The sequence below is a fragment of the Myxine glutinosa genome, chromosome 13 (genome assembly GCF_964187855.1).
Source record: "Myxine glutinosa chromosome 13, kmMyxGlut1.1, whole genome shotgun sequence".
NCBI lineage: Eukaryota > Metazoa > Chordata > Myxini > Myxiniformes > Myxinidae > Myxine > Myxine glutinosa.
In genome coordinates this window covers 34,111,552-34,183,103 of record NC_136273.1, presented here as the reverse complement: position 1 = coordinate 34,183,103, position 71,552 = coordinate 34,111,552, and the positions used below count along the sequence as shown (strand labels likewise).

The 71,552-nt window shown below is 48.9% G+C and overlaps 2 protein-coding genes across 11 annotated transcripts in view; both read right to left on the bottom strand.

The window, feature by feature from the left end:
- LOC137438829 (regulator of G-protein signaling 3) overlaps positions 1-830 on the bottom strand; it is a 305,803-nt gene extending 304,973 nt beyond the window's left edge. For all 3 annotated transcript variants that reach the window (XM_078767307.1, XM_078767304.1, XM_078767306.1), the window contains exon 1: positions 567-830. In XM_078767307.1, the coding sequence (XP_078623433.1) occupies positions 567-675 (109 nt within the window). In that variant the 5' untranslated portion in view covers positions 676-830. The remainder of the gene's footprint in view (positions 1-566) is intronic.
- A 35,758-nt stretch (positions 831-36,588) lies between these two features.
- LOC137438830 (uncharacterized) lies at positions 36,589-59,336 on the bottom strand. Of its 8 annotated transcripts, none has more exons than XM_078767300.1 (12): positions 58,931-59,232; positions 56,158-56,225; positions 54,695-56,043; positions 53,570-53,662; positions 53,385-53,468; positions 50,892-50,990; positions 50,582-50,704; positions 50,233-50,412; positions 48,724-48,792; positions 41,611-41,781; positions 39,951-40,029; positions 36,589-37,980 (listed from the first exon to the last, which is right to left on the bottom strand). In XM_078767300.1, the coding sequence occupies exons 3-12, from the start codon at positions 55,844-55,846 to the stop codon at positions 37,859-37,861; spliced, it is 2,172 nt and encodes a 723-aa protein (XP_078623426.1). In that variant the 5' UTR covers positions 55,847-56,043; positions 56,158-56,225; positions 58,931-59,232; the 3' UTR covers positions 36,589-37,858. The 8 variants fall into 8 exon arrangements, with proteins under 8 accessions (XP_078623426.1, XP_078623429.1, XP_067990323.2 ...); XM_078767303.1 differs by having other exon boundaries at positions 54,713-56,043; positions 58,931-59,205; XM_068134222.2 differs by lacking the exon at positions 56,158-56,225 and having other exon boundaries at positions 59,165-59,336.
- Positions 59,337-71,552: the final 12,216 nt, after the last annotated feature.

Here is a 71,552-nt window from a genome sequence, read left to right as displayed (position 1 = left end):
TATCATTTCAACTTTAAAGGTTCTGAGTTTGTATTCCTTGCTATCTCACCTTCTCCTTTCTAACACTAGAGTACAGTGGTGTGGCCGAAATCAAACACAAAATGTAGTTCATACTTGGTGTGAATTAAAAGTGAGATATTTCTGGCCAACACGTCATGGTTTGTTTACATTCCATTCCCGCTGCGCAGCACTTGCCATGTTGACAAAATTCGAAGATTTTCAACGGGTTAAGGTTCGATCGGGCCACACCGTCATCACCGTGCCCACATACCTATACCTGTCCTGATGATATACCTGTACGAGGACTCAGTTTATCAGGGTATGCACACGACCGCCAGGTAGCCTAGTACAGCATGTACAATTCCCATCTCCTTGTCTAGCTTCGTCCACATGCAATTGATCCATGTGCGAGCGAGTTCACTGTGTTTGTGCGTGTGTCCATGTGCAAGAGTCCAGGTGCGATGGTGTGTACCTATTTTGATGAGGCGTGTCCGTGTACAAGGGACGTCGTACCTATGTAAGTATGTATGCATGCCCGTGTCCCATCATGTCCACCATTCACATACCGAACGTGGCCAGGTAAAAACTGCAGTCCAGCAGTTCGGGCAGGCATGGGAAGTCCCCGAACACAGAGGCGCGATGCGCAGCCAAGGATGGGCAGGGCGGGCGATCCATGACCCGGGACGAGGATCTCCCCGCCCCGTCTCCGGGGACACCTCTCTCTACCTGTCTCCTCACTCTCTACGTGTAAATTTCTCTCTACCACTCTCCTTCTCACTCTTTTTCAGGCTGTGTGTCTCACTGTCCCCGAGATTCTCCCCGACGGGCACAGATCCCTCCCTCCTCCATGAGCCTCGCCCTCGATCCGCCCCATTCGCTCTGCTCGGAACCTGGAAATGCGCGCGTTTCTCACGCTTCGCACAAATTAACTCACATCCTATTATATGTTCATTCGTCATTCATATCCCTCTGGAAGTTCACACGGGACCTCGTGGTCACTTCGAGACAAAAATGACTCGACCAGACAAGAATGGCAAAAAGGATCCACGCCAATGGCCAAGAGAAAAACAACCTCTTGAAACCAAATTGATCACACCACCCCAGCCGTTCAGGTTACCTGCAAGTGCACCGCAATGAGGTGTCAAATGTTCGACTCAATATGTATGGAGACTTGACAGACTCACAAGTAATACAGTGCCTCCAGAAAGTATTCACACTCCTCGACTTTTTTCACATTTTCTTTTGTTACAGCCTGAATTTAAAATGGATTAAATTGAGATTTTAAATTCACTGATCAACACATAACACCCCATAATGTCGAAATGTATCCATGGAAATCTCCACTCATGGCTCGCGGACTTCCTCTCCTGTCGTAGTCAACGTGTGGCTCCAAATGGAATTCTCTCATCTCCCCTTCCTGTTCAGGCTGGAGTTCCCCAAGGTAGTGTTCTGGGCCCTGTGCTTTTTCTGGTCTTCATCACTGATCTCTCCGACTCTCTGGAGAATCCTCTCTATCTCTTTGCTGATGACTCCACTCTCTGCCGCTCCATACCTCATTCCTCAGATCGGCAGTCTGCAGCCTCCTCACTCTCTGCAGACCTGGACAAAATCACAAACTGGTCAAACAAGTGGAACATGTCTTTCCAGTGGCGTCACTAGGGTTGGTGTCACCCAGTGCGGTAACTCATGGTGTCACCCCCCCGTCACCCCCCCCCCCCCCCCCCTCATGGACCTCCTCCCGTACCAGACCATACAGAATCCTTAGTAATGTTTTTTGTACTAATGTTACTCGTAATTCCCGTACATCACTGAATGTAATGGCAATAGTAGTGACAAACAACTAGCAAAATTAAAATTGCACTTTTAAATTACAATATCATACGCACAGCCTAAATGTATTTACATTTACATCGTTTCATGTGGGTAAAGTGAAAATTCGGTAAGAAAACAATAGAATTCGAAGTAAAAACGTTTAAGAACTACATCAAAATTATGTCGATTTTAACGTTAAACTTTGTTACATGAGATACATTAATGGATTTGGTTTGCATAATCAATAACGGCCCAAATAATGTAGCAATTGTAGACAAATGCATATGGAAATATACTCATAAATGAAATAATACCATAAAAATAAACAGGAACAAATACAATTACACAAGCATTTCAGCACTTAGTGAACATCTTGACTAATTCAGAACTTTCCTTTCCTGGCCTTCAAAGCTGCGAACTTGTGAATCACTTCATCGAAATCAATGCCTTTGGCCAACTCACTTACAATATTGATAATATCGCAAATTTGAAGAATTCGAATAAATTCTCGCTGACGAGTAAACCATCCATGACCGCAGAATTTTCTCACCATTTGGCATCACCTTGTAAAACCACTCTTTTGAAAGCTGGCGCACATCTCCCTTTGCTTTTGCATCTTGCCTTGCCGCAGCACTGAAATGTCCATCTTTGTTCTGGAAAGAAGCACTTCCCCTTTTGATCATTTCAACCCGAAAATGATCTGGAATTGGTATCTCCCAGAAAGAAACATCACATTAAATTTGCAAATCTTTCTCCTCAACGTCACTCATCTCATTCACAGTATCATGGCGAGTCACTTTCAGCACTCTCTTCTGCTTCAAATTCTGCCATTTCCACTCCTTGCTCTTCTGCAGAATGCATGCCAGCATCAGAAGAATCAGCTTTATCAATTGGAGACTGACGAGCAGTGTCTTTTGATGAACCCTGGCCATCAGCCGGTCTTTTGACATATTGAAGCAGCCACAGCCAGACAGCCACACACAGCCAGACAGCCACACACAGCCACACACAGCCAGACAGCCACACACAGCCAGACAGCCACACACAGCCAGACAGCCACACACAGCCAGACAGCCACACACAGCCAGACAGCCACACACAGCCAGACAGCCACACACAGCCAGACAGCCACACACAGCCAGACAGCCACACACAGCCAGACAGCCACACACAGCCAGACAGCCACACACAGCCACACACAGACAGACAGCCACACACAGACAGACAGCCACACACAGACAGACAGCCACACACAGACAGACAGCCACACACAGACAGACAGACAGCCACACACAGACAGACAGCCACACACAGACAGACAGCCACACACAGACAGACAGCCACACACAGACAGACAGCCACACACAGACAGACAGCCACACACAGACAGACAGCCACACACAGACAGACAGCCACACACAGACAGACAGCCACACACAGACAGACAGCCACACACAGACAGACAGCCACACACAGACAGACAGCCACACACAGACAGACAGCCACACACAGACAGACAGCCACACACAGACAGACAGCCACACACAGACAGACAGCCACACACAGACAGACAGCCACACACAGACAGACAAATATAGTTGTAAATTGCTTAAATGTAATTGTAACCGTTAAGGTTCAGGTTATGTAATACTAATAGAGGAGCACTGCGCAAATGAGATCTCAGGAAACCTTGGGTCTCGTACAGAAGCCGTTTATTCGTTGGCTCCGTGAAACTACAACATGAGAAACGAGCATGAAATTACCGACAGATCTCATGACAAGCTACAAAAATGGCAATTCACAATTTCAGCTTCAATACAAACAATTACACTTCTTGTCGTTCTGTACGAGAAAACAGCAATGGCGAATACGGACCGTTAACAAGAATGACTACACATCAAATCGAATTCTTCCAGCTAAAGAAACAAATATCCCATAAACGACCAATGTGATAAACGTTTTATTTATCAAGGAAACGAATGAGATTACTGATTACATACCAACTATGGATCCTTAATTAATCTCTCGCAAGACTTCAGTGTTCACTCTCAGCACGATGTTCTCCCGTTCGTAGAACAAACATGGCCGCTACAAATCGCGTCACCACATGATCACGCTCCAAATCGTGAAACTTTTAAAGACTTCACTAATTAAAAGATGGAAATACCTATGAGGCCTAATGTGGCCGGTGTGCGTCACAAAAATCAATATGTAAAGTGCTGTTAAGAAAAACAAGGTGTGAACCACTGTTAAAACCCCATTCCCACAGCTGCTACACCGCCATAACCTTCAGCATGGCAAAACCGAAATGAAAGGTTTGTTTGGTTATGAAAACTCATCTGGTTGGCAGTCATTACAGTAATATTTCTTAGATTATATGAATACTAACAACAAAATTGTTTTGTAAAATCTTTCTACATTGAATTACAACATTATTAGTTACAACATTATTCGTAACTGAGCGGAAGCTGTCTTTGTCTTTCCCTCGTGGTCCCCCTGTGCTGCCTTTGTCTTTCCCTCGTGGTCCCCCTGTGCTGTCTTTGTCTTTCCCTCGTGGTCCCCCTGTACTGTCTTTCCCTCGCGGTCCCCATGTGCTGTCTTTGTCTTTCCCTCGTGGTCCCCCTGTGCTGTCTTTCCCTCGCGGTTGTCAGCTCTTTCACGAGCCTCGATTCAGTATAGAAAAAAAAAAGAAAAAAAAAGCGAAAGCCATTTTTATTTTCTCCTCCTTTTCCTTTAATTACTACTTCATTCTCAAAACAGTTATTGATTTTGGTTCACAAATACTAATTACCACAATATTGTAGCTAAAACACCAGAAAATTTGACAAAAGCAGCGACGAAAAAAACACTAGCGGCAACGAAGACAGCACATGCTATGCAGACGAAACTACGTGATTCGAAGCGTCTGTGGTGGACACAATGTCAGTGGGAAATAATTCCGCGCACCAGTGGGTGGCGCGAGTGTCCGGGCGTGGAAGCTCAGCTCGGGCCACGCCCGGAGCAAAGGCGTCACGAGGCGCAGGGTGGAACTGAGATGCATGCCCCGCCTTTCGGCCGACCGGCCACGCCCGGGGGCAAGGCGTGGCCTCGGGACATATATGCAGGCTCGAAAGTCGAGCCCGCCCAGTGCTTACGTGCGAGCTGTGATTAAAGTGTTTCAGTTTGTACAAAGCGTTGTGGCCTACCTTCTTGGCAAACGAATTGTGTGTGTACAGCACCACACTGGTCACCCCGACTGGTTCAGCCGTAGCTGACCCCTGAACGCGCCATGGCTACCAACGCTGTCGCCGTCAAACTCCCGGAGTTCTGGGAAGCGCAAGCCGACGTTTGGTTTGTGCAGGCCGAAGCTCAATTCCAGCTCCAGGGCATCACGGCGGACGACACCATGTACTACCACGTGGTCGCCGCCCTCAGGCCCGGCACTGCCGCCCACGTCGTGTCCATCCTTCGGCGCCCACCGGGCGCCCACAAGTACGCGGCGCTCAAACGTCTTCTCCTCGCCGTGTTCGGGCTCACGGAGGTCGAACGCGTCGACCGCCTCCTGGACCTTCCCGCCCTCGGCGACACACGACCGTCCGTTCGGATGGATTTTATGTTGTCCCTTCTTGGAGACCAGCGCCCGGATTTCCTGTTCCGAGTGCTTTTCCTCTGCCAGCTACCTGTGCAGGTGCGGCTTGCGCTGGCTGGTTTGAACTTAACGGAACCCCACGCCCTGGCAGGAGAGGCGGACAAATTTTTGCGGCCTGCGACACGCGGTCGGTGTACGGTGCTGCCGTAGTGGATACAGCGGCTACAGCGCCCCCTGCTTCCCTCGTGGCCGCTGCTACGCCCTGCCCACCACCACCGCCGCCGCCGCCGGCATGGCCGACACGGCAGCCACCACCGGCACGGCCGACACGGCAGCCACCACCGCAAACCTGGTGCTACTATCATGCCAGGTTCGGCCGCAAGGCTAGAGCGTGCCACCGGCCATGTTCTTTCGACGGGTCGGGAAACGACCGGGCCGGTGCTCACATGCGGCCATGAGTGTCGGCCATTCCGGCAGCCTCCTGTTCATCACAGACACCTCGTCTGGTCGTCGTTTTCTGTGCGACACGGGAGCGCAGATAAGTGTCCTCCCTGCCTCCGCGTCCGACAATCAAGCCGCAGGCCAGGGCCCCGCCTTGCTCGTTGCCAACGGAACACCCATCCGCACATTCGGGAAGCGTTGCCTCTCGCTGCGGTTCGGAGGGCAGCGCTTCCAATGGTCTTTCGTCACCGCCAGCGTGCCAATGGCCCTGCTCGGTGCGGACTTCCTTTGTGCGAATGGGCTGTTGGTGGACGTTAAGCGTCGACGCCTCGTCCAGGCCGAAACCTTCAGCTCGCTCGCTTGTTCGCTGAGCGGCTCGTTGAGCAGCTCGCTTAGCGGCTCACCGAGCGGCTTAACAAGCGGCTTGCTGAGCGGTTCCGTCCCGGCGAAGTTAGTCTGTACACTTCCGGCAGCGGACGAGTTTACCCGCCTCCTCGCCAGTTTCCCGGCGCTCACGCGGCCCGCCTTTTCAGCGGTGGCCGTCAAACACGGGGAGGAGCACCATATCCCCACCGTCGGACCACCGGTCTATGCCCGGGCGTGCCGCCTCGACCCCACGAAGCTCGCCGTGGCGAAAGCGGAGTTCGCCACGCTGGAGCGGCTGGGCATCGTACGGCACTCCAACAGCGCATGGGCCTCTCCTCTGCACATTGTGCCCAGGCCCGGCGGCGGATGGCGGCTGTGCAGTGACTACCGCCGGCTCAACGACGCTACCACCCCCGACCGCTACCCGGTCCCGCATATTCAGGACTTTTCCGCCCGGTTGGCGAAAACGACCATTTTCTCCAAGGTGGACCTCATCCGGGGCTACCACCAGGTCCCCATACAACCGGACGATGTACCAAAGATGGCCGTCATCACAGCTTTCGGCCTCTTTGAGTTCTTGCGGATGCCCTTTGGGTTGAAAAATGTGGCCCAGGCATTCCAGCGGCTCATGGACAGCGTCTTGCGCGACCTGTCCTTCATCTTCGTCTACCTGGACGACATCCTAGTCGTGAGCGCGTCCCGGGAGGAGCACCTGCTCCACCTCCGCACGCTCTTCGAACGCCTGGGCCAGCATGGCCTGATAATCAACCCCGCGAGGTGCCGTTTCGGCGTCACCGCCATCGACTTCTTGGGGCACCGCATCACCAGGCATGGGGCCATCCCTTTACCGGCCAAAGTGGAGACGGTCAGGAGTTTCCCGCGCCCCCGCACGATCAAGGGGCTCCAGGAATTCCTGGGCATGGTGAATTTTTATCACCGTTTCGTGCCCCGCGCCGCCCAGCTCCTGCGCCCCCTGCACGAGGCCCTCCGGGGGAACCCAGGCCAAGGTGACATCGCCTGGATGGAGCAAATGGCCGCGGCGTTTGCGGGTGCAAAGCTGGCCTTGGCCAACGCCACCATGCTGGCGCACCCGGCGCCCGATGCACCAATCGCCCTCACCACCGACGCGTCGGACTACGCGGTGGGCGTGGTGCACGAGCAGGGGGTGAGTAGTGCTTGGCAGCCGCTGGCGTTTTTTAGCCGGCAGCTCTGCCTGCACGAATGCCGGTACAGCACCTTCGACCACGAGCTGCTCGGGCTCCACCTGGTGGTCCGACACTTCCGCCATCTTCTCGAGGGCCACCCGTTCAAGGCCTTCGTCGATCACAAGCCCCTTGTTTTCGCGATGGCCAAGGTCGCCGAGCCATGGTCGGCCCGGCAGCAACATCACCTCTCTGCCGTGTCCGAGTACACGACGGACATCCGTCACGTCGCGGGTAAGGACAACCTGGTGGCGGATTGCCTTTCCCGGTCCGTCGCACACGCGGTCCACCTCGGGATCGACTATGCCCGGATGGCGGCAGACCAGACTGCCGACCCCGACGTCTAGGCCTTGCGGACCGCCGTCACGGGCCTTCGCGTCACTGAGGTGCCGTTCGACATAGCGGGCACTGCCCTCTTGTGCGACGTCTCCCTTGGGCGGCCTCGCCCCATCGTGCCCGCTGGCTGGCAGTGCCCGGTTTTTGACGCCATCCACGGCCTGTCCCACCCGGGCACAAAGGCCTCCCAGAAGCTCGTCGCGGCGAAGTTCATCTGGCATGGCCTCAGGAAGAACGTCCGCGACTGGGCCACGACGTGCCTCGCATGCCAGCATGCGAAAGTCCACCGCCACACCCAAGGCCCGTTGGCCCCGTTTACGGTGCCCGAATGTCGGTTCGACCACGTCCACGTCGACTTGGTGGGACCTCTGCCCCCCTCGCGGGGTTTCACCCATCTCCTCACCATGGTGGACCGCACCACCCGGTGGCCGGAGGCCGTGCCATTGGCAGCGACGGCTGCGGCTGACGTCGCGCAAGCCTTCATCGCCACGTGGGTTGCTCGGTTCGGCGCCCCCTCGGACATCTCGTCCGACCGCGGCCCCCAGTTCACCTCGGAGCTCTGGGGAGCATTGGCGCAAGGGCTCGGCGTCAAGCTGCACTGCACCACGGCTTACCACCCCCAGGCCAATGGCCTGTGCGAGCGCTTCCATCGCTCAATGAAGGCCGCGCTCCGGGCCAGCCTCCGCGACGACAGCTGGGCCGACAGGCTCCCCTGGGTCCTGCTGGGCCTCAGGACGGCGCCCAAAGACGACCTGCGCGCGTCCTCGGCGGAGCTGGTTTTCGGGCAACCACTGCGGGTACCGGGCGAATTTATCCCCAACTCCATGGCCCCTTGGTCCGCGGCGCAACAGCGCTCCACCCTTCAAGAGACCGCCAGGAGGTTCACCCCAGTGCCGATGGCACACCACGGTTGCCCGTCCTCCCACGTCGCCCCGGAGCTTCGCACGGCGGAGTACGTTTTTGTCAGGCGCGACGCCCACCGGGCACCGCTGCGGCCCCCGTACGACGGGCCCTTCCGCGTGCTGGAGACCGAGGACAAGCATTTCACCATGGACATCGGCGGTACTCTGGATCATATCTCCGTGGACCGCCTCAAGCCGGCCTACCTCGATCTGGACCACACCCCGCAAGCAGCTTTGCCTCCGCGTCGAGGCCGCCCCCCGGCGCTCAGACCCCCGGCACCCCCCAGCCCCGCCGTCCTGCTACCCCCGAGACCTGCACGCATCGCCAGGGGGCGTTTCGGCTGGGTCATCCGGCTTCCCCGCAAGCTCACCCTTCAGGTGCGCGGGAATTCTGGGGGGGCGTGTGTGGCGGACACAATGTCAGTGGGCAATAAATCCGCGCACCAGTGGGTGGCGCGAGTGTCCGGGCGTGGAAGCGCAGCTCGGGCCACGCCCGGAGCAAAGGCGTCACGAGGCGCAGGGTGGAACTGAGATGCATGCCCCGCCTTTCGGCCGACCGGCCACGCCCTGGGGCAAGGCGTGGCCTCGGGACATATATGCGGGCTCGAAAGTCGAGCCCGCCCAGTGCTTACGTGCGAGCTGTGATTAAAGTATTTCAGTTTGTACAAAGCGTTGTGGCCTACCTTCTTGGCAAACGAATTGTGTGTGCACAGCACCACACGTCATTGTAATTGGGTAATAATGACCGCTCTGACCGGAGCGCATTAGAAGGTACAAAAAGTAAGTTAGCATAGAGTTTTAGCCTTGTAGGTATATTGATACATGTAAGCTGGGCTGACCGAAAATGTTTTTGTCGTTATAACTAACTACACGGATATTTTAATAAAAATTAATCAATCTCTGCTGAAACATTGCAAAAATTTGGTCTCTCCCCCTCTGATAGGGTCGCCCGGTGCGGTCCGGACCCCCCGCACCCCCTAGTGACGCCAGTGTGTCTTTCAATCCTGACAAATCTCACTCTCACTATGTCTCTCCGAAAAGACCGACTGGACAACCCTCCCACTACTTTCTGAACAATCCTCTCCAAGAAGTTTGGTCACTCAAGTTTTTGGGTCTCACTATCTGCCATGATCTTTCCTGGGAAAATCACATTTCCAAGCTGGCCTCCAATGCCAGTCGCCGACTGGGCATCCTCCATCGTGTGAAGTCCTTTCTTGGCACCTCTGAGCTCCTCACCACATACAAAGCTTTGATCCGCAGCTTGATGGAATACTGCTCTCCCCTTTGGGCTGGTGCTCCTGCCTCACACTTAGTTCGACTTCACGCGGTTGAAACCAAAGCTTTCATAATCCTTGATGTCTCCCGAGGTGAAGCTGATTGTAAGGGCCTTTCACTCTCTCGCCGCAGGCAGGTTGGTGGTCTTTCTGTCTTCTACCGACTCCTCTTCGGCCTAGATCCCCCGCCTCTGTCTGTGCTCTGTCCCCCAAATATTCCTGCAGGACACACAAGATCTGTCAGCAACCCTCTTATGGTTAAACTGCCAAAAATCAAGACTCACTGCTCACCTTCACTCTTTCAATTCCTCTTTTCTCCCGCCTCTGGAACAAACTCCCACACTCTCTTCAGTCCCACTCCTCCCTCCAGGTCTTCAAAACAGCTGTTCACCACCATCTCATATCTTCCCCCATCCAAAACTTTGATCTTTTCTACCCTGATCAATCCACCCCAAACCCACCTCCTTCAAATTCCCTGTTTTCTTTCCTGAAAGCCCCTGCATTGTCCATCTTGTTTATCCCGTATACACAGCCCCAGCCCTCTCTCTCTCTCTTCCACAGATCTCCTGATGTCCCTGTTCCCTACCGTTGTTGACTTCCATCTCTCTTCCCCTGTTGTCTCCCACTCCATTTATCATATTGTAACGAATTTGAGAAGTGTAACGGTTTTCAGAAGTGTAACAATTTTGGAGAAAGTGTAACGAATGTGAAAAGTATGGTTTTGTTGTGTGTAACACCCTCGTAATGTAAATAATGGTCGCAGCCGTCCTCCTAGTTAATTCCATGAAACTTACACACAGGCCACGATATATCTTTTTAAATAGTTTATTTCCTTATTCTATGTAGGCTAAATATGTGTTTCCCACTAGATTGACTCTGCATTGCATCAAACGAAATAAAGCGTAGGCCCCTCCGATGATCCATGGCAGCTCAAGTGCCAGGGATTCCCCCACTTGAGCTTTGACAGCAACCGTTTATTGCAGTACTGAACTGCTGTGCAACGTGACGGCGCCTTACCTGCAGCTGCTGACCGGTTTTCGCCATTTGAGGCCATTACGAACAAGGGGAGTGGCTAGAGAAGACGGGTCGCCCCCCTCGTCATAGGGGGGAGGAGTAAGTCGGCCCCGCTCATCCAACCCAGAACAAGGGGTTTGGCTAAGAGAGGGCGGAGCGGGAACCCCCGAGAAAGTGCGCGAAGGTTCGGTGAGGAAACCAATATAAGCCGCCGCGGGACGCACTCCACCCTCTTGCTCGGACCCCGTCCTCTTGCTCTGACCCCGTTCTCTTGCTCTGACCCCGTCCTCTTGCTCTCACCCCGTCCTCTTGCTCGGACCCCGTCCTCTTGCTCTGACCCCGTTCTCTTGCTCTGACCCCGTCCTCTGGCTCTGACCCCGTCCTCTGGCTCTGACCCCGCTCTCTTGCCCTGACCCCGTCCTCTTGCTTGCTGTCGCTCGTTGTTGCTGGGGAGAAGGAAGACGCCTGAACGAGCAGGTGTGTGCGAGCCATCGTGCGACCAGCTGCGCTGCAGCTAAGGGGGCAGCTAAGGGGCCGCAGGCCACGAAAAGGACGCGCCAGGCAGCAATCCACGCTGGACCCTCCATTGCCTCCCAAAAACAACCATCCATCCTCAAGCCATACCTGCCTGCAATATCCCCCGTGTAAGTGTGAACGTCGTCTGTCCTAATCGTTGTCCTGGGGTTAAGTAAATTGACTAGTATAAGCTAACGATTCACTGTGTGACTGCTTCTTCCATCCATTGCTTGTAAATAACTTTGATCGCTCCTTCTTTTTGCTTGTGTGTATAATAAATCCTGTTATTCCTCCGTACTCTGTCTTCTTCTCTCTTCCTTCTCTTTCGGTCGCTTTAGAGGTTTCCAAATTGAATATCTGTGGTGCGATCTGGTCAACGTTGGGGGAGTCGGGCCAATCGGGGATCCTGTAACGGTCGCGGTTGACCATCCGCTCGGCCCATAATAACATCTTAACCGCGTCCGTAACAATTGGTGTCAGGAGTGGGATACGAGGGCCGAACCAAATTTTTTAAACGAGTAGAAAAAAAATTTTGGTCAAAATTACGAGCTGCCGAAATTTTGTTTTATAAAACCCGAATTTTGAGATCGCGCCATGGACAATCAAGGCGATCGGATGTCGGTGGGGGAGATAGACGGGTTAGGGGTAACCCAGGATCAGAGGGGAGAAATGGAGGAGAGAAATAAGGAGGTGGTTGAGGGAGTATCAGGCGCACAAAATGGCGCTCTCGCGCACGTGGTTGAAGAGGCACAAAATGGCGCCTCGCACATGGCGGCGAGAGCCGCGCCCTCTGTACCAACGGGTGAAGTCATGCAATCATTTATGGCTGGAATGGCGGCCCTTATGGCCGAGATGAGGGAGCAAGTCAAAAAGGACTGGGGAAACCAAATTAAAGAAATAACTGAGGGAATGGCGAGGGACAGAGTCGCATATGAGGTAAGGGAAGCGGAGAGGGACAGAGACCGCAGGTTGGGCGAAAGGGTCCCAGGGGTGCACGACGAGGTAAAGCGGGGCGAGAAGCGCTGGTTGGGCGAAGTGAAGAAAAGCGCGGGTAAAATGATGGAGGTAGAAATCGCGACCCGGGGTATGGGGCAGCCGGCGACCGCTGAAGTAGAGGGAATTTTAATAAAGCCAGCGGTCGAAAAAGCAAAAGTAGCGGGTATAGTTAAAATTGAAGAGACGACGGAGGTAACCCAGGAATTGAAGGGAGAAATGGAAACTGTACAAAGTCCGTGCTCACATCACGATGCTGTGCTTAACCTGAATGGAAGTTTGCAGGTGCGCGTGGAGAAAAGGATCCCCCAGGTGAGTCGTGCTGTGTATTGTGCTGGGAGATTTTGTAGAAGGATGTTTGACGACAAAAGAATTTTCGCGCGCTTGGGATCGAGGAGGCATCCGGGCGTTGGTGAAGGGTCCCGTGTGAGTGGAAATGGCACGCGTGGGAGGAAAAAGTGTGCGTCGGCGAGTGGGTGTGTTATAAAGTGTGGGAGTGAAACCGAGTGCAAGCGAGAATGCACGTCGGGGTGTACGGAGTGTGACACGGAGAGTAAGGTGGTGGTGGAACGTGTGCGAGGAAGCACACCTGAGTTGGTGGTAGCGCGAGTGTGGGAGAGCCCATGTGAGCGCGTTAGTGGGTGGATGCAAGAGTGCACGCCCATGGTGAGTGGTACGGAGTACGTACCAAGGGAGAGTGCGCAAGACGGTGCGCGAGGTGTGTTAAGGGAGTGTGCGAACAGCGAGTGTGCGCGAGAGGTGTGGTGTGTAACAGGGAGTACGTTGGTGGAATGTACGGACAGCGTTGGAACGCCGGGTTTGGTGAGGGTGAAAGGGGTAGCGTATGCGTGTGAGCATGCAGGTGAAGCATCGACGGTAACCGGGTTAGCGGTTAGAGCGACGGATAGCCGATGCGAGCACTCGGTGCGAGGAGCCCTTTGTTGGATGCGAGGCCCGGCGCGGATCGAAGCTGCGTCGTTTCTCTTCGAAGCGTCGTTGCCGATTCGGGCTTGGCCCCGCCCCGCACGGTCGAGTCCGGGCCTTGGCGGGCGAGGCGACCGGTCCGGTTCAAGGGCGAGTGGGAGGAAGCGGAACGGTGCCCCCTCGTGGGGACGGGTTTCCGACCGGGGGAGATTGAGCCATCGGGCCCGGGACCGCAAGGTGCCGCGCCGAGATGGTGCGTGGAACCTCGGCCCAACCAAACCACCTCCCTTGAACCGAAAGCCGGACGGATTCAACCTGCAGGCTACCAAACCACCCGAATTCATTGCTCGGCTTTACGAACCGAGTTTAATGATGTCACGACGCACCGAGGCTAGGATATAGTGAACTGTGATGATGGTGATAGTGATAGTGATAGTGATTTGATACGAAATTTATAATAGTGGGTAGAATTGGCAGTAAATGGAAAATTTTTGAATTGGTTGGAATTTGGACGAGCAAAATTGATAGTGGGACCTCCCCGATGTGGTGGGATGGGCAATCCACCATCCCTCACGGCGAGGGGGGGGCAAAGGAGCACTAGTTTATGGGGTTGATGGCAGTGAAAACTAGCCCGGGTGGGTTAGGATATTCTGTGTAGGGCCCTAGAAGATGACATTAGGTAACGTTAAGATTAGTTAGTGACTGATACCTGTAGTGGGGACGCAGGTAGTTTAGTGTGGATGGTAATGACGTGGGAGCGCAATAGTTTAAAGGGACGACTGGGAAGCGCAAGTTTCAGAGGGGAGTAGTTAGCTGAGATGATGCCGTGTGTTTGAGGATTGAACAGGTGTGATTGAACAGGTGTGATTGCACAGGTGTGCAACTGAACAGGTGTATGGAGCAGTGTATGAGGGAGTAGTGGTGATTGCGTGTTGTGTTGACCAAATGGTCCAGGAAGAGGAGGAGGGTGCAGGTGGCACCAGGTGTGAGTGCACAGGTGTGCACCAACGGGTGTGTGGAATACATGGAGTGTGGAATATCTGGAGTATTGGAATGGATGGTTGTGGAGTGAGCATGGTGGAAGTGGTGGAGTGGAGTGGATGGTGCGAAGGTGTGAATGGGGGAAGAGTGGACCCCCATCACGGATACCTGGGGCGGGTAGAGTAAGTGTTAGGTAGAGGGGAGGGGAAATTGTGGTTGGATATTGGCATCTGTGGTGCGGGTGGAAGAATGGTGATTGGATGGGTGCATTAGTGTTGTGGAAATGGCTGGGCGTGTAGCCTGTTAGTGTGTGTAGTTGGTTTGGGCACTCCACCACTGTGAGGATGTCGGCCAGGTGAGGCCGCAGGTGGGCTCTGGGAGCGGGTAGAGTTGTTGTGGATGGGGCCCGAGGATCCGGAGGACGGACCCGGGTAGCCCAGTGCCAGAGGGCACCGAAGGGGTGACAGAGCCAGGAGGGGCCTTCCCCAGTTAGTTAGGTCAGGGTGAGGAGCTAGGTAAGCTCGGGTGGCAACTGTAGTGGTGGAGGGGTGCAGGTGGGTAGACCTGCTGGGAGAGCTACACGTCACAGCCCAGAAATTGTGCAAGGGCACCGGGAGATGAATCGGGGGAGTGAGACCCCAAATTGAGAAGCACCACAGTTTGGTCAATGGGAATTGGTTGTTAGAACCCATAGTGTAAGTGGCCAATGGATTGGCAGGGAAAGACCCCGGGTAGTGTAAAGAGTGTTAAGGTCATTTAGAGGATAGTTAGGATTGGAGTCTCCTCCCACCATCTACATGCACTCACCTGAAGTAAAGATGACGTACCTCCACACCATGCCATGTTTTATTATTTTTCATTAATGCAAATGTTTTGGATTGTGAGACGCATCATGACGTGGGTGTGACATTGTGCATAATTCCATCTCTCCCTCCTTATGAGGATTGATGATGAATTGGTGATGGCAAATTTTGAAGTAGAGGGATTGGAGACGAATTTGGTGTAGAAGGGAAAGATGGGGAAGACAAGACGTAGTGACGAATTTGTAAAGGTGTAAATTCTTGTAAATATGGGGTAAGGGCAAGGGTAGTGTAGGTGACAGGGGGGGTGACGTACGGTAGGGACGAGTTTTTCTCACTTCGCTCTCCGTACGCACTTCACCCTGCATTGCCTTTATTGACGTGTACCCTTGTGACCTTACCCCTCGCTCATTTGTCTTCCCCCCTTTTGTCTCCCACTTGAGGACCTGTGCGCCATTGGGCGCCGAGGGGAGCGTGCGTGAGATGGCCATTGTGCGCACGAGATTCTCAGAACCAGCATGCATTGCGTTGATGTACCACTTTATGGACCGCTGTTCTGCGGCCAAGTACCACTTGATGGACCCCAGGTTCTGGGGCAGGGCACCTCTGTTGGAGACCGGCCATAGTGGCCAGGGAATCTTGCTTGCGGACCTCGGTAAGGCGGCACCTATGCCAAACAGGTGGACCACCCTTAGTTGGCCCCTGCGGCCCTAAATAAAAATGAACACAAGTTGTGCTTTTTATTATTTCCAAGTAGGCCGCATGAAGCCAGAAGACGTCGGGAAGAACATCGGCCCAGCAGAGAAAGAGAAGACCACCACCAGTTGTTTTGTTGTGTTTATTATGAACAGTGGTGACTGTGCATCGAGTGGTGCTTTTGGTGCTTTTGTGGTGCTTGGTTGTGCTTTTGGGTGCTTTGGTGGTATTGGTACTGGTGCATCGATGCAATGCGTGTTGTCTCCTCCCTCCCAACAGGAATTTCTTTTTCTTGTTCCCTAAAAAGGAAAAAAAAAAAACAGGTCCTGGGTTGCGTTGTAAATAAGAAATAACGTCACTGTAAATAATGCTCCCCACCGTAAATGTATAGTTTGAGAACAATTCCGTAATTCGGTTAGCTGTGGGCTTGAGTCTGTTAGACAGGGTGCAATGCAATAGGGGGACATACTTATTTGTGTTTTAAGATTGTCACACTCAGGGTCAGGTTAATTGTAGAGGGAATTACACCTACGTGTCACACTAAGTTAAAGTTTTGTAGGCCCGAGAACGGCCCTGAAGAAAGGAGGGTGCAGTGTAACGAATTTGAGAAGTGTAACGGTTTTGAGAAGTGTAACAATTTTGGAGAAAGTGTAACGAATGTGAAAAGTATGGTTTTGTTGTGTGTAACACCCTCGTAATGTAAATAATGGTCGCAGCCGTCCTCCTAGTTAATTCCATGAAACTTACACACAGGCCACGATATATCTTTTTAAATAGTTTATTTCCTTATTCTATGTAGGCTAAATATGTGTTTCCCACTAGATTGACTCTGCATTGCATCAAACGAAATAAAGCGTAGGCCCCTCCGATGATCCATGGCAGCTCAAGTGCCAGGGATTCCCCCACTTGAGCTTTGACAGCAACCGTTTATTGCAGTACTGAACTGCTGTGCAACGTGACGGCGCCTTACCTGCAGCTGCTGACCGGTTTTCGCCATTTGCGGCCATTACGAACAAGGGGAGTGGCTAGAGAAGACGGGTCGCCCCCCTCGTCATAGGGGGGAGGAGTAAGTCGGCCCCGCTCATCCAACCCAGAACAAGGGGTTTGGCTAAGAGAGGGCGGAGCGGGAACCCCCGAGAAAGTGCGCGAAGGTTCGGTGAGGAAACCAATATAAGCCGCCGCGGGACGCACTCCACCCTCTTGCTCTGACCCCGTCCTCTTGCTCTGACCCCGTCCTCTTGCTCTGACCCCATCCTCTTGCGCGGACCCCGTCCTCTTGCTCGGACCCCGTCCTCTTGCTCGGACCCCGTCCTCTTGCTCTGACCCCGTTCTCTTGCTCTGACCCCATCCTCTGGCTCTGACCCCGTCCTCTGGCTCTGACCCCGCTCTCTTGCCCTGACCCCGTCCTCTTGCTTGCTGTCGCTCGTTGTTGCTGGGGAGAAGGAAGACGCCTGAATGAGCAGGTGTGCGAGCCATCGTGCGACCAGCTGCGCTGCAGCTAAGGGGGCAGCTAAGGGGCCGCAGGCCACGAAAAGGACGCGCCAGGCAGCAATCCACGCTGGACCCTCCATTGCCTCCCAAAAACAACCATCCATCCTCAAGCCATACCTGCCTGCAATATCCCCCGTGTAAGTGTGAACGTCGTCTGTCCTAATCGTTGTCCTGGGGTTAAGTAAATTGACTAGTATAAGCTAACGATTCACTGTGTGACTGCTTCTTCCATACATTGCTTGTAAATAACTTTGATCGCTCCTTCTTTTTGCTTGTGTGCATAATAAATCCTGTTATTCCTCCGTACTCTGTCTTCTTCTCTCTTCCTTCTCTTTCGGTCGCTTTAGAGGTTTCCAAATTGAATATCTGTGGTGCGATCTGGTCAACGTTGGGGGAGTCGGGCCAATCGGGGATCCTGTAACGGTCACGGTTGACCATCCGCTCGGCCCATAATAACATCTTAACCGCGTCCGTAACAATATGTTCTGTGTTAGCTCTTATACGAGCCTTGACTAAGTATACAAAAAAATAGTGAAATTTTTTGTTTTTTCATAAATTTTCAAAAAATAATTTGAAATGAAATACGGAAAGATCTAATTTACACAAGTATTCAACCACCTGAGTCAATACTTCGTGTAAGTGCCTTTGGCAGCGATTACAGCTTCGAGTCTTCTTGGGTATGTCTGTTTCAGTTTTGCACATCTGGATTTGGGGAGTTTCTCCCACGCTTCCTTGCAGATTTGCTCAAGTTCTGTCAAGTTGGATGGGCAGCGTCGATGAACAGCAATCTTCAAGTCTTTCCACAGATTCTAAATGGGATTCAAGTCTGGGCTTTGGCTGGGCTACTCAAGCACTTTCATGTTCTTGTTCTGAAACCATTCCAGTGTTGCTTTAGCTGCATGCTTGGGGTCATTGTTCTGTTGGAACATAAATCTTCACTGCAGTGTAAGGTCTTTTGCACTCTGAGCTAGGTTCTCCGAAAGCATTTGTCTGTATTTGGCTCCATTCATTGTTCCCTCTATCCTAACAAGTCTCCCAGTCCCTGCTGCTGAAAACCTTCTCCACAGAATGATGCTGCCACCACCAAGCTTCACGATTGTGATTGGTGGTGGTGTTAGATGGGTGATGAGAAGTGCTCGATTTCCGCCAGATGTAGAGCTTTGCATTCAGGCCAGAGTTCAATTTCTATCTCATCAGACCACAGAATCTTTCGTCTCATTCTCTGTCTTTCACGTGCCTTTTTGCAAACTCCAGGCGTGCTGTCATGTGCCTTTTTCTCAGGGGTGGCTTCCATGTGGTCACTCTCCCATAAAGTCTAGATTTGTGAAGTGCTGCAGAGACTGTTGTCCTTCTGGCAGGTTCTCACATCTTAGCCAAGGAACGCTGGGGTTCTGTCTGAGTGGTCATTGGGTTATTGGTCACCTCCCTGACAAAGGTCCTTATTGCCTGTTTGGTCAGTTTGGTCAGATGGCCAGCAGTAGGAGGAGTCTGGGCAGTTCCATATTCTTTCCATTTCCTAATAATTAAGCTCACTGTGCTCTTGAGAACTTTCAACACTCTATAAATTGTTTTATACCCTTCCCCAGATCTATGCCTCCTCAAAATTATATCTCGGATGGACGGTTCCTTGGACTTCATGGTAGAGTTTCTGCTCTGCCATGCACTGTCAACTGTAGGACATTATATCGAAAGGAGCTTCTTTCTAAATCATGTCCAATCAATTGAATTGGCCACAGGTGGACTCAAATCAATTTGTAGAGACATCTCAAGGATGATAAAAGGAAATTGTATGCACCTGAGCTCAATTTGGAGTGTCAGAGAAAAGTGGTTGAATATTTATTGACAAGATATTTCAGCTTTTCATTTTTAATTATTTCGTGAAAATTTCTGAAAAATAAATTCCCCTTTGACATTATGGGGTATTATTTGTAAATCAGTGACAATAAAATTCTCAATTTCATCCATTTGAAATTCAAGCTGTAACACAACTACATATGAAAAAGTCAAGGGGGACTATAGGTCTGTAAAATACTTTCTGAAGGCATCATATATCTGTAGATTGGAGAATCTATTTTTGCACCATTGTTTTTTTGTGTGTGTACAAGATCGAGACTCGTGTAAGAGCTAAGTTTTTTTTTTTTTTTTTTTTTTTTGTATACAAGATCGAGGCTCGTGAAAGAGCGAACATTAATCACACAGAAAGACAAACCGACACATAAAACATATAACATCGGGAGCGGTAGACAAGATGGGGAGAGAGGGGGAAGGACACAAACACAACATTTGAGAGCAGGGACCGAGAGACATGGAGACATCGAGAGATCTGAGAGAGGGCGAGGGCTTTGGGGGGGGGGGGGCATGGGAAGGGGGCGGTGGGAGAGGTATAAAACATATGGACACTGCCAGGACTTCCAGGAAAGAAGTTGGAATTTCAAACAAGGTGGATCTGGGGTGAATTAGTGGGGGTAGAAAAGATCAAGGTTTTGGATGGGGGAAGATAAGAGATGGTGGTGAACAGCTGTTTTAAAGACCTGGAGGGAGGAGTGGGATTGAAGGGAGTGAGGGAGTTTGTTCCAGAGGCGGGAGAAAAGAGGAATGAAAGAGTGAAGGTGAGCAGAGAGCCGAGATTTCGGCAGTTTAACCATCAGAGGGTTGCTGGCAGATCTTGTGCGACCTGTAGGAATATTTGGGGGACAGAGCACAGAGAGAGCTGGGGGTGCAAGGCCGGAGAGGAGTCGGTAGAAGACAGAAAGACCACCTACCTGCCTGCGGTGAGTGAGTGAAAGGCCCTCAGAGATAGCTTCATCGCGGGAGATTCCAATAATTCTGAAAGCTTTGGTTTCAACAGCGTGAAGCCGAGCTAGGTGTGAGGCAGGAGCACCGGCCCATAGGGGAGAACAGTATTCCATTGAGCTGCGGATGAAAGCCTTGTATGTGGTGAGGAGCTCAGGTGTGCCGAGGAAGGACTTCGCACGACGGAGGATGCCCAGTCGGCGACTGGCTTTGGAGGCCAGCTTGGAAATGTGGTTTTCCCAAGAAAGATCATGGCAGATAGTGAGACCCAAAATCTTGAGCGACAGAACTTCTTGGAGAGTCTTGTTGAGAAAGTAGATGGGAGGGTTGTCCAGTCGATCTTTTCGGAGAGACATAGTAAGAGTGTGAGATTTGTCAGGATTGAAAGACATGTTCCACTTGTTTGACCAGTCTGTGATTTTGTCCAGGTCTTCAGAGAGTGAGGAGGCAGCAGACTGCCGATCTGAGGGAAGAGGAATGGAGCGGCAGAGAGTGGAGTCATCAGCAAAGAGATAGAGAGGATTTTCGAGAGAGTCAGAGAGATCATTGATGAAGACCAGAAAAAGCACGGGGCCCAGAACACTGCCTTGGGGAACTCCAGCCTGAACAGGAAGAGGAGATGAGAGAAACCCATTCAGGGCCACACGTTGACGACGACTAGAGAGGAAGTCCGCCAGCCATGCGTGGAGATTTCCATGGATACCAAAGGAGGAGAGTTTGGTGAGCAGAGCGGGGTGCCAGACCGTGTCGAAGGCACGTGATATGTCGAGGGAGACAGCTCTAATTTCCTGTTTGGCATTGAGGACCTCCATCCATTGTTGAGACAGCAGAAGCAGCATGTCCAGAGTAGAGTGACCTGGTCTGAAACCAAATTGATGATCAGAGATCAAGCCATTGGAGAAGAGGAAAGATTTCATATCCGAAGCAATGATGGATTCCATGACTTTGCTGATAATTGGGAGAAGGCTGATTGGTCTGTAGTTGCTAGGATCTGTTTTTGCACCTTTTTTGTGCAAAGCGGTGATGTTGGCTGATTTCCAAGCAGATGGCAGTTGACCTTGAGCAAAAGAGAGGGTGAAGAGAACAGAGAGAGGGTGAGATAGAGCAGCAGAGCAGGATTTTAGGACCCGTGGGCTGATGCCGTCGGGTCCAGTTGCAGAATCAGAGTCGAGGGTTGACAGAAACTTTTCCACCTTGTCAGGAGGAAAGGACACGGAGTCCAGGAGCAGCAGGGTATGACTGGGTATGGTGGGTACAGAGAGGGATGGGTTTGGGACACAAGATTTAGAGGCAAACACAGAGTTGAGGCATTCAGCTTTTTCACGTGCGGAGTCAGCTGTGTAGCCGTTTGAGGTAAGGGAGGGGATGGAGGGGGAACAAACACCAGAAACGGATTTGACCAGACGCCACCAGGATTTGGAAGAGGGAGACAGATAAGAGAGTTCGGTCTTGAGAACGGAGAGATATTGTTTCCTGGCTCTCCTGAGGGTGGACACACACTTGTTTCGGGCTTTGTGAAAGGAAATGAGATTTCCTTCCGTTGGATTTGCTTTCCAGGAGACGAAGGCAAGTTGTTTCTGGGCAACAGCCTCACCACAAGATTCCGTGTACCATGGACGGGAGGAAGGGTATGACAACTGAAGACGAGATGGGATAAATCTGTGCATGAGAGAGAGCAATTTACTTTGGAAGAATTCCCAGGAAGAGTTGATGTCAGAGGTGGTAGAGATGGGAGACCAGTCCAGATGATTGATGGCTGCTTGAAGACCGTGCCAGTTGGCCTGAGTGAAATGCCAGACTCGTCGACGCTGAGTTTAAGTTTAATCACATAAAAACAAACTGACACGTAAAAGATAAGATAAAGGGAGCGGGAGACAAGATGGGGAGAAAGAGGGAAGCACACAAGTACAACAACAGAGAACAGGGACATCGGGAGATCTGTGGGAGGGAGAGGGCTTGGGGGGGCATGGGAAGAGGGGAGGGCGTCATGGGAAGAGGGGAGGGCGGCATGGGAAGAGGGGAGGGCGGCATGGGAAGGGGGGGTGGGAGAGATAGAAAACACATGGACACTGCTAGGACTTCCAGGAAAGAAGTCGGTACTTCAAAAATGTGGATCTGGGGTGAGTTAGCGGGGGTAGAAAAGATCAAGGTTTTGGATGGGGGAAGATATGAGATGGTGGTGAACAGCTGTTTTAAAGACCTGGTGGGATGATTGGGATTGAAGAGAGTGAGGGAGTTTGTTCCAGAGGTGGGAGAAAAGAGGAATGAAGGAGTGAAGGTGAGCAGAGTCTTGATTTTGGCAGTTTCACCATAAGAGGGTTGCTGGCAGATCTTGTGCGACCTTTAGGAATATTTGGGGGACAGAGCTCAGACAGAGCTGGGGGAGCTAGGCCAGAGAGGAGTCCGTAGAAGACAGAAAGACCACCAACCTGCCTGCGGTGAGTGAGTGAAAGGCCCTTGGAGTTAGCTTCATCGCAGGAGATTCTAATGATTCTGAAAGCTTTGGTTTCAACAGCGTAAAGACGAGCTAGGTGTGAGGCAGGAGCACCGGCCCAGAGGGGAGAACAGTATTCCATTGAGCTGCGGATGAAAGCCTTGTATGTGGTGAGGAGCTCAGGTGTGCCAGGGAAGGACTTCGCACGACGGAGGATGCCCAGTCGGCGACTGGCTTTGGAGGCCAGCTTGGAAATGTGGTTTTCCCAGGAAAGATCATGGCAGATAGCGAGACCCAAAAGCTTGAGTGACAGAACTTCTTGGAGAGGATTGTTCAGAAAGTAGATGGGAGGGTTGTCCAGTCGGTCTTTTCGGAGAGACATTGTGAGAGTGTGAGATTTGTCAGGATTGGAAGACATGTTCCACTTGTTTGACCAGTCTATGATTTTGTCGAGGTCTGCAGAGAGTGAGGAGGCTGCAGACTGCCGATCTGAGGGATGAGGTATGGAGCGGCAGAGAGTGGAGTCATCAGCAAAGAGATAGAGAGGAATTTCCAGAGAGTCGGAGAGATCATTGATGAAGACCAGAAAAAGCACAGGGCCCAGAACACTGCCTTGGGGAACTCCAGCCTGAACAGGAAGGGGAGATGAGAGAAACCCATTCAGGGCCACACGTTGACTACGACCAGAGAGGAAGTCCGCAAGCCATGCATGGAGAAATTCCATGGATACCATAGGCGGAGAGTTTGGTGAGCAGAGCGGGGTGCCAGACCGTGTCGAAGGCACGTGATATGTCGAGGGAGACAGCTCTAATTTCCTGTTTGACATTGAGGACTTCCATCCATTGTTGAGACAGCAGAAGCAGCATGTCCAGAGCAGAGTGACCTGGTCTGAAACCAAATTGATGATCAGAGATCAAGCAATTTGAGAAGAGGTTTGTGTCATTGAGTGAAGTTGGCTAACTTCCAGCATATGGAGAATGGCCGAGTCCAAATGATTGAACAGAGCAGTTCAATAAGGATGTTTAAGAGCGGCAGTGCATAGTTTTATGAACGCTGATGCCGCCCGGGCCAGTGCAGAATCAGAGTCGAGGGGTCCAAAAACTTCTCTACCTTCTCAGGTGAGAAAGACACAAAGAATGAAGAAAGAATGAGGGAAAGATTTTGAGGCAGGGTGAAAAAATAAGACAAGTCAAATGAAAGGAGGATAAGGAAAGAATAAAGTTCAGGAAGGAGTGAATGAATGAGAAAGCAGGCTTGTTGAACATGTGGCTGGCCGAACCAGCTGAGCCAGATGCACAAGATCAAAACACCAAACAGCCATTCAAAAACAAGATGACAAATACACAGTATGAATAAGAAACCCCAAAAAAAAAAGAGAGTAGAGGGCAATCGACGACAGGAAAGACAATTCCAGAATGGTATATTTAACTTTGAAAGCAGATCGCTTGGAGATACAGTAGAGGCTGCTAAACCTGGAAACCGGAAATCATCGACATAGGTAGAGAAAGAGGTTAAGGGGCTGCTCGAGGATGCAGTGGAGACACACCCTCGCAGCCCAGCCCCGGACAATGTTCCAGTGAGCGAGGACCTGGCTCAACTAGTGGCCACATTAGAGGCAAAGATAGACAAAATGTGGGCCAACCTTAAAGCTGACCAGCAGCCAATGGCAGTCAAAATAAAGGCCACTGTGGCTAGGCTAAATAAAATATTGACCCGATCTTGGGACCAGGAGAGATGAGTTGATGGCCGCCCAAGAGAAAATGTGGTCGACCAGAAGTGAATGGCAGCCGATCTTGGGACCAAGCTCAATGCTGGCCTGCACAATATGATGGGTGAGATGCGGCAAGTCAATTATGGACAGCAGAACCTCGGCGGGGATGTCTAGGTCAATAAGGGGAGATGGAGAAAATGTCTGGGCATCAACAAGAATGAGATAGGAGAGAGAGTTGAAGAGGAGGTGATGAGGGGAAAGAAGGAGGGTAAGCAGAGGAATAAGGAGATGATAGAGAGATTAGAGTAATTGGGCAAGAATTGATCTTGGTAGAGAAACTTGGTGGAGTGTTGCTCTCACCTCTTCAATGGCACCCATGCTCAGCTTGACGCTTTGGAAACCAAGGCCTCCAAGATCATTGGAATCTCCCACAATGAAGCTCAGTCTGTGGGCCTATCATTTTCACATCCCAGAGAGCATGGTGTTCTCATTTCTAGTCTTGCACCTTCTGCCCTTTTCATGCTCTGTCCCACACACCCCACCCCCCAGGTTTCTGCAGGGTGCACGTGGTCTGCCAGTAACCTCCTTCTGGTGAAACTCCTAAAATCAAGAATCACTGCGCACCTCCACTCATTCGTTCCTCTTTTCCCCATCTGTGGAACCTATTTCCTCAGTCTATTTAATCTCATTCTTCCTTCCAGGGCTTCAAGACAGCTATTCCTTAACCATCCCATACCATCTCCCATCCACAACCATAATCTGTTCTACCCCCGCTAACCCTCCCCAAACCTCCCCGTTGCCAAATTTTTGTTTCCTGAGTGTTTGCGGCTGTATCCATCTTGTTCACCCCGTGTGTCTTCACCCCCGTATCCCTCCCATCATTCTTTCCCCATCCGTTATTTCACTAAGTAGCCAAATATATGAACCCAGCACATCTCTTTCTATTGTTCTGTTTATTCTCTTATGTCTTGATCCATTCTATGTTCAAGCTCCTCCACAAGCCTCAACATATCCCTCGCAAAAAGGCAGGAATTTAATGAGGAAGCGGATTTGTGTGTGGATGCAGTGAGGTCTAATGTGATTCATAGCTTGCAGATGTAGGGCAGAAGGTTGGCAGCAGTGGAAGAAAGGTGCAAGGGCAATGACCTCGAGGAGATGTGTGACCACCTGGAAAAGCAGAAGGTGTTGCACACATTTATGGTGAGAAGGAGGAGCTTGAAAAGGAAGTTAGTGTTAGGTTTTCTTGCTCCACTTGGTAAGGAGTTCCTTGGTCAAGCTTCCTCCCAGTGGGGAGTGCAGATTGGCAGGGAGACGTGGGGGTGTGCATGTTTGCATGTCTGAATGGACAGTGCATCAGTAGAAGGTTGTGGGCATTGTAAGTGGGCCAAACAAAAAGAGGGAGAAGAAACACCGTCAGCCAAGGTAAGGCCTGACAGGTCACCTTCCTATCGTCAGGCACGATAACAGCTCGCAGAGGCTTGTCCTGGCTCCGCAAAGGCTGAGAAATGAGAGGGAAAGGTGGGCACTGATCTCAGTGACTGCGCAAGGCCCAAGGGCCTTGGAAAAGGGTAAGGGTCGGTGTGGGCAACATGTGTTGGCTCTAAGAGTGTATGAAGAAAGGTGAAGGCCGGTGTGGGGGAGCTGCAACAGGCCCAGAGCAACACCAATAACTAAGAGAAACATCAGGGCCAAACATTCCAGCAGGGCCCAGTTCAACCCCATGGCCATAGGTGACAGTAGTTCGCAGCAGCTATGGACTGGTGCGTGGCAGAGAGCAGAGGGTACGTGAGACCACCACAATATTTGATGTCTAATTTGTGTGGGGGAAGTGGAGTTTTATAAAGGTTTAGGAAAGTTTAGAAAAAATCTTGTAAAATTTTAGAAAGCTTTACAGAAAACATTACATGGGTCGAATTGGAATTTAATTTCTTCGACATATTATCTGGGTGTGCATTTCTCCTTCTCCCTTTTCTTAATCCAGTAGAATTTGGGATGAATGGAGAATATTTGGAAAATGAGCACGTTCGAGATGAGGTAGAATGTGAATGGCTGAATTTTAGGTGGGTATGGTGTGAGGAAGTTGTTGAGAGAGCAGCACCCCCTGTTGGAGGAAGCCTCCAGTTAGTTATAGTTATCGGCAGGATATGAGGGTAACACAATTTGGAAAAGGAACTATGAGAAGCTGCTGGTCATTGGACATGGCAAAATTTGTAGTAGGAATTGAGGTTGGGTGTGAAAACTTGGTGTTCACAAGCCGGGAGTGTGGCCCAAGTATCAGGAAATGAATGTGGTCTCCTGAGTGTCTGGTAGCCGCCAAAGCCACCGGTAGGGTCTAGTCGTTAAAATTTAAAACCTAGGCACCCAAGAGAGGCCCCGCGGTGCAGGAGTGCCAAGAGGGCACAGTGGGTGTCAGGAAGGGCCACACAGTTAGTTAGAGTGTGTGGAGGTGATACTCCAGGTAAGCGCCAAGGTCTTATGTGCCACAGGTGCCAAGGTCAGTGTAGGTAAAGCGTCAGTGCCATAGTCTCTCATTCTCCCTTCAAGTGCAAAGGAGAACCTGATAAATAGTTACCTCCGCCACCAAAGGTGGATGGAGATTATGTTTCCAACCCCATCTGTCTGTCCGTTTGTGAGCAAAATATCTCAAAAAGTTGTGGAAGGATTCGGACGAAATTTGACAGAGATGTAGCGTATGAGACAAGGACGAAATGATTAGATTTTGGTGAAGATCCGGATTCGGCTACTAGAATTTTAAAAGTGATTCTTCACCATTGGGAGATTGGGCCAAAAACGATACATAGCAGGATATCTCAAAAAGTTGTGGACGGATTTGGATGAAACTTGGTGGACCGGTTGGGGGTCTGAAAAGGACAAATAGATTCGATTTTGGTGAAGATCTGAATATGGATTCGGATATGAGAATTATTTAATTTTTAAGTGATTCTTCACCATTGGGAGATTGGGCCAAAAACGATACGTAGCAGGATATCTCAAAAAGTTATGGATGGATTTGGACGAAACTTTGTGGACCGTTTGAGTGTCTGACAAGGATGATTCGATTATATTTTGGTGAAGATCTGAATATGGATTCGGATATGAGAATTAATTAATTTCAAACAGCAATATCTACTTGCGATGATGAACTTCATCTTACAAGGGTTTTTCTTACATCGCAAATTACCCATATTTCGCGGGTTTGACCCATTATGCAGCAGTGAAAGAAAGGAACGTGTGTGTGTGTGTGTGTGTGTGTGTGTGTGTGTGTGTGTGTGTGTGTGTGTGTGTGTGTGTGTGTGTGTGTATGTATGTATGTATGTATGTGTATGTATGTGTGTGTTTGTGTGCATGCGTTTGGTTGTTATCCCAATCTGCAAGTTTCAGAAGTTGGAATGGTGCCCTCAAAAATTGCCCAAGGAATGGGGGGTAGGAGAGGACGCATGGAGTGAACAAGATCGATATAAAAGGAAACTCAAAGGAGGGAAAACTTTACGTTTGAGGAAAACAAGATTGATACAAAAGGAATGAGAAGAGGCTTTCTGTTTTGTATCCCACTGATAGGCCAGATCTCAATCCAGACCTGAACCAAAATCTAATCAGCTTGTTCTTGTCACTTATCCAACTCATCCATCGGGTTTTTTCTGAATCCGTCCACAACTTTTTGAGATATTGTGCTATATATTGTTCTTAGTACCATCGCTCGATGGTGAAGAATCACTTAAAAATTACTTGTATTCACCAAAATTGAATCAACTCTTCCTTGTCCGACACCCAACCTGTCCGCTAAGTTTCGTCCTAATCCGTCCCCAACTTTTTGAGATATCCTGCTCAGAGCCAAACAGACAGGGGTGAAAACGCAACTTATGCCCAACTTTGGTGGTGGAACTAATGATGTGCGTTATTCAACCATTCCTCTCCTGCTGTAGATTTTTTATGGCGTAGCCCATAGAGCAAAGCCGTCTAAAACAATGTTTGTCCGTCTGTATGTATGTATGTATGTCCCCTCAAAGGTATGCCAATCAGAGCTGAGGACCTGGTCACATGACAGGGTGATGTGATCACGTCTGATGTCATTACGGCGATACGGTGGCTGGCTCTCCACACTCCGGCATTTTGATTCCAATTCGTTCGAGCCGAACATATCGTCGAACCTGTCATATATCACAATCGCCATGCTCTACCTTGACGTTTTGCATTCAGTGTGAAACACAAACAAACCGATTGTTAAAATGACCATCAAACATCGAAAGCATCAGTGTTACGTCTCTTGAAACAAAACGGTAGGGATAGGCCTTAGGCTTTATACCTACCCTTTGGACAAATTAAGCCCAGGTTTCTTCATTTCGTCCAGTGTAGTATCGTTTCAATGTATCATTTCAGTAGAATCGTTTTCGTAATCTTATTATAATAGAGCAAACATATATGGGTATGTCGTTATGTCGTTATGTATGTCGTTATGTTTCTATGTGACGAAAACGTCTTATTCTTCTTCAAATAAAATTAACACCCTCGTAATTAACCCTCTTAATTGCGTTAAGACTGCTGAGACCCCTCAGACCTTTGACGACCCTTTAATTTCCCCAAGACCCTTCAGACCACCAAGACCCTTGAAGACCCAAAATACCCTGAAGACCCCAAACACCCAAAACACCCTGAAGACCCAAAACAGCCCGAAGACCCAAAACAGCCCGAAGACCCAAAACATCCTAAAGACCCAAAACACCCCGAAGACCCAAAAGACCCTGAAGACCCAAAGACCAAAGAAGAACCAAAAGAACCTTAAGACCCAAAAGACACCGAAGACCCTTAAGACCCAAAAGCCTCTGAAGACACCAAAGACCCTGAAGACCCAAAACACCTCAAAGACCCAAAATACCCTTAAAGGCCCAGAGGATCAAAAAGACCCTGAAGACCCAAATGGCCCTGAAGACCCAAAACACCATGAAACCCAAAAGACATCGAAATGGTCAAAGATGCCTCCCCCTTTGAAACGACCTGTGGTGAGGCGCGCGGAACGCGCCGAGTCACGCTAATTCTTTGAAAAAAGTGCAAGAGTGCCAATATTTTGGCCACGACAGTATGTGTGTGTATGAATGTGTGTATGTGTGTGTATGTGTATGTATATGTGTTTGTATATGTTTGTGTGTGTGTGTGTGTGTGTGTATGTTTGTGTGTTTAGTATGCGTGTTTGTTTATATTTGTGTATACTAGGGCATGCCCGTACTATATATATGCCCGTACTATATATATATCTAAAATTATATCCCCCCCCTCTATTTACATGAAATGGTTTGGTCCATTCGCAATGCCAAAGCGAACGGCGAACGGCTTGCGAGTACGGTGACAATCCCCCCCCTCTATTTACATGAAATGGTTTGGTCCATTCGCAACGACCACAGAACCCCCCCCCCCCCTCTATTTACATGAAATGGTTTGGCCCATTCGCAACGCCAAAGCGAACGGCGAACGGCTAAATCGCCATAGCTCGCCCGTACGTGGGTGCCCGTTCCTTGCCAAAAAAAAAAAAAAACGCTACCCGTACGCTCTACCCCGCCCGTACGCCCGTAAACAAAAAAAACAACGCTCTTCGCTTCCGCCCTTCGCTCTGACTGAATTGGGAGAAATAATGCGCATAAGAAATCGAGAAATTATTATTTTCTCCGGAAGAAATCGAATTACGAACCGTAATGGCGCAGGCTCTCGGGCTCGCAACAACGCGTCCTGTGATTGGCTGCCGGAAGTGAAGTCTTCACTGTCGCAAATGTGAAGCGATGAATACGATGAATCGCAAATTAGTTTTTATTAGTTTTAAAACATAGTTTAACGGCAACATAGTTTGCCGATGGGAAATAAATGAATACGCTCTCAAATGTGCCATCCGAGGCAGAGTCTGTTCGCCACGTTCGGCACACGTGATAGCTCGCTGCTCTCTGATTGGTTGAATCGTTTTTTGGACATAGCTCGGTAACTACTTCTGCGATTAATTTAAAACCTTGAAAAGGCACATCCTCGGGTCCCCAGCAATATACCTGGCAAGTTTCAAGTATATCGGACCGGTAGTTGTCGAGAAACAGCGGTCACAGACAAACATACAAACATACAAACATACAAACATACAAACATACAAACATACAAACAAACATACACACAGAGATTAGTGGAATTATAGATAGATGTGTATGTGTATGTGTGTGTATGTGTGTTTATGTTTGTGTATATGTGTATGTGTGTGTATATGTGTGTATGTATATGTTTGTGTGTTTATGTTTGTGTATATGTGTATGTAAGTTGCTGTTGTTGAATGCTATCTCCACACGTGAGTGGGTTTTTAAGAGATGGAACAGAGACCTAACAGGTCTCAAAGTATCCGCCTCCATTTGGGTGTGTTTTGGTGTTATGACTGTCTGTAGAATGATCTAGACAGTGTGAGCCACAAAGCACAGCACAGAACTTATCAATAGATTGAAACAACTGCTCGGATTATGATAAGATGGAGAGTTACAGTTAGCGGATTGAAACAAGTGTTCAAGGTCACAAGACAAAACCAATTGGAATGCATTAAACAAAATACATTGAAATATTCAATTAAATAAATTATTAATACATTTTCAGTAGGTTGTAGTGGGGCAACTGGGGCATGGTGGTGCAGGTGGGAAATCTGTTTCAATCACAGTTTCTGTATTTGACTAACACCTCGATCCAGAAACAAGCAAAATGGACGTATGTATGTGTAAGGACGTATGCATGTCATATAGTGTATATTGTGTAAGGTGCAAGGTAAAGTGCATACATATAGTATGTGTTAAATAGAATATGTAAGATAGTATATGTACAGCTATGTAATGGAAGGTGCAATGAGGATTGTAAATACTGTTATGAATTTTGGGGTAGTGATATATAGATTCATTCATTCATTGTATAGGTAGGTGCTCCAATGATCGTGGGTAGAAAGAACCATTTCGATGTTTATAAGCCAGGGAACTTGTTTAGCCCGAATGTCGGATTAAGTGGATATTCGTCCCCGTTACAAGGAATGGGGCGTGTTAACTAGTGTAGGGATTATGTTAATTCCCCTGTGTGTGAGACCTTGTGATCTATCTTTTGGCTCTTTTGGCACTGCACCATAGACACTAGTCAGGCCCATTAGTACACTAATTAACGCATTAATCTATCTATAATTCCAGTAATCTCTGTTTGTACGTCTGTACGTTTGTACGTCTGTTTGTCTGTGACCGCTGTTTCTCGACAACCACGGGTCCGATATACTTTTAACTTGCCAGGTATATTGCTGGGGACCCGAGGATGTGCCTTTTCAAGGTTTCATATTAATCGGACAAGTAGTTACCGAGCTATGTCCAAAAAACGATTCAACCAATCAGAGAGCAGCGAGCTATCACGTGTGCCGAACGTGCCGAACAGACTCTGCCTCGGACGGCACATTTGAGAGCGTATTCATTTATTTCACGTTGGCAAACTATGTTGGCGTTCAACTATGTTTTAAAACTAATTAAAACTAATTTGCGATTCTTTCGCTTTCCTGCGCGTTTGTGCACGCTATGGCGATTTCTTTACCAAACTCCGCAAGCCGTTCGCTTTGGACCAAACCATTTCATGTAAATAGAGGGGGGGGATTGTCACCGTACTCGCAAGCCGTTCGCTTTGGACCAAACCATTTCATGTAAATAGAGGGGGGGGATATAATTTTAGATATAGATATAGTACGGGCATGCCCTAGTAATGATAAAACCACCAAGAAGCCAGACATCAACACCAGGGCTAACAGCACCGATTGGCCACGAACCGATGGCATGAGGGAGAAGCGACGCGGCCATTGGTAGAGAGCTAAGCCTGTGGTGTTGGCCGGCAGGGATTGGAAGGGAGGACCGATGACATCAGGCGACAGGACGTAAAAACCATGGCTGGGCGGCATTTTGCCCCTCTCGTTTTTGGATCCCTTCATGCCCGGACCTCATTCCCTACTGCCCTCGCAATTCCTCTACCTCTACCTCGACCTCTTGCCCTCACGCCTTCCTTCACCCTCGGCTCTCTCTCTCTCCTTTCTGATACGGACGTTGGGTGCATCGCAGTTTCCGTGCCGAATTTGTGAGAACTTTGCAAGGCTGAGGAAGCGGGTTACACGCCCGCTCATTCGCTTCGCGCGGGAGGCCTTATCGAGGCCTAGTGAACAAGGGCGCGCCGAGGCCTTCTTCCCGCCAACACCGGAGCCACGTCCGGAGTGTGCGCTTGGGGCTGGACGATCGCTGCCAAGGCACCAATTGAGTAAAGTGCCACAATTAAATCACACACCATTCCTTTCCATTTCCATCCAACGGTCAACCGTTTTGGGGTCTTTCCTGCAAGAAGCAATGACTAAACGAAATAACCAAAGTATATATGACCTCTTAACCCCTACCAATTACGCGCCCACTGACCAAACAATAGGGATTCCTTAATTATCCTAAGCCTTAGGGCCCAGTCAGCCACACCAAATGAGAGAGATAAAGCAAAAGGACAGGACTGAAGAGATGCGGCAAAACCGATGAAGCCTGCAGGATAGGTGGGTCCGTAGAGTCCAGGCAGGCAACAGAGGTGAACGCTCCACAGGCCAAGGAGAAAGAAAGAGGGGGAATGGCTTCTGCAGGGCAGCTCTCAGCCAGATGCAGCCTTCAGCACTCAGGTCATGGCGTTCTCCTTCCACTTCCTTCCTCGACCCCATCTTCATGGACTCGGGCGTGTACATCATCGATGACATGCCAAGCTCCTCCCCATTCCCAAACCATTGTACGGTGCTTCGGTAGAGTGGGAGGAGTGACCCCTCCATGACCTGTAACAAAAAAGCTCCGAGGCATCATAGCCCAGTTGCGATGACCAGGCGGCTTTCTCTGCCAAAACCTGTGCCGCCAGCTGAGCAAAATGCGAAAAAGCACATATAATACAGATTACAGAGGTTTAAACAGTGAAAATGGGGTCATAAGTTTTGGTAATTGTAAACAGACATTGGGATCGGTGGATGATGTCTAACTAGACATAAAAGCGAAGCATATCCAATAGCACGATTAATAACTTTACGCTTTCTCTAGACATTTACATCAAGGAAATAACTGCTCTATTCTAAGAATTAACCCTTAGGAGCCATTTCCACAACAATCGTATGAAATATGATAATACAAGAAAGCCAACAGCAAGGAAAGCAAACATAATGTGATCTGTCATCTTCAAACAAACCTGATCTACTTCCATGTATATATTAGCAAATACCACCAGTTGCTTCGGTGAAGGGAATACCAAGAGGTGCTGGGGAAGATAGAAACAGGGGTGGGAGAGAAAGAAAGAGGAGGGGGAGGGAGAGAAAGAGGGGGAGAGAGGAGGTGAGGTGAGAGAGAAGAGGGGTGGAGAGAGACAGGAGGGATGGGGTAAATGAGGAAGGGAGGGGAAGAGAGAGGAGGCAGGTGGGAGTGAGGAGTGGGGAGTGGGGAGGAGTAGGGGAGAGTGAGGAGGGAGATGGTCCCTCCTCCCACCCTTTCCCTGCCTTCTCCCATCCTTTCCCCTTCCTCCTCTCACCCCACTTCCTCCAGACTCCAACCCCACCCCTTTTCCCAACCATTACCCTCCTTCCTCCCAACTCTACCTTTTCCCCTCCCTCATCTCACCTCCATCCTCTCACCTACTCATTCTCCTCCCTCCTCCCAGCACCACCCTCCCATCCCTTTTCCCACCCCCAGAGACATAGAATTCCAGAGTTCGGCAAACTTAATAGGCGCCATATTGTTACCCACCGGTTCATATGTCGAAAGCCTTAATTACATGCTATTTGAATGTACCTTTGAGACCTGTAAGATCCTTTCGACCTTTTTGCAGACATTTGATTTAGACCCTCAGACCCTAAACATATTACACCCCTTAGACCCTCAGAGCTTTAACATTAGACCCTTATTGAAAGACCCCTTTAGACCCATTAAACCACGAATACCGTTAGACAGACACAACACCATTTAACCCCTCAAGACCCTTAAGACAACATGATGCGGCCTTCAAGATCCTAAAGACCCATTAGACCTAAAAGACCCTTTAAAATGAGCCTCGCTTTTCAATACCCTCGGAAGACCTCTTTGAATGCACCAGGCATGCCAAGTCAGACATGGTTTCTGATTCCTCAGTTTGCCTTTACTGAGACAAAATGTCACCACAACACGTCACATATTCCGTGATGTTTCATGGTTTTCTGCAGTAGTAATATTGCTTTCATGCATGTAATGTACGATCCACTCATGATTCTGTGTGGTCCCATATATGTAATGTTACATGACATGCATGTAATATATGATCCACTTGTGATTCTGTATGGTTCCATACATGTAACAATATGTAATATTACATAACATATGCATGTAATGTATGACATGACACATGCATGTAATATATGATCCACTCATGATTGTGTGTGATCCCATAAATATATAATATGTGATGTTATGTTACTATGTTATATGACATATGCATGTCAACACGTGCGATTCTTTTATTATTTGGACCACAACTTGTATCACATTCATAACAGAAGAGATTTCCCATTATAATATCGAATTATCATAACATATGATGTCACATGATAAAATTCCTGATTGTACTTGGCATGTAATCGATCATTTCAGCACAAAATTAGCGAATTGTTTGGGTGGGAAGAGAAGTTAAAACAACTAAGAGGTAAACACTTTAAATGTTAATTGATCTGCCGTAAGAGAAAGGGAATCTAACAGGGAATCGATTTCTCTCATAGCGGATCAATTTATCATTTTAGTTATTTACTTCTTATTTGTCCTGATTCTACACTTAGCTCGTTTTAACAGCAACATAATTATTCCTCAAGCACACATAAATGAGTCGTTGTTGCCTCTCCACTCCATGCGATGAATTTTTACTTTACCATATTTTCCTCATTTCTGGATCATGAGGGTAAAGATCCTTCTTCCTTCCTCTGTCTAATCCTGCAACTGAACAGCATGGAATCTTTTACACCTCAAAACTGACAACATGTAAATATGACAGAGTCCACAAAGATGCACACAAGTTTGCACTTCACTCAGCGAAGATGAATAACAAGATGGAGCCTTGCAGTCATGTGATCACGAATTCCCCATTCACAATCGTTTTCGATCAAACAGAGTTCACCAAACTCTGGTATTCCATGGCTCTGCCAATCCCTTCCCCTTCCTTCTCCCACTCCACCCATTCCCCCCTCCTCTTCCACCTCCGTCCTCCCACAAAGGTACCCCCCGGGATCTAACGTACATCTATTGGTCTCCCACAATTAAGCACATATTTAGAGACAAACATTGTATTCATCAAGCTGAAAAATATTGAAAAGAAATACCAAAATTTAACATGTTGTAATGCTTTTGGGCAGACAATATTGTATGTTTTTTTGTTTTTTTCCATCAAGGGCAAGAACATATAAATAGATTTGTGTTCCACCTCGAGAGCAGCCCACATATAGTTGACCATGTGAAAAAGATATTCAAAATCTGTTTTGTTGTCAGCCAATCGGAGCGCACGCTCTAAACAATTATATACGTATATGGATCAAAATTGTTTGTTTTTAAAACTTTGCAGGGTGGATATTTCAAGAAATTATCAAACCTCACCATCTCACCAATTATATAGGTATATCCTAGCTGAAATCCCAAAAAATAATTGGGCTTTAAATAAAGCATTGGATACTGCATATGGATCTACCTCGGAGATGGTGGCCAGTGGTGGCTCGTGTGTTTCTAAGTTATTAATTGTGAGAAAATGACTGTTTAAAACCCTTAGTAAGGTGCATTGTGGTAAAATAAATGCAATCCTATAAAGTTTCTTCACGATTAACCTTGGGAGCTCGGAGGAGTAAGGTCACAAACATGCAAGCAAATCCCACCCGTCGCTTCACCTTCCTTAAATAAATACGCTTAGTTATAAGAATTGGTAATTTCTTAAAATTCAGATTTCACTCCAGATTTCAACACTTATTTAGTCCACGAGATCCAATCCTCAAATCCGAAATTATATACTTTCGATTATATACTTTGATTAGTCCGAGAGAGGTCATCATGTACAACCGCCAAGGCTTTTTGAGAAGGTCGAAATAAAATGGTGGCTTACGATCCCAGCGAGGTGACAACAGGCTGACCAAGGATAAGCCTTTTCATATGATCACCCCGTTAATTCTCTTCAAAAGGGGTGTACAAATTTACGCAAATACCCAGTTTTCATTCATGGGCTCCCTTGGAGGGAACTTAGTATGCATGCAGAGTTTCCGGCCGCTAGGTTTCATGGTTTTGGAGTTATGGAGGAGACACACTGACGCATACACCAAAATTTATTATTTTACATTATTAATGCCACATAGGAAGTCAAGTCCAAAAAACCTGAGTGAAAAGCAAAAGAAAGAAAGATGGGAAAAATATAATCACCTTTGGCTCATGGATACACCAAGAGACATGTGATGTGGCACATGTTAGAAGTAGGAGAAAGGATCGCACCAAAGGATACATGTCCCTTACATGATCATGTTAACAAATCAAATCTAGACATGGGAATCAAACCTGAGGTTTTTTGTTTTCCATCCATTCACATATTACTTAATAGCGTAAATATTGAACAAAACCAGCAATTCCTTTCATCATGCCCTCTCACAGAACAAGCAACACAAGCAAACAATTGGCCAGGCTTGACGCATCGCATGGCGGCCTGTACAAAGGACTTGCCGGAACCTTCGATGCAAGGAGGGCACCAGTACATGGTATAAATCAGGTCTACAATCGCCAACATCTTCTCAATAACTACTTTAGAGTGGCCAAAAAGTAAGGTAACATTACTGACATTGGCGATATCAAACAATATTTGGTGTGGTGGCAGCAAGGAGAACATAATATCTTTTTGCTGCTTTATCATTTTAATAAACAACTACAGTACCTCACAGAAAGAAATCACAGTGAGGTTTTGTTTGCCGGTCACCTAAAGATGGTAAATGTGATTTAGCTGAAAGCCCCAAAGTTCCTGACCCTTATGGGTGCAAAGGAGCAGGGGATGAAGGGGGGAAATTGGCTGAGGACTATCGGTTGAATAGCCAGGCCACAACCCTCTCCATGGCAACAAATATGAAGTAATTTTCTCATGTATAAGGATAAGAGTAGCAGCTCGACAGTGTTGCTGGAAGAACAAATTCAACTTGCGTATGCAAAAATTGAACCACATTTTATCTTTATGCTCAATTTGACTTTCATCTTAGACCAATGAAACATAAACACATTGTACGAATATGTTTAAAAAAAATAATCTGCTGAAGAAGAGTTCAAGAAAACAAACGATTGTAATGGCAGAACGATCAACAAAAGTATGATTAAAGCTACAGTTACCTGCAATTAAACTGCACTTACAATACCTGGCCAATGTACTTCAGGAGCAGATGATTACAAATCATCCAGACAATTTTTCAAAATCCCAACACCACCTTTAAACCTGTTCAAATTGCAAGAAAAATCAGATGCTATTTAAATCGTAATCCATGAGATACACAACTCCACAACTGCCATTTTTAAAGGCACAAAAAAACCCACGTCCGTGTTGCATCAACTACAAACAGCCGTAGTCGGGGTCATGCACGCGGCCGATTTTCCGACTCTTTTGTTCTCCAGGTTTCCGCTGCCTTTAAGTGTCCGTGGAACGAGGGAGCAGAACTCGGGGAGAGAGTCTGGGGAAAACAATGACAGAATGAGGTAACGTTGCTTTGTAATAATAATTTAAAAAATAATTGAAAATTGAAGGAGTTTACACACATGAAAGTTACTTTGGACAAAAACAAGTTAAGAGAACTGAGATGTGTGTGAATGGGGGTACATGTGTGTACATCAATGCTTCTGATTAGTTAATCTGTCTGGGAACATGGATTAAGATTTTAGATTAAATACAGTGCATTCAGAAAGTATTCAGACCCCTTCACTTTTTTCACATGTTGTTATGTTGCAGCCTTATGCTGAAATCGTTTAAATTCATTTTTTCCCTCATCAATCTACACTCAACACCCCATAATGACAAAGAGAAAACAGGATTTTAGAAAGTTTGGCAAATTTATTAAAAAGAAAAAACTGAAGTATCACATTGACATAAGTATTCATACCCTTTGCTATGACACTTGAAATTCAGCTCAGGTGCCTCCCATTTCTCTTGATCAGCTTTGAGATGTTTCCACACCTTGATTGGAGTCCACCTGTGGTAAATTCAATTCATTGGACATTATTTGGAAAGGCACACACCTGTCTATATAAGGTCTCACAGCTGACAATGCATATCAGAGCAAAAACCAAGCCATGAGGTCAAAGGAACTGCCTGTAGAGCTCAGACAGGATTGCGAGAAACTTCCAGAAGGACAACCATGACTGCAACACTCCACCGATCTGGGCTTTATGGCAGAGTGGCCAGACGGAAGCCTCTCCTCAGTGAAAGAAACATGAAAGCCCGCTTGGAGTTTGCAAAAAAGCACCTAAAGGACTCTCAGACTGTGAGAAACAAGATTCTGTGGTCTGATGGAACCGAGATTGAACTGTTTGGCTTCCGTGTGGTCACTCTGCCGTAAAGACCAGATCGGTGGAGTGTTGCAGTCATGGTTGTCCTTCTGGAAGTTTCTTCCATCTCCAAACAGGATCTCTGGAGCTCAGCCAGAGTGACCATCGGGTTCTTGGTCACCTCTCTTACCAAGGCCCTTCTCCCCTGATTGCTCAGTTTGGCCGGGCGGCCAGCTCTAGGAAGAGTCCTGGTTGTTCCAAACTTCTTCCATGTAAGAATTATGGAGGCCACTGTGCTCTTGGGAACCTTCAATGCAGCAGAATTTTTTTGTAGGCTTCCCCAGATCTGTGCCTCGACACAATCCTGTCTCTGAGCTCTGCAGGCAGTTCCTTCGACCTCATTGCTTGGTTTTTGCTCTGATATGCATTGTCAGCTGTGAGACCTTATATAGACAGGTGTGTGCCCTTCCAAATCATGTCCAATCAATTGAATTTACCACAGGTGGACTCCAATCAAGGTGTAGAAACATCTCAAAGATGATCAAGAGAAATGGGAGGCACCTGAGCTAAATTTCAAGTGTCATAACAAAGGGTCTGAATACTTATGTCAATGTGATATTTCAGTTTTTTCTTTTTAATAAATTTGCAAAACTTTCTAAAATCCTGTTTTCTCTTTGTCATTACGGGGTATTGAGTGTAGATTGATGAGGGAAAAAATGAATTTAAACGGTTTCAGCATAAGGCTGCAACATAACAACATGTGAAAAAGTGAAGGGGTCTGAATACTTTCTGAATGCACTGTATGCATGAACATGACATAGCATTTTGTTCAGTTCAACCCGCTATCTTGGGGAACTCTGTAGCAATTATTGCGGCAAAAGTAATCATGTGATCATCAGCCGTACCATCTTTTGACAACAAATAGTTCACTCCCGACCACCCAGGTGAACACTACACTCGCCCCCCTGAACTGTCTCGGCTGGGTTTGAATATCGACCCAACTATACACTGTTACTCTGGTGTTTTGCTCTAACCTACAGGGGGCACTGCATCAGTAGCACAGCCAGAAGTAAACAAGGCAATGATGCAAACCAGAAGTAATGTTCTGTAAACCATTTAATTAATATATTAACACAGCGCAAGTTGAAAGCGAACTTGCCATCATCCTCGTGGTCGAATGGAAAATCATCAGTTGTGCTGCCAAAGCCTCCATTGCCATTCCACGACTCTTCCAGTGACTGCAAGGCAACAGGTCTTTGATGAGCATGTGCTTCCTCATCAGAAAATCATTATCAGTTTCGATCAAATTGGATTTACATCAATTATATCATTGCTCAGCACCAGGTACAAGAAAGGGGGCGGAGGGTGGTTCGTCCAAATGAAAAGTTATCCACGTAAATACCTCGACAGCCAACCAACTCTCATTGCACAACTCATAATTGACCACAACACAAACTAAAGTTTTTCTTTTGCACAAAACTGGGAGTATCAGCACCCAGAGAAAAAAAAATACCCCACAATGCATCGAAATGGGATTCCACAGATTTGAAGGCATTAATAAATGAATACATTAATCATCGGTGAAGGACGCAGACAGTAACTCGGTGACACGTGGTTTAAGTGACGTTTACTGAAAGCATGGTTCAAAGGATGACTGAAGAGGTGAACAGTTATATGATGAGATCTCAAACATATATATATTTTTAACTTTCGAGTAGGAACTCATTCTGCTCTGCACAGCAAGCAATTCTGATTTGTGGATTCAAATAGTTTCCAGCTGAATAACTGGCAAAATTTCCCCTAAATGGTAATCTAGCTCAGATTGGAGAATCCCTCATGCCAGAATGAAAAAAATGCAGGTATGAGGAAGGCAGGACGACATTATCGCAAACTTTACCAGAGTTAGGTGGGGGTTGATGTGCTTACATTACAGTCTTGCTAGTTCCTTTGCCCCAAAGGATTACAGTATTAATCGAAGTGAAAGTAAAATGATTGGTGGCACAGCTTTCATCGATCCGCAGACTCCAAAGATATCTCTTAGTAGCAGCTTTAGGAAGTGGGTGAAGCCAATTAGTTTTTATTGACTTGTGTTTCACATTTGTACTCCATAGCAGAACCATACACTGATCAACAGTTTGGTAGTGACGCAAAACAATAGATAAAAACAACACACAGGTACAGGACAATCATTCACCAAGATAAAAACAATACACAGGTACAGGACAATCATTCACCAAGATAAAAACAATACACAGGAGGTAATCAATTTCAATAAGCCACAGGAGATCCACATATTCACATATTCACATATTTTATATTTCATACATATTCATATCTACATATTCATATTCCACATATTCACCCCAGATCCACTGTTCTGAAATACCGACTTCTTTCCTGGAAGTCCTAGTTTTTCCTGGAAGTTTTTCCTGGAAGTCCTAGGAGTCCTAGAAGTCCGTGTGTTTTTTTTTAACCTCTCCCACGCCTCCTCCCCCCTTCCCACGCCTCCTCCCCCCAAGCCCTCTCCCTCCCACAGATCTCCCGATGTCCCTGCTCTCAAATGTTGTACTTGTGTGTTTCCCCCTCTCTCCCCATCTTGTCTCCCGCTCCCTTTATTTTGTGGTATGTGTCCGTTTTTTTTTTTGTTTTTTTTTTTGGCACTTGTTAGCTCTTACACGAGCCTCGATCTTGTATACAAAAAAACAAGAAAAGATAAAAAGGAGTGACAATTAAAATAAATAAATAAACAAAGATCGATTAGTCAGCTGGAAATCTTTGAAGAAGAACAAGTGCGCAAGTATAGCGCAGTGTGAACTCACATCAGGTTTAACATATTCCCGCTCCAACTCCAATTGCTGGATCTGCGCAGTTGCCTGCTGTTGTCTCATGGCCACAGCGGATTCTCGCTCTACCTGAATCACTCTCTCCTTTGCATCCAGCAGTGCTCGCTGGTGCTTCTCCTCTGCCTCGTAGAATCGAACCATCTCATTCTGAGAGAGAGAGGAAAATGAAATAAAGAGGCAGAATTGCTTTGCAATAAGGGGTGTTGCAAAACATTTAACCTTTTTTTACCCCCGAATGCGTGCACAACCGTAACGGCTTCTCGGGGGGGAAAAAGGTAAAATGTTTTGCAACACCCCTTACATGTCCCCTTACCGATCCCCAATGAAACTTCTTGTTCCAAGCAAAAAGGGCATAATTTCATGAAGAATTGGCGCAATTCCCCGAAACTCAAACTTGTTCTGCAACTTATCATGGTAAAGCCATGTACCAAGATTCAGTTGAATATGTTAAAGGGTATGGGAAAAAGTGAAAAGTGCAGAAAAAACACAGGTGGGACGGACAGACGGAGAACCAACCTGTAGTCCCCTTCAGGTAGGGGACGAATAATGAAGTAGTCTAGATTTAAAAAAAAAAAAAAAATAATTCTGGATTTAAAAAGTAAATAATAACAATATTGTTACTGATATGGCCGAGGCAGCAATTGGAAAGAGTAGAATGGCTATTTCGTAGTACATGTTGTGATACGTGTGAAAGTATCCCCTGCTTTATGAAAGTTCGCCTAGAGAAGGTTCGCTACAAGTCCATTGTGCCAAGTTTGAACAAAATCGGTCCATGCATGTCGAGAAATGATTGGGATACATTTAAGTAACAAAACGGCCACCAGTCAGCCATCTTGGATCTGATCTCAAAAATAAATGACGTGCTTATGTAAGCCATCATTCATTTATCTGTGTGCCAAGTATGAACAAGATCGGTAAATGCATGTGCGGGAAATGGTTGGGGTCGTGTTCAATATCAGGTTGATTTTTTTACAACTAAAATGGCCACTAGTCGGCCATCTTTGATCGTATCACAAAACAAAATCATGTGCATATGTATACCATTGAAGCGCGGTGTTACGCGCGCTGCTTGTAAGCAAGGAGGAAGCGGCCAACGCAGTAAGTTGTAAGAGTCTTTATTCAAGAGCTCCACTATAACACTGGAGCGTTCCGGGCTGCGCGTCCGGTGTATATCCCGCGGCCACGCCTACCCCTCGGGCGTGGCCGCCACCCACTTGGCGCGCGGAATGATGTCATCACGCCAGTGAGCTTTCGTGTCCGCCACACACGCCCCCCCAGAATTCACGCGCACCTGGAGGGCCAGTTTGCGGGGCAAACGGATGACCCGGCCGAAGCGCCCTCTGGCGACTGGTCGCGTCAGGGGTGCAGGGATGCCAGCTGGGATGCCTCCGGCTGCACCCGGGATGGGTGCAGGCTCGGGGGGCGGCGTGCCCGCGGGGCCGGGCGGTGCCGGGGGTCCGCCCGCCGGGGGGCGGCCCCGACGCGGGGGCCGAGCCACCGGCGGTGGGTGGTCCACGTCGAGGTGGGCCGGCTTGAGGCGGTCTATGGAGACACGGTCAGGAGTGCCGCCGATGTCCAAGGTGAAATGTTTCACCCCTGTCTCCAGCACGCGGAAAGGCCCGTCGTACGGGGGCTGCAGTGGTGTCCGGTGGGCGTCGTGCCGGACAAAGACGTACTCCGCGGTGCGAAGCTCCGGGGCGACGTGCGTAGGTGGGTGCCCGTGGTGCGCCGTGGGCACCGGGGCGAACCTCTGGGCGGTCTCCTGCAGCGCGGAGCGCTCCTGCGCCGTGGACCATGGTGCCGTGGAGTCGGGGAGGAACTCGCCCGGCACCCGCAGCGGTTGCCCGAAGACCAACTCCGTCGCGGATGCGCGCAGGTCGTCCTTGGGCGCCGTCCGGAGGCCCAGCAGCACCCAGGGGAGCCTGTCGACCCAGCCGCCGTCGCGGAGGGTCGCCCGGAGCGCGGCCTTCAACGAGCGGTGGAACCACTCGCACAGGCCGTTAGCCTGGGGGTGGTAGGCCGTGGTGCGGTGCAGCTGGACCCCGAGCCCCCGCGCGACCGCCCCCCAGAGCTCCGAGGTGAACTGGGGGCCGCGGTCGGACGAGATGTCTGAGGGGGTGCCGAACCGGGCGACCCAGGTGGCGATGAACACCTGCGCGACGTCCACCGCCGTCGTTGACGCCAAAGGCACGGCCTCCGGCCACTGGGTGGTGCGGTCCATCATGGTCAGGACGTGGGTGAAACCCCGCGAGGGGGGCAGAGGTCCCACCAGGTCCACGTAAACGTGGTCAAACCGACGTTCCGGCACCGCAAACGGGGCCAATGGGGCCTGGGTGTGTCGGTGCACCTTCGCGCGCTGGCACGCGAGGCACGTCCTGGCCCAGCCGCGGACGGCCTTCCGGAGGCCATGCCAGACAAACTTGTCGGCGATCAACCTCTGGGAGGCCCTCGTGCCCGGGTGGGACAGGCCGTGGATAGCGTTGAAAATCTGGCGCTGCCAGCCCGCGGGCACGATGGGGCAAGGCCGCCCGAGGGAGACGTCGCACCAAAGGGCCGTGCCCGCGCCGTCGAACGGCACCTCGGTGACGCGGAGGCCCGTAACGGCGGTCCGCAAGGCCTGGACGTCGGGGTCGGCGGCCTGGTCCGCCGCCATCCGGGCATAGTCGATGCCGAGGTGGACCGCGTGGGCAACGGACCGGGAAAAGCAATCCGCCACCGGGTTGTCCTTCCCCGCGACGTGCCGGATGTCCGTCGTGTATTCGGACACGGCCGAGAGGTGACGCTGCTGCCGGGCCGACCACGGCTCGGTGACCTTGCCCATCGCAAACACCAGTGGCTTGTGGTCGACGAAGGCCGTGAACGCACGGCCCTCGAGCAGATGGCGGAAGTGCCTGACCGCCAGGTGGAGCCCGAGCAACTCGCGGTCGAAGGTACTGTACCGGCGTTCGGGCGGGCGAAGCTGCTGGCTGAAGAACGCCAGCTGTTGCCAAGCTCCACGCACCCATTGCTCATGCACCACGCCCACCGCGTAGTCCGAGGCGTCGGTGGTGAGGGCGATCGGTGCATCGGGCGCCGGGTGCGCGAGCATGGTGGCGTTAGCCAAGGCGAGCTTCGTGCCCACGAACGCCACGTCCATCTGCTCGGTCCAGGTAACGTCACCTTTGCCTGGCTTTCCTCGGAGGGCCTCGTGCAGGGGGCGCAGGAGCTGGGCGATGCGGGGCAGGAACCGATGGTAAAAGTTTACCATGCCCAGGAACTCCTGGAGCCCCCTGATCGTGCGGGGGCGCGGAAACCCCTTCACCGCCTCCACCTTGGCCGGTAGGGGGACGGCCCCGTGCCTGGTGACGCGGTGCCCCAAAAAGTCGATTTCAGCGACACCGAACCGGCACTTGGCGGGGTTCATGATCAGGCCATGCTGGCCCAGACGTTCGAAGAGCGTGCGGAGATGGTGTAGGTGCTCTTCACGGGACGCGCTTGCGACGAGGATATCATCCAGATAGACGTAGACGAAATCCAAGTCGCGCAAGACGCTGTCCATGAGGCGCTGGAACGCCTGAGCCGCATTCTTCAAACCGAAGGGCATCCGAAGAAATTCGAAAAGACCGAACGGCGTGATGACAGCCGTCTTCGGGATGTCCCCCGGCCTGATGGGGACCTGGTGGTAACCGCGTATGAGGTCCACCTTCGAAAAGAAGGACATGCCCGCCAAGCGGGTGGAAACGTCCTGAATATGGGGGATGGGGTAGCGGTCAGGTGTGGTGGCGTCGTTGAGACGGCGGTAGTCCCCGCACGGTCGCCATCCCCCGCCGGGCTTGGGCACGATGTGGAGCGGCGACGCCCAAGCACTCTCGGAGCGCCGCACGATGCCGAGCCGCTCCAGCGTAGCAAACTCGGCTTTAGCTACCGCGAGCTTCGTCGGCTCGAGGCGGCGTGCCCGGGCGTAGACCGGTGGCCCGGCGGTGGGGATGTGATGTTCCACCCCGTGCTTGACGGTCCCCGCCGAGAAGGTGGGCCGCGTGAGGGCCGGGAAACGGGCGAGGAGGCGGGTGAATTTGTTCGCTGCCGGAAGCGTACAGATGAACCTGGCCGGAACCGAACCACTCAGGAAGCCGCTCGGCAAGCCGCTCGGCGAGCCGCTCGATGAGCCGCTCCGTGAGCTGCTCAACGAGGCGGGCAGCGTGCACGCGAGCGAGCTGAACGTCTCAGCCTGGACAAGCCTTCTGTGCTTTACGTCGACCAACAGGCCATTGGCACAGAGGAAGTCCGCGCCGAGCAGTGCCATAGGCACGTCGGCAGTGACGAATGACCACCGGAAAACCTGCCCTCCGAACCGCAGAGAAAGGCAGCGTTTTCCGTACGTGTGAATGGACGTACCGTTGGCAGCAAGCAGTGCGGGGCCCCGGCCCGCGGACTGCTTGTCGGACGTACCGGCGGGAACGACACTCACCTGCGCTCCCGTGTCGCACAGGTAACGGCGCCCGGATAAGGTGTCCGTTATGTACAGGAGGCTGTTTAATCGGCCGGCGCTCAGTGCCACTACTGAGGGCCGGCCCGGGCGTTTCCCGACCTGCCGAATGAGCACGGCGGGCGACATTGCCGAGCCTCATGGCCGAACCTAGCGTGGAAATGGCACCAGGTTTGCGGCGAAGCCGGAGGCCGCGGTTTCCGCGGTGGTGGTGGGCGAGGCGTGGCGGCCGCCACGAGGCGCCCCTCGCAGTAGGGGTGGGCACCCGCAGGAGGTTCAGCGGCTACGCAGTGCGTTGCGTAGTAGGGGTGGCCACCCGCAGCAGTTATGGGCTCGGGAGCCGCTACGGCCGCACCGAAACTCGCCTGCGTGTCCAAAGCCGCGAAGACCTTGTTGGCCTCGGCTGCGAGCGCTCGGGGTTCCGTTGTCGCAGAACCGGCCAACGCGAGGCGTACTCGTGCCGGCAGCTGGCGTCGAAATAACGCCCGGAATAGAGCGTTCGGGGTTTCGTCGCCCATGAGCGACAGCATATGGTCCATTCGGACCGACGGTCGCGTGTCACCGAGCTCGGGGAGGTCCAAGAGGCGATCGGCCCGTGCGTCCACCGTGAGGCCGAACGTGGCGAGGAGGAGACGCTTGATCGCCTCGTACCTGTCGTCGGCCGGTGGGTTCCTCAGGACCGACACAACGCGGGCGGCCGTGCCGGCCCCGACGGAGGCGACCACGTGGCAGTAGCGTGTCTCGTCCGCCGTGATGCCTCGAAGCCTGAACTGGGCTTCGGCCTGCAGGAACCAGATCTCCGCCTGAGCTTCCCAGAACTCGGGGAGCTTTATCGCTACCGCGTTGGTTGCCATGGCTGTGGCGGGTTCAGGTGGTCAGTGACGACTGATCAGAACGTCGGAGGTCACCAATGAAGCGCGGTGTTACGCGCGCTGCTTGTAAGCAAGGAGGAAGTGGACAACGCGGTAAGTTGTAAGAGTCTTTATTCAAGAGCTCCACTGTAACACTGGAGCGTTCCGGGCTGCGCGCCCGGTGTATATCCCGCGGCCGCGCCTACCCCTCGGGCGTGGCCGCCGCCCACTTGGCGCGCGGAATGATGTCATCACGCCAGTGAGCTTTCGTGTCCGCCACACCATCATGTATTGTCTTTGATCCAAGTATGAACAAAATCGGTCCATACATCTCTGAGATAAGGTTGTGGACGCACGGACAAACAGCCGAGACCCAATCCATAAGCCCCCGTTTTGGACCAAGTCCAACTGGGGCCAATAACTCCACCACCTTCTGCTCCCTTATTCAGAAACATGGACTAAAGATTATTTTTGTAGTGTCAACTAAATTAACGTTATTATTGTGTTACTGTCTTTATTATTAGGTAAATAATAATATTATAATGTCACTTGCATCTAAAACCATCAGTATACCAAGTATATGGCTTTTCTTTTAGACCAAAACATTACGGTTGGGACACAAAGTGTAATTTCCCTGTAAGAAATCATTGAAAACGAGCTCCCGCATAACGAACGTTCGCATAACGAAGGGGGTATAAAGGTACATAACCCCTTTGTTAAGTGAGGGATACCTGAATTGTAATCCTTTAATTGTCAGTGCGCGGTGAGTGTATATAGAATGGCGGCTCATCAACCTACCCCTTAATGTTCATGTCTAAACCCTCGCCTTCTCCTATATTCTTTGAACCACTCAATTGTAAATCTGTCTATACATGCTCTTCTTCTTCCTTCTGCGGCCCAACAGGTGTGCGGCCAACACTGCCATTAGCCAATGACCGTTTGCAGCACAACGGGACAATCAGCGCAGGGCAGTGGTCATTGAGGAGAGGACAAAAAAGAACGACAAGATAGGCAAGAGCATCTCCGTGTCTTTACGAGGTGAATTCCTGCCCACTCTCAACCACCCGACTGGAGAAGCAGTGCATAGTTGTTGCTCCTGTTCCTCTTGGTCTTCCTCCGCCCAACAGACTTGGCGAGATTCTCTGGTGCTGTCCCAGGAAAACATGCACGCACGAGTGCACATGAGGGGCTCAGAGTTGTGGGTCGAGCACGAGCAACATCACACAGCAAGGTTCTTCCTTCTTGTCTCATGCTATCTGGGTCTCATTCCCCATGTGAAAGAATGTAAAGTATAGTTACGAGTTTGTTTGTATAGGTTTGTTTACAAGTTTGTTTACAATTATGACGTATCGGAATAGGATTCCATAGCATTTAATAGTGATTGGCATTACAGCCCACTTGATGGGAAGATTGGGTCTGCACTTTAAATCTAGGAAATAAAATTAGGCCTGTACTCGGTAAACTTGACGGCGCATCAGCCATGATAGTTGCGCACCGAGATGCCGAGTCGGCATTTAATTGATTTAGCGGTAGCCTTTTACTTTTACTCCCCTCCCACCACATCTTGCTGGTTAGGCAGGTCGGTGTCTGAAGACCCCTCAGCAATAATATTTTTGAAAATATATTTTTTAAAGTTTTTTTAACACAGCATCATTCCCCTTTAAGGAATGTGTGATTTAATGGAAGGAAATCAGCTCACATATGATTCACAGTAGAGAGGAAAGACAAGTAGATTAAAAATTCACACAAATATATCCCTTAACATGCAATCACCTGCAGCTGCTCATCCTTCTCTACAAGCAGGGCCTGCAGTCTCTTCCTCTCTCGTTGCTCTCCATTGCCCTTCAAATTCACAAATAAAGGCCAAAACAAAGACAAGATCAACAATGCAAATAACATGGTGCAGCACCACCACTGCAGATGGGTTCCTATGCTAGCAATAGCAACAAGATGTCGCCCTTAACAGTTAGCAATCATCAACAATTGCAAGCAATATCATTCTACTACAGATCGGACACTCCGCATCATGCTCTGGTTTATTAAAAATTTCATACATGGTGGTCAAGTGATGGATATTTTTGAAATCCTCTGTGTGAGGAGCCATCAACAGCTCTTATTGGCAAGTTTCTTTATGCAGATAATGCACACCAAACACAGCAGAGGCGCTACAGTACAATTCTTTAGCAACCAAGATCACAGAATGCGGTCTTACTGGTCCACGCTAGAGTGTGTCCTTCCACGCAAACCAATGGATTATTGCATGCCCGAGTGTACTCGTTCACGTTTGGCCACCAAACTATTTGGCCAAACTATTTTTCCCAGACCCTTTCCTGTTGACCGAGATAATGATGCATTTTCATTTCAAAATTACAGCTGGAGTTTTGATTTAGCCTCCTTCTGGATGAGCAACCAAAGATTGCATTCTCTAATATATCGTTAATCCACACTCCAAAGCAATAATGGTTCACCCACTACTCACATTTGGCATATTCCCAGGTATACCCTGAGGTTGCTGACACATGCATTTGGATTGAAAAGAGGGACCAACCTGTATCCTTGATTTGCTTCATTGCAGAGTTAATCATTACAACAGTGAAACAATAACATGAAATGCAAATACATCAAGGCTGACCTTGCCTTCCTTTACAACACTTATTTGCGGTTATCAAAGAAAGAACTAGAAGGGCACTCGGTCGAGAGCAAACCTCCGCCAGGCTGAACAGTTTATGTTTTGTATCCCACTCATAGGCCGGATCTGGATTCGGACCTGAACCAAAATCTAATCGGCTTCTTCTTGTCACATAACCAACTCTTCCACCAAGTTTAGTCAGAACTCGTCCATAACTTATTGAAATATCATGCTATGTATCGCTTTTCGCCCGATCCCTCAATGGTGAAGAATCGCTTACAAATTAAATAATCATCGTATCCGAATCCATATTCCGATCTTCACCAAAATCTACTCATTTCGTCCTTGACAAATACACTAACTCTCTGCCAAATTGTCCGAATCCGTCAACAACTTTTTGATGTATCTTGTTCACAGACAGATAAACAGACAGACAGCCAGACAGCCAGACAGAAAGACAGTGGTGAAAACACAACCTCCATCCACCTTTGGCGGAGGAGGTAATCAGCTTATGTAGCATGACACCCAGAAAGCCGAATGAAAGAGCATTCAACCAGGAAGACAAAAAGGTTTAAGTGACATGGATTTTGGCAGCAAAAAAGACCTGATGTGCGAGTGAGCTAATGAACAAATATAGTTGGAGCAAGTCCTACTTTTCCCTTTTTTCGTAGCTCTTCAAGATTTGCCTCCAAGGCCGCAATGTGTCGATCTTTCTCCTGCAAGCGACGCTCAAACGTTCCTTCTGTGGAACCATGCACAGCTTCCAGCAATTTTATAGTCTCTTCCCTGTGCTGCAATTGGTGCTCCTTATCTCGGAGTGAATCATTCAGGTCCTGCATGGTGACAATCGCCACCACCACAACATTATCACAAACGAAAACCAGTAACTACCATTAAGTTTACATGGTAACAGTCAAAAGTGTGTGTGTGTGTGTGTGTGTGTGTGTGTGTGTGTGTGTGTGTGTGTGTGTGTGTGTGTGTGTGTGTGTGTGTGTGTCCTACACGGATAGTCTCTTCGGTCGATCTGAAAAACTCATTCAGTCGCTGCAAGTCATTCTCCTTCTCTTGCAGAAGAGTCTGCAAGCGAGCCACTTCTCCTCCACTAGGTCCAACAGCAGGGATCTCCTACAGGTAGCAAAAGGAAGAAAAATAGAGGAGAAATATCTAGATTTAAGTGTTTAATTATCTCACCCTACTTCTCTCATGCCCACATCTTCACAATATAAAAAGTGCATTTCTTCAAAGGAAACGTAATTTTACACATGACTAAATATGTACTTGCAGACAGGCAACACAATCAGCCAATCCTTACATCAGCAACTGAATCTTTGAGAAGGTGATGGAGGGAACACACGGTATCTGCACTCTGCTTTTCATCGTCTTTCGCAGAATTCACAATCGAAAGGCATTCCTGGGGTAGAAAAAGAAAATAACGGAAATGGAGGCCTGGTGGTGTACAAGTGTAACAAATAACCCCCATCGTGCATATGTGCTGCCAGCCATGCCTTAGTGGGATGGGGCAAGACATTAATGGATATTAGGCCATTTGTCAAAAGTTAATCCAAAAGGGTCTGATTCACATGGATTATCCCCTCTTCTTAGTCCCCTACTGGGTGCCGGCCCAGCTGGGGGCTTATAGACCGCTTATAGACCGGCTTATAGACCGGGGCTTATATGGGGTCCGTATGTCTGTCCACGAGTCCGACCGGAGCATCTGCTCAGAAATGACCCGACGCATTTCTTTCATATTCATCCATTCATTCAATAATATCTGGGCACACGTGCCCACCTTGGATTATTTATTTTATATGCACTTCACTATTTGTACTCGACCCATTGTGCGTATTTAAGAGACATGCAATACTCCATTGTCAACGTCGAGTTTACAGACACCAAATGCTTTCATGAAAACCTCGACGAATGAACGAAATAGAGGAAAAAAAATACAACACCCACCTCCAATGGAAGAGCGAAACTGTCAGTTTTTTGCGAACTGAACCGAAAACAAAACAATTGCGGGTTATTCCAGTCCCAAGTAAATTTGCACTAATTTTATGCTCTTGGAGGTTGTTAGTGGCGATTTTAAGCAGTCGCTGCTCCTCTGCCAGACTCGTATGCAGAACATCCAGAGAAAATTGGACTGTTTGTGCAGTTTGGTTTATTGTGTTTTTAAGAGCAGTTTATTGAAAGGCTTTGCCATGGAAGAAAGCTGTGGCTGTATCAGGTGATTTCAAATACATGGAGAGTGAGTGTGTGTGGAGGTGGGGGTGGGGGGGGGGGGTGAGAGTGGGGGTATCAACTTCCAAAGTGGCATGATATAATCAGCATCGCCATCTTTCTCAGATGTGTGACCCCCTCCGCATTGTGTGACATTCATGAGTATATTGAACTACGTTTCACATTTCTTTTTACACTTCCAACACTGGTGCAAGCCTTTGGCTACATTGGGTGAGAGAATGCTTGGGGGTCGAGGGAAGGGTTAGGGTTATTAGGGTAAGGGTACAATGTAACAGACTCAACAATTTGAAAAAGTCCACCAGCTCGGCCACATTGTATGACCTTGGGGAGACATTGAATTATAAAAGGCTCCCACTATTGATGGGCATGGAGGGTAAAATACAAGCGTTGTCCACTCGCAGCGGCCTTGTAAAGATTGCTTGGCCATTCGCAGAAGTACTATATCACCGGCAGCGCAGATGGTCTATGTTAGCGGACCCTCTGACACGACAAAATTTTGGGCATCTTGTGGGTTTACTTTACCTCCAAGACAAAAATTACAAATTAATGAAAATAATGTGATGGCCTAAGACTTTTGGATGATGGGAAGCATTTCAGAATTTATTTATTTTTGTATACTGAATCGAGGCTCGTGAAAGAGCTAACATTTATTTCACAAACAAATCAACCAGACAAACAAAATATATAAAAAGAGGGAGCGGAAGACAAGATGGGGAGAGAAGAGAAGAGAATGAATGGAACAACCTCCCAATGGAATTTCTCCAGTAATTGCAGGAAAGGATTCCAAAGCTGAAGTCTCCTGTGCAGCACGAAAAGGTTGGCACACCGAATAAACCACCTTTAGAGGCCATTTTTCCCCACAAAGCGGGGGTTGGCCTTTTTCGGGAACCGTGGTTGTTGTTGTTTTTCGGTCCACTATTTGAAGCAATGTTTTACGGCCGGATGCCCTTCCTGACGCCAACCCTTTTTGCCACCTTTAACGACAAACAGGGAATTACCAGTGAACTGGTACTCAATTAGCCGACCTCGGAAGGATGACAGGCTGAGTCAACCCCCCTGGCGTTAATTCAGCGATCGACCGGGATTCGAACCCAGGATCCTTGGATCCTAAGCCGGCACCCTAGCCACTAGCCCAACACCAGGGTGTGGCACACCGAATGTTGAAATTTAATGCATAAATACTGCAAAATATAATAAGTTTTTGTTTCTTTAACAAAACATGATCAGTACAACGCATTTAAACTCCACCAATGAGAATTAAATTATTTTCTAATTTTCAAGGTGGAAATGCCACGATGCAGTTAGTTGGAACCGTTAGCAAAGGCAGGAGAAATGCCCACACTGGGATAAAATTAGCCAATCACTGAACAGCTATGTGTCCATGCCCCAAAGCTGCTGCAACATTTTCCATGGAGAGTGGTTTCACACACTGCATGCCTCATGCCTGCGACAATATTCGTAACAAACATGGGTCCACTGGATACGTGCGTTGAACAAATCGAGTCGCGACCTGCGTCGTACTTTACATATCATCCCTCGCCTCGAGCAAAAAGGAAAATGGGCTTACCAATAGCAACATGTCTCTCTGAGACAATCGGTGCGCAATGTTCTCCTTTTCTTCGTGCATTTCCTCAGATTCTCTTTGAAGTACCTGCAACACCACCGGGCTTGTTGCATCAAAACAAATCACAAATTTTTCCCGTCATAATTTGCCGGTCATGCCTTTGCTTCGAGTTGGAATCCAAAGCGTACCTCGTTACTGGATCTTGCATCTTCCAGTTGGTGCTTCAGTTCCTGCAATTCAATCTGTGCTTGCTGAACCTCCTGCTCCAGTTGCTCCGAGACCTACAACACGGAGGGATTGGGATTAATAACACTTGTCCAAACAGGTGTGGCATTAACAATAACAAAATTGAATTTCTCACTAATCATTACTTATGTGCCAAAGAACCCAAATTCAGTTTATGAAAGTAGAAGGGCACTCGGTAGAGCGCAAACCTCCGCCAGGCTGAACAGTTTATGTTTTGTATCCCACCGATAGGCCGGACCTAGATTCGGACCTGAACCAAAATCTAATCGACTTATTCTTGTCACCTATCCAACTCGTCCACCAAGTTTAGTCATAACTCATTCATAACTTTATTAAATATCACGATATATATCGCTTTTCACCCGATCTCTCAATGGTGAAGATTCACTTAGAAATTAAATAATTCTCGTATCAGAAACCATATTCAGATCTTCACCGAAATCGAATCGATTCGTCCATGTCACACACCCAACCAGTCCACAAAGTTTCATCCGAATCCGTCCATAACTTTTTGAGATATCCTGCTATGTATCGGTTTTAGCCCGATCACTCAATGGTGAAGAATAACTGAAAAATTCTCTTATCCGGATCCGGATCTTCACCAAACTCTAATCATTTCGTCCTTGTCACATACCCAACCTCTCCGCCAAATTTCGTCCGAATCCATCCACAACTTTTTGAAATATCTTGTTCACAGTCAAAAAAAAACAAAAACAGACAGGGGTGAAAACATCACCTCCATACACCTTTGGTGGCAGAGGTAATTATTATGTATGACAGGGATTAAAGTAAGGAAACATTTTCCTCACCTTTTAAAATTAGAATATAATTATTTGAGGACCTGCCAGGTACTGAGTTGGTTCTATACTTTTGAGAAATATAAATATTGTACATTTTTTGTGCCAACAATGATAATCCTTCAGAGCAGATCATGACCACATTACACAGTTATTACAATGTATATATCCTGGTATACACAATTCAATGCTGTGTTCAAGGAAAGCGTTGGCTTTATTGTTTGTCAAGCGTAACAATTACAGATACAAACATTTCCCCAAGCAACATACCTCATTTTCTCTGCACACCTTTAGTTCTGGTTTAGACTCCAGTGCCAGGTCATGCTGGATGTGTGGAATGGGCACAGGAAATCTTCTTTTGGCACCACCGCGCACCGTTTGCCGCCCCGCTCGTGGGGTTGGAATTTTTGAGCTTGGTGTACTGGGCACAGGGCGTGATGCAATGGCCATTACCTCATTAAAAACATCTCGAACGACTGGATGGGCTGGTGTGATAGGGGACAATGGCGACGTGTGCTGCAAGGGTGAACGCATCGCTTCAGATATAACGCTCACACTGTCTATGACATCACCAGTCTCATCCTTCTCAGTGATGTGCAAGTCAGAAACATTGCTCAGCGATGCCATGGAGGTGCTGAGAAAGAGGTTGGTAGGTCTGTTCAATCGATGTCGGCTCAATAGTGAACCATACGCAGCATTTGGACTTTGACAATCATTATTATTAATAACACCACCACCACCACCACCACCACCAACTCGCAAGCTGACATGACTCAGTGCACGCCGGGTAGTTGGCATCCCAATTTGGTGGCCTATGCGTGGTACACGGCACACAGCCTCATAACGCGCGTCTGATACACGTAGGTTGCCCACACTCTGACTTTTCCGCAACTCCTCAGCAGTGCTCCTCCTAGTTGGTGTAACCGGCGCTTTGCAATTTCCAATAGTACTAAGAACAGTTCCACCGCTACCACGTTCAGACCAGCACTCGTATTCTGAGAAAGCTGCGTCTTCATTCAGAGCTGCCCAATAGCGGTCAAGTTGAAGTGCACCTGGGTTAGAATGTGCAGGAGCACTGGGGCACAATGAGTGAGAGAGAGTGCCTGGATTTTGTCGCTCAAACTGAAAAAGCAAGCAACGCGATAAGCTGTCCCTCTCCAAAGCGAGTCGCTGCATGCGCTGCACAGACAACGCCTTTACACGCCCCATCACCGTATCGTAGTTGTACACTTGCTCAAGCACAAACGCACACTTGCTGCACACAAACTCTCCACTGCCATCCCTTGGCAGCTGTCGTCCGAGCAAATGCGACAATACCACATCCAAACTAGGTCGACTCGGGCCGCCGGCACGTTTGAACAACCAGCGGCGTCTCTGACGACGGAGCTCGCATCCACACACGCGGCAAACATCTTCAGCCATCCTCGATCAGGAACTCTTCAAGCACCAAGATTCAGCAGAAAAACTGGAACCACCGTGCACTTATGAAAGTCTCCATATGAGTGCTTGCAGCATATGGACATGGTGAAGGAAATGCATCTTTGGACTGTCTTCTCTTCCGGTCCTTGATGCAAAACTAACTTTGAGAGAACGGTTTCAGGGTTTCTTCCACGAAATATCTGAAACAACAGCAACATATTTGTTTCTTAATCACATTTAATCAAGGCAGCTACAAACATATTGTGTAACCCCTCGAGCGAGTGCCACATATTACCCAGAACTGAGAACCTCACCCTGCTTACACTACGTTGAAAGCACACCAACATCCATCTTCATAGTCAAACAGAGCACAACTGCATCACTGATAAGGAAATGCGAGTGCAGAACAATCATGGAAGGTGAGGAAAAAAAAAAAAAAGATGTTTAATCACCTGTTTCCATTGAAAAAATAAATAAAATAAAATCACTCGCTTTAGCAACACCATGTTCACGGGTTACTCCAGCGCAACCCTTCCAATAATGGTGCATCACACCCATCGACTATTACCTTCCCAAATTAGCGCCCAGACAGACGACACGACAGGAAATTGCCCGCAAAACGGGCATGCATTCCCAGGCCACGTGTTTATCTGAGAGTGAGAGTGAGAGTGAGAGTGAGAGAAAGACTGCTGCACACATTGTCGGAATATTCTTTTGCTTTTAGAGAAGCGGTGTGTTGCTGAATCCTCCACAGTCACAATACGAGGACAACAACGATATGTTCAGTTACCAAGGTTCTTGAAGAGCGCTCGCCAAGTGGCTTAAGCACTCAGGTGAGCACTCAATTTAAAATCGTTGATAAGGAGCGGCTGGCTTGGCAAGCGCTAAGCCGATTGGTAACTGCTCACCCCTGTGCAGAGATTAGAGAAAGGTTTGATGCTTTTAAAACGCCCAGCAATACAGGTGTGCATGGACGAGAACCCATGTCAACAGCCATTGTACACGCACCATCTCATGATAAACGAATGTGACAAGTTGTGCTCACATTGCGAATAGAAGATTTAGCAACAATTACCATTTCTCGAAAAGAATATCCCCAGTGTCTGCAGCAGCCTGTCTCTTCGAGAAATATTTTGACGATCGCTGAAAGTTTTGACCCAAACTTTTTGTATGGCAGTATGCTCCATAAATATATATTACGAGTAAAAAGTCCGTCAAAAATGACAGGTTGGAAAAGTTTATTCGACGGTGCAGCCTCATGAGCATGCCAAAGTCTGAAGCCTCGGCCTAGTTTCAGGTGTGCTTATATCTTCTTTATTTGACATCATACGGATGTAAATGAACACTCGTTTTACTCTGCACACGTTACACATCACGTGCAGCGAATTTCACCTCCATGTGCCTTGTATTTATTGTTATTTTTAAAAAACACTTCTGCACACCGCCATTGAGGCTCGGTTTGCAAGCCACCGTCTACAATTCCAATAGAAGAGACATAATTACTCTTTTATGGAAAATGTTTTTCAAGTTTGTTTTATCCTCAAAAATAGACCGTAGTGAACCCACATTCATGTCGAAAGACTGGCCTTCAAAACCCGACCCAAATCGTCCTTATGAAGGAGGACAGAAATATGTACAAACACACAAACGTACATTGTGTTTTATATAGTATATAACCTTTCCCCAAACCCTCATCCCATCACCTCAAAAACGTGAAATAGCGAGGCGGCTAACACCCATTTTAGGGTGAATGGTTCACATTGTGATACAAGCATGAAATTTGACAGTTATGCTATAAATATCTCATCTTATATAGATACTATTTAAATCAGGTCGATTAAAAACTCAAAATTAAACATGGTGGCCATTATTTTCAAAATGGCTGCCAAAAATGCTAAAACGTGCCAGAAATTTTAATACTGAATTTAGAATGTAAGAGTATCAATACTAAATCACAGAACTACAAATTATCTAGAAGAGCTAATTACAATTTTCAATTTCACCAAGATTAATTGAAAGTTTTTTTTTTTTTTGTGTTTTTTTTTGTATACTGAATCGAGGCTCGTGAAAGAGCTAACATTTATTTCACAAACAAATCAACCAGACAAACAAAATATACAAAAGAGGGATGATTTAACGTTTAACGACCGAACGGAACGTTTGAATTTCCGGAACCAGGTGTTCCGGGACGTTCCGGGACGTTCCGGAACGTTTTAACGACCTTTTGAAAAAACAATGGACGCCATGTTGAATTTCGAGTTGGCTAATCGACGGAGTTTAAAGAGGGTCTACACAACAACATCACTGCCACGTTTCATCCTTGTTTCACAATGTGAACGTTGTTTGTGTTCGCCGCCTCGCTAAAACCGAGCACGTTAGTTGGTTGATGCTAAAGTTCCCATGACGTCATTGGCGAAGAGGACAAGCCATTTCCGGCATCCTGGCCAATATCCAAATTCCTGCTCTAACCTATAGGGGGCACTGCATCGGTGACAGCCACGACCCCAGAAAAAAATGATGCTACTCGAAGCCATGTGTTGCGTACGAAATAATACCTAGCACACCTCCTCCCACACTTTTTACACACTTTTATTTAACTTCATCTGAACTTTGTTTGTCCCGTTTCAAATCTTTGAGCCATTCGTTTTCTACGTTCCATACGTCACAGAGAGCTGAAATTTGGCCCACGGTCCTCTTTTCTGGTACATTTTCATCTATCATTGATTTAAAAAAAAAAAAAAAAAAAAGTTTAAAACTTTTTTTTTTGAAGTGCGTAGCCCTCAACCATGTTTTTTCGTTTACTTGTTTACCCTCCATTTGCTTTCCTGTAATTCTTCGTTCTCCTGACTGTCCCCACTCAGCCTCCCCACCCCCCCCCTTGCATACGTAATAAATAGATGGCCTGAAATGACGCTGGCAGATCACCAAGAGTACTCGGTTTTCAGCCATTGACTTATAAATTATCACAATCTGATAACGACCGTGGTCAATATAAATTAGGTAAATGTTACTCTTTACATGAAGGGTACAGGTGTACCCACAGCCTACAGGTTCAAACAGCAGGTGTACACACGCGTCCACACTCACCGTAAACTCACACGTCACCTGGCCCCGAGCCGTGACAAACCCTCACGACAATTGCCTCTGAACGTCCACAGACGTCACCTCACCTGGCTCGGAGCCTGATGAACGCTCATCACCTGGCTCCGATTGTCCGAACACCAACTGTCGTCACAAGGCTCCGAGCAATGACAAAAACTCAAGTCACCCCACCTGGCTCCGAGCACAGACAATACTTCCCGAGCCCCCGACATACCTCACCTGGGCGATGTGGAACAGAGCCTCGTTCGTTCACCTGAACCAAGCGACGCCTCCTGCTCGCAGAGACTTCAATCATCGACCCGCCCAGCTCCAGGAGCGCGCGTCGCTTCCGCCCAGCCGAGCCCCGCCCCTAGTCTCATTAAACCACGCCCCTGATCTCGGTCTCACGTGTGATGTTCAAAGTACTGTATCGCGGTTGGCACGTGTTGTTTTGGGTTGAAAGGTCCAATGCGGGTTGAACTTGATAAAAAGAGGTTGCCAGGAGGTCATACGGAGGTCAAGACTCGAGAGGAGATGGGGGAGGCTAAAAGTAAAAGTAAAAGCCAGCAGTGTGTACAGGTTAGAACTAAAGCAGGTATTACACGTTGTCCCTCATCACAGGTTTTCCCAAACATCACACGCACTAACGTCTAACACGGCCATACTTATGGAGATTTACGCAAACAACAAAGCCCTATAGTTGTTGATACTTTCACTGCCATCAGTCACGTGGTTCAAGGATCTTGGGAGACGAAGAACTCCGAGACGTGTTCAGGTAACAGCAGGGTGCGGATTGTTTCCGCTTTATCAGAGTACATGGTGTAATCCGTGCACCGACACAGACGGTTGTGGCCCCGTGGACTCGGCGGAGGATCGCGTTACACAGTTCATATAAAGGGGTGCCCTCCATCTGGCAAATAAAATACATTTACTTCTTCATGCAGGTGTATGAATCAAATTGGCGCCGCTTTATATGAACATTTCTAGAGCATTACTTGGTTCCTCCTCAGAACACAAGGATAGTCCATCATGCACACGAGATTTTTTGAATGTCCCTTATTTTGTATTGTTTGGCATTTTCTACAAGCTACGGAATGTCCATTCTTTTCTATACTTTGACACATGGTACATACCCTTATATATAGGGGTCTTTTCTGTGCCCCTGGCATTTTACCCAATAATGTTTGTGTGTGTGTGTGTATGTATGTATGTATATGTATGTATGTATGTATATATGTATATATCTATATATATAAAACACAGTTTGTGTGTGTGTGTGTGTGTGTGTGTGTGTGTGTGTGTGTGTGTGTGTGTGTGTGTGTGTAATGTTACCGATAGACTCCTAAACGGAGAGGCTCACGTGCTTGATATTTGGCATAGACATGGCCATTGAGCCTGGGAAGAACATGGCCGACCTAAAAAAAAATAATTCATAATATTTTTTTACCATATTTTTACCTCAGCGCATTTCAGCGAGGAATATTATGCACGGAATCTGAGGCGGTGGCAGAGCAGCGCGCTGATTCGCTCAGAGCGATCACGTGATGTTCCTTGCCGCCATAAACTCACAGTTACGCGTTCGCACGTAATTCAGAGCGAAAAGCGATTGCGTTTTTTCACATTTCAGCGAGGAACATTGCCATTCACACCACATAGGTTTTTTTTTCTTTCATCTTTAGATCCATATTTTTTTTCAGCGAGGAATATTATACATGGAATCTGAGGCGGTGGCAGAGCAGCGCGCTGATTCACTCAGAGCGATCACGTGATGTTCCTTGCCGCCATAAACTCACAGCAAGTAGCATAGATTTTAGCATGATTAGCATTTAGCATGATTTAGCATAGATAGTAGCATGTTTCACATAAATTTTGTGAAAATGTTTCACATGTTTCACTAACCCTAACAACAACAACGTTTAGGATCGGGTTTAGTACTGCTAATGGTTCGAGCCGCGGGCTGCTAATCCGCTCGGCAAATAACATCTTGTCCGCGGTCTCGAACGGGGTTGCTCACCTGCCTCGTGGAGGGAGCTGGGCAGCTTCAGGAGCGGAGACGGCTAGTGAAAATAGAAGGGGGATTAACCCCCCCCCCCCCCCCCCCGCTAAGGGAGAGCGCTGTACTCCGTTTCCGTAACAATATATATATATATATATATATATATATCGTTGCAGTTTTTAGAACCTTCACTTTGTAAATTTAGAAGTAAATTCCCTTATAAATAACCTCTGTGTACATTTCCGCTTAATTGGCTGTTAATTGAAATGAGTGCACCTTAGTTAGTCCACATTGCAACACGTAGCAAATCATAGGCCCTTCTAACAGTTGTTTCATTTTTATGTGTGTCAGGTAAGGCTATGTTTCCACTAGTTGACCTTACGTTGCATCAATCAAATACGAGTAGGCCCATGTTCTTTCCAAAAAGGGTGCGAGTGGTATTCCCATTCCTGCAAGCCGCCATTGCCATGTGCTCAGCTCGTAGAAGAAGGGCGTGGCCCGCCCATCGTCATCAAAAGGTGGAGCCATAAAGCCCTTACGACCAACCAGGTATCAGTGGGTTTGGCTTGAGAGGGCGTGGAGCGAAACATCGAGCAGGTTCGCAAGGGTTCCAAGGGCAGGGTTATAAAACCGGTTGCAAAAAGCCCCCACGAGAGCTGAGAGAGAGGACAGAGCTTCAGAGACGTGCGCGCAGATGAGGAGGGAGATACGTCCCGCCACGCAACAGATTGGCAAGCAGCTTTCGAGGCAGACGAGTAAGGAGGGACCTGCTGCTGCAGAAAGCCCTGCCGTGTGGAGCCGCCGGCTGTTCACTTCCGAACTGTGAACTTGGAGCGGACCTCTCTGCTGTGCATTTTTGCCCGGACCTTCCTGCCCTGTGTCCCACCTGAACCTTCTCCTTCCAGCCATTCATTCCTGCCTTCAATTCCCCATTCGTGTATGTGAGTTTGTCTTGTCCTGGGGTTCCATAAGTAAGCTTGTTTAAGGAATTGCTCTGTGTCCTTCTGCTCCTTCCATTTCCTGTATATTACTTTTATTTCTTCTCTTCTTCTTTGGTTTTGTATCGTAGTAAATAAATCCCTGTTATTTCTTACCCGTTTGGTTTCTTTCTCATCCGATCGCTTTCGTCCCTTCTGTCAATTGAGTACCTGTGGCACGATTTTTGGCCGAACCGCTCTACAATCAGGTTAATCTTTGCTAACGGCTCGAACTGCGGACTGCTAACCCGCTCGGCAAATACCATCTTGTCCGTGGTTTCGAGCGGTACTTGTCTCCCTGTTTTGCGGAGGGATTGGTGAAGGTATTCGGGAGAACACCTTGACCAATAACCCTGATCAATCTCACCTCGCAAAGGAGCGTTACAAGTACCAGGACCGGCGGAGACGGCCAGCTTAACAGGACAAGGGGATTAATCCCCCCTTGCTAACGGGAGTGCCGTCCCCCGGATTCCGTAACAATTGGTGTCGGGGAGTGGGATTTGGACCCGAAGTGCGCTTAACGCACTCGAAATTACGAGCGGCCGAAATTTTTAATTTTAACATCCAAATTGAAATCGTGCCATGGATGATCAAGGTGACCGGATGCCGGTAGGGGAGCTAGAAATAGAAGGGTTAGAAGCAGCCCAGGACCTCAGGGAGGAATTAGAGGAGGGCAATACGCATTGGGTAGCGGAGAGTTCAGGCGCAAAAGATGGCGGCGTCACGCACGAGGTTGCAGAGGCACAAGAGGGCACCTCGCACGTGCTGGCCGCGGTAGCCGCGCCCGCGGCGCAAGTGGGAGGGATAGACATGCAGGCCCTCATTGCGCAGCTGCAGGCAGCCCTACAAATGAGTATGGGAAGCCAAATTGAGCGATTGGGAGGCCAAATGGGAGCAATGAGGGACGAAGCGAGGGGTACCAGTGAACGGTTGGGAAATCAAATTGGGGAAATGGGAAATGATTGGAAAACCAAATTAGGGAGGCTAGGAAGTAAATTGGAGGGCATAAATGAGGGTTGGCGAGGGACAAGGCCCCATATGAGGTAAAGGAGGTTGAGAGGAAGGTTGACCACGGGTTGGGCGAGGGGGTCCCAAGGGTGCACGACGAGGTAACGCGACTCGAGGAGCGCAGGTTGAGCGAGTCGGAGCAAGGCACAGGTAACTGGACCGGGATAGAGATCGCGACCCGGGGGTTGGAAAAGCCGGCGACCGCTGAGGTAGAAGAGGGAACTTTAATAAAGCCAGCGGTCGTCGAGGTGAATAAAGAAAAGGAAGGAGTTGGAATTGAAATTGAAAAGACGACGGAGGTAGCCCAGCAGTTGGAGGAAGGAATGGAAACTGTACAAAGTCTAAATACACATACTGATGCCGTACTTGCTAATCCTTATAAAGATTTGCAGGTGCGCGTGGAGAGGAGGATCCCAAAGGTGAGTCGTGCTGTATATGGTGCTAAGAGGTTTTGCAGGAAGATGTTTGGCGTGAAAAGAATTTTCGCGCGCTTGGAATCCCAGCATACCGCGGGCGTTTGTGGGAGGTCCGTTGGACGCTGTGTGAGTGGAAATGGCGCGCATGTAAGAAAAAAGTGTGCGTCGGAGAGTAAATGCGACACAGAGAGTGAGAGCGATACGGAGTGTACGTGCGGTGATGAGAGTGACACGGAGAGTGAGTTGGTGGTGGCGCGGGTGCGAGAGGGCACATCAGAGCGCATGATGGTGAATGTTACAGAGGATGTAACAGGAGAGTGTGCGCAAGAAGGTGTGCGAGAGATGTGGTGTGTAGCAGGAAGTGCGGTGGTGGAATGGACGGAGTGTGTGGAATGCATGAGAGGCGCTGAGACGCCGGGCTTAGTGAGTGTAAAAGGGGTCGCGTATGCGTGTGAGCATGCGAGTAAGGCATCGACGTGGACCGGGATAGCGGTTAGACTGACGTTTAACCGACGTGAGTTCTCGGTCCGTGCCGGGCTGTGGATATTGCGGGACCCGGCGGGGATCGGTGCTGCATCGCTTCTCTTCGGAGCGTCGTGCACGATCCGGGCCTGGCCCCGCCCCGCACGGTCGAGTCCGGGCCTTGCCGGGCAAGGCGACCAGTCCGGTGCGAGGGAAGGTCGGAAGGGTCGGGACGGCGCCCCCTTGTGGTTGCGGCGTTCCGGCCAGGCGAGATCGGGCCATCGGGCCGGAGACCGAAAGCCTCCGCGCCGAGATGGTGCGTGGAATCTCGGGCCGAGCATGCCGCCTCCCCTGAACCGAATGCCGGACGGACTCAACCTGCAGGCGACCAAACCACCTGAATGCATTGCGCGGCTTTGCGAAGCCGCGCTTTGAGAATGTAATGACGCACCGAGGCTCAGGTTAATGGACATTTGGTAGGGATAGGGAATTGGTGATTGGCAAATTGATGAGCAAAATTTGATTGGCAGATGATTGGCAAATTTGATGGGCAGAATTGGAATTTGATGGCACAATTGGTAGTGAGAGATGTCCGATGTGGAGGGATGGCAAATCCACCATCCCTCACATCCACCCGGGCACATGAGCACTAGTTATGGGGTTTGGCAGTGCAAGCTCGCCGAGGGAGGGTTAGGATAATGTATAGGGACTTAGAAATGACAATAGGTAACTGTAGGGTTAAGTAGCGACATGATACCTGTAGTAGGGGACGTAGAATAGGTTAGATGGATTATAATGACGAGGGAGCGCGATAATATAAGGGGTGACTGGGGAGCGCGAGTTTCAGAAGGGAGTAGTCAGCTTAGATGATGCAGTGTGGGTGCAGGAAGTTCTTTGTGGTGAGCGTGATGATTGAGTAATGAGCAGAGTTTTGTGAGTGTGGGGTGAATGGCGTTGTATTGAATGAAGAAGCCTGGGAGGAAGGAGGGTGCTGGTGGCACCAGGTGTGTGAGAGCACAGGTGTGCAAGTGAGTGAACAGGTGTATGGAGAATGGTTGTGTGAAATAGCTAACATGGAATGGAGTATGGAATGGATGGTGTGGAGTGAGTATGGTGGAAAACGTGGAGTGGAGTGGTTGGTGCGAAGGAAGTGGATGGGGAGGATGGACCCCCATCACGAATACCCGGGTAGGGTAGTTTAAGAGTTAGGTAGAGGGTATAGGTAAATTGTGGTTGGATATTGGCATCTGTAGTGCAGGTAGTGGCAAGGAAGTGCTTAGATGGGTGCACGAGTCTGCGGAAATGGCTGGGCGTGTGGGCTTAATTGGTACGTATGGTTATTCGGGCACTCCGCCACTGGTAGTTTGTCGGCCAGGTGAGGCCGCAGGTAGGCTCTGGGAGCCAGTCAGAGTAGTGTTCAGCGGGGCCCGAGGATCCAGGAGAAGGACCCGGGTAGCCCAATGCCAGAGAGGGCATCAGAGGGGTGAGAGAGCCAGGAGGGGCCTTCCCCGATTTCGGGTAGTGGTAAGGAGCATGGTAAGCTCGGGTGGCGACTTCAGTGGCGGAGGTGCGCAGGTAGGTAGACCTGCTGGTAGAGTCACACAACCCAGCTGCAAAATTGTGCGAAGGCACAGTAGTGAAAACTTGGGGGAGTGAGACCCCAAATTGATGAGCACCACAGTTTGGTCAATGGGAATTGGTTTTTAGAACCGCATAGAGTAAAGATAGCCAATGGTTTTGCAGGGAAAGACCCCGGGTAGTGTTAAGTGTGTTAATGTCATTTAGAAAGTAGTTAGGATTAAGAATCTCCTCGCACCATCTACACCCACTCACCTGAGGTGACAACGGTGCTCCACACCGTGCCTTGGTTTGTTGTTTATTTTTGTGCAAATGTTTTGGAAAGGTGAGACGCATCATGACGTGGGTGTGACATTGTGTTGGATGTTCCATCTCTTCCTCCTTAAGAGGGATTGATGATGAATTGGTGATGGCAAATTTAGACATTGGGATTGTAACGAATTTGGAATTAGGGGAGATATGGGGAAGATGTGACGGTAGTGACGAATTTGTAAATGTGTAGATTTTGTAAATATGGGGTAAGGGCAAGGGTCGAGTAGGTGACAGGGGGGGTGGCGTACGTTAGAAACAAGCTTTCTCACTTCACTCTCCATGCGCACCTCGCTCTGCATTACCTTGATTGATGTGTACCCTTGTGACCTTACCCCTCGCTAACGCTGCCTGCTTTGTCTTCCTTCCCCACCCATGGGCCGTGCTCTCTGGGCACTGAGGGGGAGCGTGCGGGAGCCGCAATTGTATGCCCGAATCCATGCAACCAGCTGCCTGCATCCATGCACCACCATATGGACCACAGTACTGTGGCCGAGCACCATTTATGGACCACACGTTTTGTGGCATGGCCCCTCTGCTGGGACCGGCCAGGTTGGCCAGAGAAAGATCTTGCTTGCGGACCATGGAGAGGTGGCCCCTGTGGGCCATAAATAAAATTGGACGCGTTTTGTGCCTTTTTATTATGTCCAAATAGGCCGCAAGCAAAGAAGAAGAAGGAAGAGCAACATCAAGCACGACATCGGCCAGCAGAGGAAGCAGAAGATCAAGACCACCAGTTGTGTTTTTTTATTGTGTTGTGCAATGTAGCACTGGATGGTGCGTGACTGTGCATTTTGGTGCTTTGGTGTTTAATGGTGCTGGTGCGTCGATGCAGTGCATGCTGTCTCCTCCCTCCCACAGGATTCTCTTTTTGTTTCCCAAAAACAATAACCAGTCCTGGGTTGCATTTTGTAAATAATGTAATAATGTCACTTGTAAATAATGCTCCCCACCGTTCATGTTTAGTTTGAAAATTAATTCCACAATTCGGTTAGTTGTGGGTGTGAATCTGTTAGGTAGGGTGCAACGTAATAGGGGGACATATTTATTTGTGTTTTAAAACTGTCACACTCAGGGTCAGGTTAATTGTAGTGGGAACTACACCTGAGTGTCACATTAAGTTAAAGTTTTTGGGCCGGGCCGTCCCGTGAGGAATGAGGGTGCTGTGTTGCAGTTTTTAGAACCTTCACTTTGTAAATTTAGTAGTAAATTCCCTTATAAATAACCCCTGTGTACATTTCCCCTTAATTGGCTGTTAATTGAAATGAGTGCACCTTAGTTAGTCCACATTGCAACACGTAGCAAATCATAGGCCCTTCTAACAGTTATTTCATTATTATGTGTGTCAGGTAAGGCTATGTTTCCACTAGTTGACCTTACGTTGCATCGATCAAATAAGAGTAGGCCCATGTTCTTTCCAAAAAGGGTGCGAGTGGTTTTCCCATTCCTGCAAGCTGCCATTGCCATGTGCTCAGCTCGGAGAAGAAGGGCGTGGCCCGCCCATCGTCATCAAAAGGTGGAGCCATAAAGCCCTTACGACCAACCAGGAATCAGTGGGTTTGGCTTGAGAGGGCGTGGAGCGAAAAATCGAGCAGATTCGCGAGGGTTCCAAGGGCAGGGTTATAAAACCGGTTGCAAAAAGCCCCCACGAGAGCTGAGAGAGAGGACAGAGCTTCAGAGACGCGCGCGCAGATGAGGAGGGAGATACGTCCCGCCACGCAACAGATTGGCAAGCAGCTTTCGAGGCAGACGAGTAAGTTGGGACCTGCTGCTGCAGAAAGCCCTGCCATGTGGAGCCGCCGGCTGTTCTCTTCCAAACTGTGAACTTGGAGCGGACCTCTCTGCTGCGCATTTTGCCCAGACCTTCCTGCCCTGTGTCCCACCTGAACCTTCTCCTTCCAGCCATTCATTCCTGCCTTCAATTCCCCATTCGTGTACGTGAGTTTGTTTTGTCCTGGGGTTCCATAAGTAAGCTTGTTTAAGGAATTGCTCTGTGTCCTTCTGCTCCTTCCATTTCCTGTATATTACTTTTATTTCTTCTCTTCTTCTTTGGTTTTGTATAGTAGTAAATAAATCCCTGTTATTTCTTACCCGTTTGGTTTCTTTCTCGTCCGATCGCTTTCGTCCCTTCTGTCAATTGAGTACCTGTGGCACGATTTTTGGTCGAACCGTTCTACAATCGGGTTAGTCTTTGCTAATGGCTCGAACCGCGGACTGCTAACCTGCTCGGAAAATACCATCTTGTCCGGGATTCGAGCGGGGCCACGCACCTGCTTTGTGGAGGGATTGGCGGAGGTGTCCGGGAATCCCTTGACCAATCACCTTGGCCAATCCTCTCCCACAGAGGAGTGGTGTGGGTCCAGGAACGGAGACGGCCAGTGTACAAGACGAGGGGATTAAACCCCCCTCAGTAAGGGGAGTGCCGTCGTCCGATTCCGTATATATATATATATATATATATATATATATATATATATATATATATATATATATATATATATATATATATATATATATATTGTTGCGGATATGAGGACTGTATATTTTTTTTGATTGTGTTGTAATGTGGTAAATTGGTGTGAATTATTATTATTGTTGTTATTGTTATTCTGTGCCTCCTGCCTCCGGAGCTGTGTAAAGATCAAAAGGGCGTTCCATAATTAGTCCACAAGCATACACGTCAGCCAATCATAGAATATCCATGTTCGATAGTTATATCTTATTCTGTGTTTTAGGATAAGGCTGTGTCTCCCATTAATAGAAATACTCCATTGCACCAGTGAAAGAGATAGATTCCCTTCATTCCCACTCCCAAAACTTCCATTCCCATTCCCAAAACCTCCCTTCCAATTGCCTTCCGCATTTTGGGCGGTTTTCTTCAACCACCATTGGCCACGAGGTAGGGTTGGGGAAGAAAGGCGTGTCTCCACCTCGTCATAGAGGGGAGGAGTGAGCCAGCCCCACTCGACCAACCATGAGCCAGGGGTTTGGCTAGAGAGGGCGGAGGAAGAGCGATCGGGGAGGTTCGCAAAGGTTGAGGGGCGGGGGCCTATATAACCCAAGGCAGGGCGTGTCCAGGGAGAGATGCGTTTTTACAGAGGAGAGCAGGAGACAGAAAGGCCTGGAGTTGGTCACAAGGAGTTGGTCTGAGTTGGTCTGAGTCGGTTGCCTGAGGAGGGTCAGTGGTTGCGTTGGTAAGGAGTCGGTGGTCAGTTGGTTGCGGTGAGGAGTCGGTGGTGAGGAGTGAGAGAAACAAGAAAGAGTTGAGGGTTTGGACCAGACGAGTGGGACAAGGCCTGGCAAAGCACGCGACGTAAACAGCAGCCAAAACAGCAGCGTGGGGCCTGGCCTGAACGGCGGCTGCTAAACGCGCCGGTTGTGCTGCGGGACCCCCTTGGACCTCCCTCTCCCTCCAGCCATCCACATCCTGCCATTCCTGCAATTCCCCGCGTGAGTCAGTGTCTTTTGTTTGTTCTGTCCTGGGTTAATTAAGTCTGTAGGTAAGCTAAAATTTGCACTGTGTCACCTGCGTCTTATGTGTTGTAAATAAACTTGATTGCTTGCTTTTTGCTTGTGTGTAAATAATAATAAACCCAGTCACTCTTCTGTCCGTCTTCTCGTTTTATTCCTTTTCCTCTTTGCATTCGGTTCGTTTTAGTCTTTTCCAGATTGGGCAGCTACGGTGCGATACGGCCAAAGTTCGGGTGGAATCGGGTAAGTTTGTTAGGTTCGCGGTCACCAACCGTCGTCGAGTCTACAACATCTAACCGCGATCGAGTAACAATTGGTTGTCAGGAGTTGGATTCGGACCCTGGGACTAAATTTGTTAGGCCCAAATTTTGGAACACCAATTGTGTTAGTACTGTAACAATTGGTGTCGAGGAGTGAGATCGGACCCGAAGCGCGCTTAACGCGCTCAAAAATTATAAAGTGCTGGAAATTTGTGTTGTTTTACAAAAACACCGAATTTTGAAATCGCGCCATGGCTGGTCAAGGCGACGGGATGCCGGTGGGAGAAATAGACGGGTTAGGGGTAACCCAGGACTTAGGGAAAGAAAGGGAGGAGGAGAGCAATGAGGAGGCGGTTGAGGGGGTATCAGGCGCACGAAATGGCGTCCTCCAGCGCACGTGGGTGTAGCGGCACCAAATTTAGCCGTGGCCGTGGTCGCGGTAGCCGTAACCTGAGATGCCAATGAATTGGAACCTAGTTTATGAAACAGATGATGGCCTTTATGGTAAAAAACAGACGATAATTTCAAAGGGATGGAAAACAGGATAGGGGACCAAATTGAAGCAACAATAAACGGAATGAGGGGCCGATAGGGAGGCAAGGGAGCAGTGGGACAGAGACCCGCAAGTTGGGGCGAAAGGGTCCCCAGGGGTGCACAAGGAGGGTAACGCGAGGCGAGAAGCGCCGGTTGGACGAAGCGGAGGAAAGCACGGGTACAATGACGGGGGTAGAAATCGCGACCCGGGGTTTGGAAAAGCCGGCGACCGATGAGGTAGAGGGTGTTTTATTAAAGCCAGGCGGTCGTCGAGGTAAATAAAGAAAAAGCAGTGCTGGGAATTAAAATTGAAAAGATGACGGAGGTAGCCCGGGAATTGCAGCGGAGAAATGGAATATGTGCAAAAGTCCCTGCTCACATCACGATGCTGTGCTTAACCCGAATGGAAGTTTTGCAGGTTTTGGTGCAGGGAGGAAGAAGAACCCCGAAGGTGAGACGTGCTGTTGTGTATTGTGCGGGGAGATTTTGTAAATGGATGTTTAGCGACAAAAGAATTGTCGCGCGATTGGGATCGATATGGCATCCGGGCGTTGGTGAAGGGTCCCGTGTGAGTGGAAATGGCACGCGTGGGAGAAAAAAGTGTGCGTCGGCGAGTGGGTGTGCTATAAAGTGTGGGAGTGAAACCGAGTGCGAGCGAGAATGCACGTCGGGGTGTACGGAGTGTGACACGGAGAGTAAGGTGGTGGTGGAACGTGTGCGAGAAAGCACACCTGAATTGGTCATGGCGCGGGTGTGGGAGAGCCCATGTGAGCTCGTTAGTGGGTGGATGCAAGAGTGCACGCCCATGGTGAGTGTTACGGAGGACGTAACGGAGGAGAGGTGTGGACCAAAGTGTGCGCGAGAGGTGTGGTGTGTAACAGGGAGAGCGTTGGTGGAATGTACGGACGGCGTTGGAACGCCAGGTTTTGTGAGGGTGAAAGGGGTAGCGTATGCTTGTAAGCATGCAAGTAAAGCACCGACGTTAACCGGGTTAGTGGTTAGAGCGACGGATAGCCGATGCGAGCACCTCGGTGCGAGGGGTGCTTTGTTGGGTGCGAGGCCCGGCGCGGGTCGATGCTGCGTCGCTTCTCTTCGAAGCGTCGTTGCCGATTCGGGCTTGGCCCCGCCCCGCACGGTCGAGTCCGGGCTTTGTCGGGCGAGGCGACCGGTCCGGTTCAAGGGCGAGTGGGAGGAGGCGGAACGGTGCCCCCTCGTGGGGACGGGGTTCCGACCGGGGGAGATTGAGCCATCGGGCCCGGGACCGCAAGGTGCCGCGCCGAGATGGTGCGTGGTGCCTCGGTCCAACCAAACCACCTCCCTTGAACCGAAAGCCGGACGGATTCAACCTGCAGGCAACCAAACCACCCGAATTCATTGCTCGGCTTTACGAAGCCGAGGTTAATGATGTCATGACGCACCGAGGCTAGGATATAGCGGACTGTGATGATGGTGATCGTGATAGTGATAGTGTTTTGATCCGAAATTTAGAAAAGTGAATAGAATTGGCAGTAATTGGCAAAATTTTTGATTTATTGAATTTGGACGAGCAAAATTTATAGTGAGAGACCCCCGATGTGGTGGGATGGCAAATCTGCCATCCCTCACAGAAGGTGGGGC

Bases quoted from the DNA above. Each gene is read 5' to 3' on its own strand.
- LOC137438830 (XM_068134222.2), bottom strand. From the start codon at position 55,846: ATGGCTGAAGATGTTTGCCGCGTGTGTGGATGCGAGCTCCGTCGTCAG. The intron at 50,991-53,384 runs GTAAGCCCATTT...TTTCTACCCCAG, and splicing joins AGAGAGACATGTTGCTATTG to GAATGCCTTTCGATTGTGAA. The intron at 41,782-48,723 runs GTGATTGCATGT...TCTCTCTCTCAG, and splicing joins AGAAGGATGAGCAGCTGCAG to AATGAGATGGTTCGATTCTA.